This window comes from Silene latifolia, chromosome 6, assembly GCF_048544455.1.
Source record: "Silene latifolia isolate original U9 population chromosome 6, ASM4854445v1, whole genome shotgun sequence".
NCBI classification, from domain to species: Eukaryota; Viridiplantae; Streptophyta; class Magnoliopsida; order Caryophyllales; family Caryophyllaceae; genus Silene; species Silene latifolia.
The window spans coordinates 7,996,015-8,068,103 of record NC_133531.1 but is presented as its reverse complement, the minus strand read 5'-3'; the positions used below and the strand labels follow the sequence as shown (position 1 = coordinate 8,068,103).

At 39.1% G+C, this 72,089-nt stretch overlaps 3 protein-coding genes across 3 annotated transcripts; 1 reads left to right on the top strand and 2 right to left on the bottom strand.

The window, feature by feature from the left end:
- Window positions 1-13,203: 13,203 nt before the first annotated feature.
- Window positions 13,204-14,169, bottom strand: LOC141587468 (uncharacterized). The gene has a single exon (XM_074408951.1). The coding sequence runs from the start codon at window positions 14,167-14,169 to the stop codon at window positions 13,204-13,206; it is 966 nt and encodes a 321-aa protein (XP_074265052.1).
- Window positions 14,170-36,480: 22,311 nt separating this feature from the next.
- LOC141587467 (uncharacterized) lies at window positions 36,481-41,660 on the bottom strand. Its single transcript, XM_074408950.1, has 9 exons — window positions 41,532-41,660; window positions 40,484-41,426; window positions 39,053-39,942; window positions 38,454-38,899; window positions 37,991-38,360; window positions 37,550-37,879; window positions 37,208-37,353; window positions 37,049-37,174; window positions 36,481-36,559 (listed from the first exon to the last, which is right to left on the bottom strand). Exons 1-9 carry the CDS (start codon window positions 41,658-41,660, stop codon window positions 36,481-36,483), a joined length of 3,459 nt encoding a protein of 1,152 aa, XP_074265051.1.
- A 16,893-nt stretch (window positions 41,661-58,553) lies between these two features.
- LOC141658531 (NAC domain-containing protein 43-like) lies at window positions 58,554-70,722 on the top strand. The gene is made up of 3 exons (XM_074465465.1): window positions 58,554-59,028; window positions 59,535-59,812; window positions 69,705-70,722. The coding sequence occupies exons 1-3, from the start codon at window positions 58,851-58,853 to the stop codon at window positions 70,407-70,409; spliced, it is 1,161 nt and encodes a 386-aa protein (XP_074321566.1). The 5' UTR covers window positions 58,554-58,850; the 3' UTR covers window positions 70,410-70,722.
- The last annotated feature ends 1,367 nt before the right edge of the window (window positions 70,723-72,089 follow it).

The window sequence follows — 72,089 nt, the reverse complement described above, 5'->3', positions numbered from 1 at the left end:
TAATGGAAATAAATAAGCAGCATTAAGTATGAAGATTGTGCAGTAAATACGGTAATTAAGAGGGAAATATTCAAAGAATTATTACCAAAGAATTATGGAGAATATTCAGCCTTCAATGCTTGATTATGCAGCCGTTCAAGATAGGAAGCTATATAAAGAACACTTGAGAGATCTGAAGGAGGACATCATTCATACGCAAGAAGATTTACACATATTACATAGAAATACAAGCATTGTTGTTATCATGAGAATACTCTCTCAAATCATATAGTGAAATCCTCTCCTGGCTTGGTGCCCGTGGTTTTTTCCCATTCAAGGGTTTTCCACATACAAAATTGTTTGTCTTGTTATTTTTGTTATCTTATTTACAGCTTACTATCGTACCCTGTCAACCTGACCAGAAATCTAATTAGAGCTAGTTAACCCTGCAAGATATCACCCTGACCTGATTTCGCCTTGCGCAAAATCAACACAAAACAATTGGCGCCCACCGTGGGGCATCTAGCTCTTTAATCCTTTTTTCTTATCTTACAAAAACTTAAAAACCTACAAAAATGGCCCAACCCACCGTTGAAGATCAATTGAATGCGACTCTCAAAAATCGGCGAGTTGGAAAGCCTGAAAGAAAAAGTGGCCCAAACTGAAGCAGAAATCCTGCAACTGAAAGAATCCGAGTCAGCCCTGAAGCAAAGATTGGAAAAAACCCAAGGGGCAGGCTCTAGATTCCAACCAGGAACCCCATTTTCATCGATCATCAAAAACATTGATTTTTCCAGTTTTGGGAGCCCAAATACTCTTAAAATCACTAACGTAGATGGTGATGAAGAGCCAAAAAATGATGATAAACCCGATGAATCTGCGGCTATCATGATGGCGAGTTCAGAGATCAAGAAACTCAATGAAAAATTTGACAAGATACCAGGAGTACCGCGTATGGAAGAAGTCGCCCTCCGACAAACTATGCTTGATTCACCCTTCATAGACGAAATAGCCAAAGTAGACCTACCAAAGAAGTTCACAATTCCATCCATGAGGGTCTATGATGGAACCACGGATCCACAAAATCACGTGGCTTTTTACAAGCAGAAGATGTTGGCTGCATCCATTCCTAGCGAGTTCAGACAAGTTTGCATGTGCAAGGAGTTTGGAACGACCCTGACTGGTCCTGCCCTGCAATGGTACATCAACCCGCCTACTGGCAGTATCCATTCCTTTGCCAACCTGATTAACAGCTTCAACCAGCAGTTCGCAAGTAGCAGGGAGTTGGAGAAACGATCCAGTGACCTTTACCGAGTTACACAGAAGCCTGATGAAACTCTCAGGACATTCCTTGCAAGGTTCAACAAAGAAAAAGTATCTATACCCAGATGTGACGTTGGAACAGCAGTGGAGGCATTTAGACAGGGGTTACTACCACATAGTGACTTATACAGTGACCTCACTAAATATCCCTGCCACACCTTCGAAGATGTTCAGGCCAAGACCCTTGCCTTCATCAGGCTGGAAAAAGATAAAAGCTACAAGCTTGGATCACCCAGTGGACCAAGGGATCATGAAAAAAGCAATAGGAAAAGCAACCGAGAGAACAATTACAGACCTACTCCATATTCCAGGCCGATCGTCAAAGTCAACCGACTCATGAGTATCAAGGTAAGGCTAAGGTTTATCCACCTATCTCCGAACATAACTTTTGTGTTGATACTGCAGGATTGATCCAGAGGCTTGACAACATGGGAACAGCTGTTAGATGGCCCAAGAAGGTAGAGAATCCAAATCCCAGAAGAGACAACTCAAAATGGTGCGAATTCCACATGGATATTGGACACACCACGGATGATTGTTTCACTCTGAGGAAGGAAGTGGCCTACCTGCTGAAATCAGGATACTTAAAAGACCTGATCAAGTCAAAAGGCAGGAATGCAAACTAGGATAAAGAAAATCGGAGCACAAGCAGATCGCAGACCTCCCTCCACCACCACCACTCTATGAAGTAAAATTCATATCAGGCGGCTCGAGAGATTTGTGGCCTGACAAGCTCGGCAAAAAAAAAGATAGCCAGGACACCGAGGACCGTGTCATCCTGCAAGCCGGATCCAGTTCAACAATCACTTTCAATGATTGCGACCGGTGGGCATCCCGATGTTCATCACGATGGCCTGGTCATTTCTATGCAGATTGGAACAGATACGAAGAAGGATCCTGGTAGATGGAGGCAGCTCAGTAAACCTGATCATGCTTGATGTACTGAAAGCCATGAAGATAAACGAGGATCAAATCACCAAAAAATCCAGCGTCCTAGTAGGTTTCAGTGGTGAAACCAGGAGCACTCTAGGAGAGATCCACCTCCCAACCTATATGGAGGGAGTCTCATCCTATGAAAAGTTTGGGGTCCTTGACTGCTTGTCATCCTACAACGCCATCCCGGCGGACCCTGGATTCACAATGTCAAGGCCGTACCATCAACCTATCACCAATGCATCAAGATACCAACAGACCGGGGCATAGCCACAATCAAAGGGGATCACAAGACAGCCCAGAGTGCTACACAGCAGCCTTGAAGCCTTCTAAGGCGGGTAAGTCCCTGGCATAGCAATTACGATTACTCGTCGAGAGCACGTATGTAGCACCTCCCGAATGGAAACAGATCGGGTAATTCTAGACCCTGAGTACCCGACAGGTATGTTTTAATAGGATCTGACGCGCCGGATAATGTCAGCCTGAATCGGTAAAATTCCTTAAAAATAAATCATCTTGGTTTGCTTGGTCACATTTTGATATGACTGGAATTAGTGCTGATATTATTACCCATAAGCTCAATGTTGACCCATCTTTTAAGCATGTGCAGCAGAAAAGGCGCAAATTTGTAGCTGAAAGAAACACCATAATAAACGAAGAAGTAGAAAAACTCTTGGATATGGGGATGATCAGGGAAGTAATGTACCCTGAGTGGCTGGCTAACGTAGTTGTTATGCAGAAAAAGAATGGAAAGTGGAGAGTCTGTGTAGACTACACTGACCTGAACAAAGCTTGCCCTAAAGATCCATTCCCCCTGCCTCATATTGATGTCATGGTAGACGCAACAGCAGGTCACGAAATGTTGACATTCATGGATGCTTCCTGCGGATTCAATCAAATAAAGATGCATCCTGCCGACCAAGAGAGTACTGCATTCATTACAGACCGAGGCATATACTGTTACACTGCCATGCCTTTCAGCCTGAAGAATGCAGGGGCAACGTACCAGCGCCTGGTCAACATGATGTTTAAAGACCAGATAGGTGACATCATGGAAGTATACATAGATGACATGGTGGTGAAATCCAAGAATGCAGAAGATCATGTGAAGCACCTAGAAATAGCATTTGAGATATTAGAAAAATATAACATGAAGTGAACCACCGCAAAGTGCCACTTTGGGGTCTCTGCAGGCAAATTTCTTGGATATATGGTCACAAAGAGAGGCATAGAAGCAAGCCCTGAACAGATAAAGGCCATCCTGGAACTACAGTCACCCAAGTCTGTCAAGGATATCCAAAAATTGACAGGCCGGGTAGCTGCCCTGAACCGCTTTATATCAAGATCTTTTGAAAGATGCAAAACATTCTATAACTTACTCAAGAAAAATAAACAATTCCAGTGGACGGGCGAGCATAAGGCAGCTTTCCAGGATCTAAAATTCTATTTATCATCTCCACCCTTACTGGCTAAACCAGAAAAGGGAGAACCTTTGTCAGTATATCTATCTGTCACCGACACAGCAATCAGTGCAGTCCTTGTGAAAGAATAGGACGGGCAGCAACATCCAGTCTACTATGTAAGTAAAAGCCTGCTAGATGCTGAGTTGAGGTATGGACTACTTGAAAAATACGTTTTAGCATTGATAATGTCATGTACTAAGCTGAAACCTTATTTTGAAAGTCACCCAATTATAGTCAGGACCAATTTACCAATAAAATCTGTCCTACGTAAACTTGAACTTTCAGGCAGGATGGCCAAATGGTCGTCTGATTAGCACATATGACATCTCCTTTGAACCCAGGGCAGCGATCAAGTCGCAGGCCCTAGCAGACTTTGTGGCTGACTTCAGTCCTAACCTGGAACCAGACCTAATAAAAGAGGTCAACCAACTAGAAAATAAAACCCTAAACCAAGAATGGACCTTGTTCATAGATGGGGCATCCAATGCCAGGGGGACAGGGTTAGGATTAATACTTAAATCACCCCAGGGAGATGTAATAGCTCAGGCTGTAAGCTGTGAGTTCAAAGCTACCAACAACGAAGCAGAATATGAAGCCCTGATAGCAGGCTTAAAGGTATGTCTAGACCTCGGTGTTCAAAACCTGAAGGTAAAAACTGATTCACTCTTAATTGCCAATCAAATAAAGGGAATTTATATGGCTAAGGATGCAAAAATGATTTCGTATTTAGAATATGCAAAAAACCTTACCGCTAAATTTCCTTCATTTGATATCGATAAAATACCTAGAGACCTGAATACCCAGGCTGATGCTCTGGCCAGCCTAGGTTCAAACTTTACCCCCGCTGTTTTTGATAAAATACCAATTGTGCACTTATTAGAGCCGACCATCAACAAACCTGAACAGGTCAACCCTGTCAATCAGGACAGTAACTCTTGGACTAAACCTTATTATGATTGGTTTCTCCGAGGAATACTACCTCAGGGAAGACATGAGGCAAGGGCCTTTAGAATTAGAGCTTCATCTTATGCTATCATCAATAACACCTTGTTCAAGAGATCGTAGGCTGAACCCTACCTGAGATGCTTGGAGCCTGACGAAGCCAAGCTAGTACTTCAAGAAATACATGATGGACACTGTGGCAATCATAAAGGAGGAAAGAGCCTGGCAAGCAAAGTTCTCAGGACAGGCTACTACTGGCCTACGCTGAGGGCTGACTGCCTGGAATACTCTTCGAAATGCGAAGCTTGCCAAATCCATGCACCAATCATACATCAGCCATCTGAACTCCTTCATTCAATTTCCGCGCCCTGGCCATTTATAAAGTGGGGCATGGACATTGTGGGAAAACTGCTTGTAGCTCCAGGACAAAAAGTCTTCATGTTAGCCATGACTGATTACTTCTCTAAGTGGATCGAGGCTGACTCTTACAGGCAAGTAACCGAAAAAGAAGTAATATCCTTCATCAGGACAAACATTATTTGCAGATATGGAGTCCCATCAGAAATAGTATGTGACAACGGAACTCAGTTCGTGGGGAAGAGGACCCAAGCATTCTGCCAAGAATGGAATATCAACCTGGTAACATCAACCCCTGGATACCCAAAAGCTAATGGCCAGGCAGAGTCAAGCAACAAGGTAGTCATAAGCTGCCTAAAAAAGAAGCTGAAAAGAAGACGAGATAGATGGGCTGAAGAACTTCCATTAGTACTATGGGCAGACAGGACTACTCCAAAAACTGCGACATGCCAAACACCTTACTCCCTAGTGTATGGCTGCGAAGCTGTCATCCCTGCAGAAATACGAGTACCAACATCCAGATCCAGCCTGAACAACGTTGAAACAAACAAAGACCTGGTGCAAGATAACTTAGTCCTGACAGAAGAACTAAGAGAAGCTGTCAAAATCAGGATGGCATCATATCAACAAGCAGTTGCCAGGACTTACAATAAAAACGTCAGGGTCAGGGTCTTCAAAAAAGGAGACCTTGTCCTACGCAAAGTATTTCCAAATAAAAAGGAAAAATCAGCGGGCAAGCTAGCTCCCACATGGGAAGGCCCTTACTTAATTGATTCAATTGTTGGACAAGGAGCATACAGGCTCCAAACACTAGAAGGGGAAATGATCCCAAGATCCTGGAATGTAACTCATTTAAAACTATTCCATATGTAAAGATCAGATCAGGCTACAGTCAGGTACAAATTCAATCACTACTCAACCTGATGTGCTATGTGATGAACTACATGCTTTATATGACTTGTCTGTATTTTATACCTGCTTAACTAACCCATCTATTTACTTTTTGAATCCTGAACAATTATACATAATAAAAGATTATACGCATAAATATTCAGGATTGAGGGCTACTCTACTATATATTCCTGAAACAAAAATTTTGCACTTAACTGTGCCTAACGAGTTGGTAACCATCACCGGATACAGTAAAAAGTCAGGACCAATCAGGCATGAAATAATTGCCTGACCTGACTAGGTTTACTGCCACGGATAACAAACGGCTGGACGCAGCAAGACAGCGCAAGGGTGTTTTATCCCAACCATCAGTCTAAAATGCCCTCTCGACAGGCCGAATACCAAGCCCTCCAGCCAGGCAGGGGACATAAGCTCTCTTGACAAGCCGGATTTCCCACCCTTCCAACCATTATAGCAAAAAACTATACTTGGTTGAAATACTTATGACAAAAATTGAAACAAAAATGTGCAGGTTATTTAACCAGAATAATGTGCATCATGCAAACAAAATATTTGACAGGTCCAACAGGATGAAACTCACAAATCAAGCAAAGACAAAAGTGAAATCAGCCAAAAGAAGGCCATCATGTCTATATTAATAAACCCTTACCCCCTAGGGCAAAGGTGCCAAAATATTCATAAAGGCCAGGGAGAGCCCCCCTGACCCAAAACAGGAAAACGAAAATAATGTTTGTCCAGGGACATCCCCCCTGGATGGGCCAAAATACCAACTGAGAATTAAAAAAAATATTACTGCTTCTCCTCAGAAGCAGTAGCACCAACAACTTGCTCCCCACTCTTAGCCGGCTCAGCCTCAACGTCCTGCTCCCCTGGAGAGTCGACCTCTTGTTCATTCTCCAAATTATGCAGGTCAGGATACTTCGAAGCAGCAAAGGCCATCTCAGCTGCAGGGTCCCATTTTGCACTGGCCTCAACAGGCTCCGACATGGCAGCCGCCCTTCCCTTGATGTAGAAATAGAGGGAGGCATCATCCAACTTGAACTCCAAGTCATCCCTCTCCTGGGTAAGCTCTTCATTCCTATCCAGAGCCTCCTGCAACACCCGCGCGCTTGAAGCCGCCTCAGTCTTAGCAGCATCCCTCTCAGCCTGCACCCTTGTCAAATCAGCAGTCTTGGCAGCCAAGTCAGCCCTCGCAAATTCCAGCTCAGACTTCAACCTATCATAATCTGATCTCATAAGATCGATCCTGGCTACCAAAGAAGTAGCCTGATAGGCATTATGAAGACAGGTCGCGGCACCCTGACCAAAGACAAGAAAAGTATGAGTAACTTGTACCAACAATAGAAGACTACCAAAAACAAAACACATGGAAATAATTCCAACATACCTCCCTTACAGCAGCCAGGGCACCAGCCAAGAGGCTGACCGAATGATCCACTGAAGCAACTGCCTGAGTAGCAGTCTCAACAGGGTCAAGGGTGAGCATAACATCCGATTTAGAAGCTGCATAGTCCCTGATTTTCACCCTAGCAGCCTCCATATTATCCAACCTAGCTCTCACCTCCCTAACCGGGGCAGAAACATCAACATCCTCAATTCTCCTTTTAAAGGTCAGCTGAACTTATTTCGAAAGGGGGCGGCAGTGCGATCGACCTTGGCGAAAGATCGGACTTCTCAGTCAAGTCTATAACAGGCTCAGTATCCCCACTCCCCTAGGGACCTTCCTCCTTGATTTTCGCCAGCCTGGCTAAAAGGTCAGCCATGCCAAACCTGGCAAGGCGAATAGATGACCTAGTAGCTGCAACACGAAGTGCTATATCAGCAATATAAACCAAGTATCATCAGGAAGCCCAGGTAAAAATAAAGGAAAAATGAAAATAGACTTACAGCCTGAGGTACTGGCACCAGCAGCCCCTGACGCTTTAGCCCTGGGAACACCATCAGCCTTCAAACAACGAGGAAGATGACCAACCCCACAACAAAGAGGCCAGGACCTCTCCAAAGGAGGAATAGCAAGGAAAGCAGAGACATTGGGAGTAGGGTACTCAGTTTCAGTAACCCAGTCATCAACTGCACATATAAGAGGTATGATTTATTATTTTCATTTCACATTCTCACTAACAGGAAAAACATGCAGGTCAAAGAAAGAAATCAAAAGACTCACCAGCCACACAGGCCTCATGATTCAAATACGCCAGGTCAGGACCCACATAATTGGTCCTGACAAACATATAGCCAGCAGCCCAGCCCTTATCGTGGCCACTGTCTAAATTGCTCAGAAGAGGAGTAGTTGACGGCCTGACCTTAAAACTTATACGGCCAGGACTGTTTGTTTTAATAGCATAACAGGTCTTCAAATCATCAAGATAAAAAGAGACATTGTGTTTTTTACAGAGGTTCTCAATAGAACAGACAACTTTCCATACCATCGGCATTAATTGATAAGAAGGAACACCAATCTCCTTAATAACCTCAACCATAAGAGGAGAAAAAGGAAGCTTGCAACCTGCCCTGAAGGCCCAGTCGTGGATGCAAAACCAACCAGGACAAGCCCGATCGGCCACTGATAGGAGAATTCTCGGGGATCCGGACTTGACAAAGATCGGCGGGTTAAATCCCCTTATCCTTCAAAATCTTCTCGAACCCAGGCTTCAAGCGGTTTGCAGGAGACTGATCCTCATTTAAAGCCTTGGTAGGCTTGAATTGAAAAGCGCCATGAGATATTGAAATCATCTCCAATGGAGGATCACTTGACTTATCTACTACGGGAGATGGAGCGTGAGAAGAAGCGGTAGAGTCTCGGAGGAAACTTCCTCGGGATTCGAGGAGGAGGAGTAGCAGAACCGCACGCCCTGGTAGATTTTTTTCTTTGCCATTGATTGAAGAATTATGAAAGATTGATTAAGAGATTTGGGAAGTTGAGAATTAAGAAAACTGAAGAGAGAGGAAGTTAAGAGAAAGAAGACGAAGAAATTATGTTGATGAGTTCAAATCAATGAAGCACCCAAGTATTTATAGCAAAGAAGATTAGGGTTTTAGCCGCAAAATAATTAAGGAAGTTGCAGTAAATAGACCACGCGTCAAGCAGTTGCAGTAAAAAGAGCCGTTACAGGAAACTGATCAGGGAAAATTAACCGTTGGGTGATCTTATCAAAATTAAAGTTATCTCCTCATTTTTTCGTCCTGGCACTACCAATGAGAAGATAAGAGGCAATTGTTAGGCCTGAAATCCATGCAGACCACCCCGATCAAGATCTCATCTAAACCTGATCCAGGCTCTCGGGTGCCAGGCTCTCGGGGCACATGAAGTTAGGCGCCGAGGCCATTGAGAGGACAACAGTCAAATATCGGACAAAATTTGACCATATCCGCGTATATTAATGGAAATAAATACGCAGATTAAGTATGAAGATTGTGCGAAGAAATACGGTAATTAAGAGGGAAATATTCAGCAATTATTACCAAAGCAATTATGGAGAATATTCACCTTCAATGCTTGATTATGCAAAAATAGTTCAAGATAGGAAGCTATATAAAGAACACTTGAGAGATCTGAAGGAGGACATCATTCATACGCAAGAAGATTTACACATATTACATAGAAATATAAGCATTGTTGTTATCATGAGAATACTCTCTCAAATCATATAGTGAAATCCTCTCCTGGCTTGGTGCCCGTGGTTTTTTCCCATTCAAGGGTTTTTCACGTACAAAATTGTTTGTCTTGTTATTTTTGTTATCTTATTTACAGCTTACTATCGTACCCTGTCAACCTGACCAGAAATCTAATTAGAGCTAGTTAACCCTGCAAGATAGCACCCTGACCTGATTTCGCCTTGCGCAAAATCCACACAAAATACAATCCTTCTTGTATCTTCTCCCTGACGTAATGACAATATATATTAAGGTGCTTAGTCCTTTCATGGAAGACGGGATTGGCTGCAATGTGCTCTGCAGCTTTATTATCACAATACATGGTGATTGGGGTAGGCACTTTGATATTGAAATCCAACAATAATCTCTGAAGCCATACAATTTCCCCTGAAGTATAGGACATTGCCCTATATTCAGACTCAGCTGAAGACTTGGACACAGTCTTTTGCTTTTTTGTTTTCCAGGAAACCAAAGCATTTCCCAGAAAAACGCATTGTCCTGTGATAGACCTGCAACTGAAGCTACAAGTGCCCCAATCTGCATCTGTGAATGCCCTGAGAATGAGCTGATTGTTTGCAGGATAAAAAATGGCAGCATCTACAGTATGCTTCAAATATCTCACCACATGTAGAGCTGCTTGCCAATGAGGTTGCCTTGGACAAGCAAGGAATTGACTGAGATGCTGAACCGCAAAGGAAAGATCAGGTCTGGTGAGGTTTAAATATAATAGCCTCCCAACCAACCTGCGATACACCTCTGGATCAGGCAAAATATCTCCTACATCTGTGGAGAGCTGTAGTCCTTTAGGTAAAGGGAATGCACTAGACTTGCATTCATACATTCCAGTGTCATGTAAGATATCATTGACATACTTCTTTTGATTCAAATAAAGACCTTTTTCTGTGCTGCTGACTTCAAGACCCAAGAAGTACTTGATAAGCCCCAAATCTTTGATAGTAAAAGCTGCATCCAGTGCTTTCTTAAGTTGAGTAATTTCAGCAGAGTCACTTCCTGAGATGAGTAAATCATCAACATATACAAGCACACTTGTGAACTTGCCATTGTTGTTTTTATGAAACAAAGAATAATCATTCTTTGATTGACTGAAACCTTGTGCTAAAAGCAGCTTAGTTAACTCAAGGTTCCACTGCCTAGAGGCTTGCTTTAAGCCATAAAGAGACATCCTGAGTTTGCATACTTGTCGAGGTAGTAATGGCTTGTAACCTTCTGGTGGCACCATATATAATTCTTCATCAAGAAAGCCATGAAAAAAGGCATTATTTATGTCAAGCTGATGAATAGGCCATCTATTAGCAGCTGAAACAGCAAGAAACACTCTAACAATAGTAAACTTTGCTACAGGACTAAAGGTGTGTTTATAGTCTTTTCCTTGGACTTGATTATATCCTTTAGCCACCAATCTAGCTTTGTACCTATCAACAGTACCATCTGCCTTGTACTTGATTTTATATACCCATTTGGAGCCTATGGGTTTATAACCATGAGGTAAGACAACAATATCCCAAGTCCCATTCTGCTCTAAGGCATGCAGTTCCTGTTCCATAGCTCTCACCCATTCCTTATCTGTTTTAGCTTGGAGATAAGAGGCTGGTTCAGGAATAAGGGGGGTCTGGGAAGCAGATAGTAATACTTTGTGTGCTGTGAAAGAAGAAGATTCGGTAGAGGAATTCTCTGGATTGAGTCTAGTTTTGCGTGGCAAGATGGGACAGACACAATCTTGTAACCTAGCTGGAATATTCACATTTCTTGCTGAAGTTCTTGGTACATGAGAGGCTACTTCATTAATATGATCAGTAGAAGTAGTAGAAACATATTCATTGAGTATGGGAGAATTAGGAGAAATATTTGAAGGAATAGTAGTATGGGTAGAATTGTTTGTATGATTGTCAGGAGTGAAATCATAAGTAGTATTTGGAGTATGTGTAGTTGTATTAGTAGGTGAAAGAGTACTGTGTGTGACAATGGGATTACTATCTTCTTCTGCACAAGGTAGGTCCACAACGTGCAAAGGTTCCTTTGATAAAGATGTATCAGCTGGTGTGCCAGCTTTATAGGGTAAAGTAGATTCATGAAAAAGGACATCTCTACTTATTATAATCTTATGACTCTCCAAGTCATAGAGTTTATAGGCTTTTTGTAGAAAAGGATAGCCTAACATTATGCATCTCCTAGCTTTAGGGTCAAATTTGTCCCGTGAATGACCAGGAGATAAAGCAAAACACAAGCAACCTATTATCCTCAATTCATCACAGGTCACTGGCTTGTTGAACAGCAACTCAGAAGGAACTTGCCAGGATAAGACTGAACTAGGCAGTTTATTGATAATATGGGTAGCTGCCAGCAAACATTCACCCCAAAACTTCTTAGGAAGATTAGCAAACAAAATCAAAGCTCTTGCTGTCTCTATCAAATGTCGATGCTTCCTCTCAACTCGACCATTTTGTTGAGGACACCCTGGTGCACTTTTCTGATGCAAGATGCCTTTGTCTAAAAACAATCTCCCACAAGCCTGCTGTACTATCTCAGTCCCATTATCACTTCTAACTATCATGACATCTTTATGAAATTGTGTCTTAATTTGAGCTAAATAATCCTTAATGGTCTGAAAAACTTGGTATTTATCCTTTAAAAGGAATGTCCAAGTGACCCTGGTATGATCATCCACAATGGTCAAAAAATAGGTAGCCCCAGTCAAAGAAGGTCGTTTATAAGGTCCCCAAAGATCAATATGAACCAAGTCAAAAGAAGAGTAAGCAAGAGAATCACTTCTTTTATAAGGCAATTTGTGCATTTTTGCCAAAGCACAAGTCTCACATACAAATTTATCCATTCCCTCACTTTTGACAAAATCTAGGTGCCTCATTTTAGACAAAGAAGAGTGCCCTAGTCTGGCATGTAACAATGCTAAATCAGAAGTACAAACTTTATTCTGAGAAATAGAACTAATACTAACTTGTGAACTACTATGCTCCCAAGTTTTGTCCTCTTTATGAGACTCCAATTTGTATAGGCCTCCTTCCTTTATGCCTACAGCCACAGTGACCTTATGTGGATGGTCCTGTACCACACACCCATCATTGTTAAAAATGACAGAATATCCATTGGCAGCTAACAACTTTCCAACGGATAACAGATTATGCTTAAAATCTGCTATATAGAAAACATCATAAAGAACCAGATGCTGATTAATGACCACATCTCCTGTAAGAGTCACAAACTTACAGGTTCCATCAGGGAGACCAACTTTGATGGGCTTAGGTAACAGCTTTTTGTTAACAAACAAATGTATAGCAGAACTCATGTGATCAGTCGCACCAGAGTCAATAATCCAAGAACTAGTGGGTGACTGAAAAAGAGTAGTATAAGCATTGGTCACAAGAGAGTTACCTGCAAAATTGACAACAGAATAATCTGACTGATCGTGACCACCTTGCTGTTTATAATGCATCATCTGCTGATAAATTGCTGCAAACAGTTTAGGATCTATATCCAGCTTTGACGAATCTGCAACCCCAGTGACTGTGAAACCAGAATGATCAGCATCACCCATGAGAGGATTATCCTCTTTACTGACATTATGCGCAGAACCTCCAGTTTGATTAGCAAATCGAGCATTGTATTACTCCCTCAGCTCTGGATGGAGAATGAAACAAGCATCCCTAGTGTGACCACTTTTATTACAGTGATCACACCAACGCTTCCCTTTTTTATGCTGTCCTGCACCATCTTTCCCAGTACTAGCACCAGTACCAGCACCATTTCGAGACCAAACATTCCAGTTCTTGGCATCACTTGGTTTGTTCCAGTGGCCTGATCCTTTACCCCGGTTAACCGCCATAGCACTAGACTCTGCCTGGTTAAGAACAAGCTTAGAAAAAGACTTCTGACTTTCAATTTGCTGAACAAGAGAGTAAGCCTTGTTAATAGTAGGCAAAGGCTCCATTGACAAGATATTTGTCCGGAGATTATCATAAGAATCATCTAATCCCATTAAGAAAGTAATGACTTTCTCTTGAGAAGCCATTTCCAGCACCTTCTTGAGAAGATTGCAAGTACACTTAGACATAACTCCACAAGTGCAATCAGGATAAGGCTCAAGATCATCAATATCGTCCCAATGACGCTTCAATTTGTTGTAATATTCAACAATTGATTCGTCTGTGGACTGAGAAATATTTTTAATCTCCTTCTTCAATTGGTACAATAATGGTGCATTACTCTGACCGTACATCTCATGAAGATCTGTCCATAAACGTCTGGCAGACTTAGTCGTCATGAACACCGCTTTGATTTCTGGCGAAAGAGCATGAAGAAGCCAGCATCGTACCATATTATCAGAGCGTCGCCGTTGCTGATACTTTGAAGAAGTAGTAGAAGGCATAGCTGTGGATCCATCAAGAAATCCTTGCTTATTCTTAGCTCCAACTCCCATGAGAACTTCACGACTCCAATTGAGAAAGTTCTTGCGAGTAAAAGGAGTGGTAACAAGCGACATCGAAGTAAAATCAGAATTTGAAAGAAACAGCGGATCATCATAAGGATTGCTGTAATCATCACCCGTCGCGGAAGTCACAGATTCAGGCATGATGAAAGACGAATTGATACAATCGAAGACGAAGAATCGCAGAACAAAATGAAATCGCAAACCCTAAGTTTGAGAAATTTGGGGAAAACTCAAAAGAGATGAAATTCGAGCTGTAAGGAGAGCAAACGAAGCACAAAAGAAAGAAGGAAACACAAATGAAGATGAATATGTGAAGATTTTTGGAATTTTATGTAAAAAAAATGCGAAGCGGAAGAAAATAAGAACAAATTTGATGAAATGATGAATTGATGAATTGTTAATGGCGTTAAGAGACAGATCACTCTGATACCATGTGAAACTGAGAATGATCAAGTGATCCAGACGCTATTAATGATGTTGAAGGTCGCCATTGATGAACACAGTAAGAAATGTATGAAGACAGAGAAAGTAAATAAAGTGTGATTCTATTAAGTTAAATGATTTGTACAAGGGGATGTCTTTATATACAGAGGGAGTGTAACAGAATTCTGTTATAACAGAATTGACCAACTCTAAACAGTCAACCAACTAATCTTTAACCGACTATACTTCATACGGTCAATGATTTTTTTTTAAAGACTTGGGCTCTTTTTGGAAAAAACTACCTGAAAAGGTAGCTGAAAACTGAAAAGCTAACTGAAACCTGAAAAGATAACTGATAAGGTAGCTGAAAATTAGGAGCTGATAAGGTAACTGATTATATAAAAATATGTTTGACAAACTAGCTGAAAAGGTAGCTGATTTTGGTAAAATGACGTAAAAGGATATGAAAATTATTTAATATTATAGAATAAAGGAGTACAAAATGGAAAATAAGTCATTTCAGGTACCTGATTTCTCAAATGCTACCTGAGGTATGCTACCTGAGGTAGCATTTCATTTCAGGTACCTTATTTGACCAAATAAGCTACTTACCAAACACTTAATCAGGTAGCTGAAATTTTGGTCAAATAAGCTACTTTGGTCAAATAAGCTACCTGAAGTGTTGTGCCAAACGGAACCTTGGACGCTTAAGGAACTATTTTGATATAGTTTTATATATTATCACTAAAGGTTAAGTCACTTGTCAATTAAGAATTTGTGTTTTCAGATTTATTAATTGGCCAATCGGATTTATAATAACGGGTCTGATATTTTAGGTTGTTTGATTGACACATTAAGTTGCCAAAGTAACCTCTATTGTGTAAGTTGAATGATTTAGAATATTATGACAACAGTGTGTGATTGAGTTTCATGCGGATAATGGTCAACCCAAAGGAAGGCTATTATTTGGCCAAAATTCAGTCATGCTTGTGGTGGTAAGTATGTAACAATTGTAAGGTTTCCATGTGAATATTAAGTCGGCCCAAAGGAAGGCTTAATGTTTGACAGGAATTTATTGTTAATACTTGATCACTACACCAAGATGACCACTTACAAGTTAATTTTATGTCCAAAGACTAAACTTAATGTGGTGCTAGGTTTCTTGTGTTGATGAGGATGCCAATATTTGAATCTGAAAATCAAGTTAAGGGAGTGTCGTTATTTTTATGACACTCATATGGATTATGCCCATACAGTTTGTTAGGGTGAATAAATTCAATTTTTGGTTTAGTGTGTGTAATTCATGCGAATAATGGTCGGCCCAAAGGAAGACCATTATTTTGCCGAATTGCATATACACGTTGGGTAATAAATATGTGATGATTATTTGGTTTTTCATGTGAATATTAAGTTGGCCCAAAGGAAGGTTTAGTATTCGACGTGAGCTTATCGTCAATATTTAATTACAATTACTAAAGAGTGATGTCTTTAACTAGTTAATATTTATGTTCACTAACTAAATATTAATTTTGCAAGGACATTTTAATTATTTGAATTTATTCAAAATATAATGGTTGTTTTGCTCATTCAGTTTGACATTTATGGTTATTATATCTGTCATATTCGGTTACATTCTCAATTCGGATGAAACCATTTATCAAATGAATGGTAAGGGAATGTAGAAGACTTATTATGAGTCGCGATAATCTTAACATTGGATTGAGAATGTATAATTGCTACTCATAAGGATTAAAGTATCGTGTGGACTCACGTGATTTGGGGAATAGAACATTCAAAAGCATGTTTACTGATTATCTAAGGTGACATTAAGGAAATATTTAAGGGCATTGATTCAGTTAATTCAGTTAATTAAGAAGCTGCTAAAGTCAAACTCAAAGAAACAATAACAAACATAAGGTTAGACTTTTTTAGTCGTTAGTTTGTTAAGAGTTTTGACACATAAGGAAAATCTAGTACCAGTTTTAACGCTTGGCGTGTCGGTAAAGTTAAACTTCTCATTCGGTTTGTCTAAGGTTAATTTTTATATCCAATCATGTTTGGTGGGTGAATTTGGTTTCTCCACCAACATAAGTATATTGATGCAAGTATAATTGAGATGTTACAAGCCAATTGATGATGAAAGATTCATCTATTTGGGCATGTCATCATCTAAGTTATTTGAAACAATCAACTAATTTAGTTATCATTAATGACTTGTTCCTTTATTTGAATTTGGAAAATTCTTTTTGGTACCACCGTAGGTGGAATTCGGATATTTTTCATATGGGTAAATTTGGTTCTTTGTCCATTGAGAAATAATTAATTTTGTGTTTTCCAAATTCAAATAATGATGAATCCATCATTGTTGATAGCTTTATATAGTTTAGATTTTAGTCTCTTTCAAGTAAGTTTGCATTCAAGTTCAGTGGATATAAACAATAAGTCAGAAGTGATAATTTCTTTTCGATATGACACATTATAAGGAATATTAAGGTTTTGTGTCAAAATGAAATTGTTGCCCCCTTTACTTCGGATTTTCATATTTAAAGGGATAAAGTCAAACTAAAAGGAGATTAGATATCAAGTGATTTTTGATGTCTTATTATTAACATATACGGATAGGTGAACCATTTTATACTTCAGTATTAATGGTTTAAATTATTATGTTAATTTGTAGACGGAATTTAGACATGGATATCTGAATCTCATTTGTGAGAAGTTTTAAGTTCTTGACGTTTTAGTGATATTTGACTGAGTTATTTTACTCAGTAAAAGAATATTTTTGTCATCTTTGATCATAAGTGTTAATAATTTGGCAAATGACTATTAAGGATAACAACGTCAAGGTTATTTTTAAGAATTTCTAGAGGAGTTCGATCTTGTATTTGACATTATTACACCATATGAGAATTCTTAATATGGATGGTGTAGTATGTAAACAAACAAGATCCTAAGGCCTGGGAAAGAGTGTGATTATTCATACTCTTTTCCATATTATTCTAGTAATAATTTCTTAAGACTACAACTATATTTGGATAAAGTTCTAACAATAGCATTGACTATTTAATGATAGTGTAAAATATTTACATATCTAGTATGTCTAACTAATTAAGGTTGAGGTTTAAAAGCCATAAAGTTAATAGTTGGACTTAAGGGATGTCAATGACTATTTTGTTGGATAGTATTTAAGGTTTAAGGGTAATAAGGTAATGATCCCACAATCAAGTTATTTAAGACGGAAATTATAGGGTTCGTTGAGGATATTGAGTTTGAGTGGGAAATAAGGTAATTGAAATTGTTCAGTCTCCCTACATAGGATCAAGATAAATTCGGTAGAACAAACTCAAATATCTCAAGAACCAATTCATTAAAAGATCCACTTATAAAGATTAATGCAATTATAGATAATTACATTGTTTTTCTATATGGTTAAAAGGGAATAACAATGTAATGACGGACTAACAAGTTGCAGTAAGAGTTAGACAATGAAAGGTTAAAAGTGATCTAGTCACCATCTAGCAAACCATTGAAGGTCCTAACTCATATAGGTGGATTTGATGCCGTAAAGAAATTAAGTCATTTGATGGACGGTGATATTTGGACATTGTTCCATTATCTAAAGTTGTGAAATATATTGGTTTGTGTTTTGAGTGGATTTTGCACAAGGTGAAATCAGGTCAGGGTAAAACTGTGTAGGGTTAACTAGCTCTAGGTAGTCTGTTAGTCAGGTCGTCAGGGTACAATAATAAGTCGTAAATGAAATAACAATAACAACAAAACAAACAATTTTGTACGTGGAAAACCCTTGAATGGGAAAAAACCACGGGCACCAAGTCAGGAGAGGATTTCACTATGTAATTTGGGAGAATAATTATATGATAATAACAATCTTTGTATTTCTCTAAGTGTTATCAGCATGCCCTACCACTGATGGGAGCAACTGCTGAATTCTTGATCTAATTAGCCTCTGGACATCAGTACAGACTATCTCAGGCCTAGCTAATCTCCCTTCCACTCTGCAACAATTCCTTTCCATCCAAAGATAGTACCAACAAGCCATCTTTGCCATATGACAAACTTTAATCTGCACTGTCGAACAAGCATGAGGAACTCCAGCGAGCCCAACCTGCAACCAACTCTCCATACCATTCAGAATTCTGCTACTGTACTCACACAAACCAAACAGGTGAGCATGAGTCTCCACATCCCTTTCACAAAGTACACATTGCCTAGAATCTACCACTCCTATAGAAAACAATTTCTCCCTTGTATTCAAAGCTTCATGATGAATGAGCCAGCCAATAAAGGAGTGTTTAGGCACACACCATGTATCCCACACTTCCTGATACCACTGCACAGAGGGGTGCAGTCCCTGCAGCCAATGGTACCCTGATCTTATAGAATAACCTCTAGGATCAGCAACCCAACAGTTATTCTGATAACCAGTATGCATAATGTCTCTAACCTTGCATATGTTCCTCCAATTCCAATTAGAATCAAGAGGAGGTTGATACGTACACCAATCAGCACCTTTCATATAAACATGATCCACCCATTGCACCCATAACCTATCTGCTTTAGTATAAATCCAATGCACCAATTTACCAACCACAGCAATATTCCACACCCCAGCTTCAATCACACCTAAACCACCACTTTTCTTACTGCAGCAAAGTTTTTTCCAGGAGGCTAGAGGAGCCTTGTTGTAGTCAACCCCACCATCCCACAAGTAATTTCTACACACTGCTTCAATTTTTTTGATGACCAGTTTAGGAATAAGAAAAATTGATTCCCAATAATTATGTAGGGTATTAAACACAGAGTTAATGAGTGTTAACCTCCCTGCATAACTCAACTTTCTGGCACCAATCCCCCTTATCTTACTCACAATTTTATCAACCAACACATTACAATCATGAGTAGTGAGTCTACCAGACTGAATAGGTATCCCTAAGTATTTCACAGGCAAAGTACCTTCCCTAAAACCAGACACCTGAATAATATCAGCCCTTATCTCCTCAGACACCCCATTAAACACTACTTCAGACTTGGCAGCATTTACTCTAAGGCCTGAGGTAGCAGAGAAAGTAGCAAAAGCACACAATAATAGCATAATAGACCTCACATCACCCTTACAGAACATTAGTAAATCGTCTGCAAATAATAAGTGGTTCAAATTAAGAGCACCACACAATGGATGGAACCTAAAGAACCACTTCTGAGTTACAAAATCCAGCACTCTAGTTAGGTACTCCATGCAAATAGTAAATAAGAGAGGAGAAACAGGATCACCTTGTCTTAATCCACGCTTACCCTTAAAATACCCAAACTGAGCCCCCATTCAGATTCAAAGAGAAAGAAGTAGACATCACACACTTCATTACTAGCATCCTAAACTTCTCAGGGAAACAAAGAGCATCTAGCATCTGATCAAGAAACTTCCATTCAATAGTGTCATAAGCTTTTTGTAGGTCAAGTTTGAACATACACCTAGGAGACACATGCTCCCTATTATAGAGCCTTACCAAATCTTGGGAAATCAAGATATTCTCCAATATGCTCCTACCTTCAATAAAAGCTCCCTGATTCCTACTAATCACCTCAGGTAACACTTTAGCCATTCTATTACACAACAGTTTGGATATTGTCTTGTATAGTACATTACAGCAAGAGATAGGCCTGAAGTGTGTTACACTAGATGGCCTATCCACCTTAGGAATGAGAGTTATCACAGTAGCATTTAGTTGTTGCAGCAATTTTCCAATTTTAAAAAAATTGATAACAGCATCACACACCTCCTGTCCAATAATTCCCCAGGCATCCCTAAAGAACTGGCTTGTATAGCCATCAGGTCCAGGGGATTTCTCCTTTGGTATGCTAAACAGGCTTTTCTTAACCTCATCAGCAGTCACAGGTGCATTCAGTATATCCCAATGTTCCTGAGAACAGCATTTGCCACGTCTAACCACATTGACATTCACATCCTCAACATCTGTCTTTGTTCCCAATAGACCCTCATAGTATTGTAGAAAGGCAGCCTGAATCTGGTCCCCTTCAGTGCATAAATTTCCATTCTTATCCTCAATAGCTAACACCTTGTTAAGCATGACTCTTTTCTTAATAGAATTATGAAAAAATGATGTGTTGATATCCCCTTCTAATGACCATTGGATTTTTGCCTTCTGAACAAGAAAGCTATCTCTAGCCACCATCAACTCTCTTAATTCATGAGCAACATCCATCTCTCTTTGCATTAACTCCATATCACCTGGCTTTTCCACCAAATCTTTTTGAATTTGTTCTAATAGAGTACTAGTGAGGTTAGTAGTATTCTCAATGTCAGAGAAACAATCCTTGTTCAGTCTCTTTAACACAGGTTTCAGGTGCTTCAATTTCTTCACCACTCTAAACATTTTTGTACCATCATATCTTTGCTTCCAAATACTCTCAACACAATCAGCAAATTGGTCAGACCTACCCCACATATTAAAGTATTTAAAACTTCTCCTGCCACTAAACTCTACTCTCCTATTCACCACAGTACAGGGACAATGATAAAAAATGCCTTCAGGGTGGAAGTGAGCTACATAATCCTCAAATTGATTCAACCACTCCTTATTCCCCATAACTCTATCTAGCCTACTATAGACCCTATCAGCAGGCTCTTGTTTATTCGACCAAGTAAACAAGGCACCTGTAGCCTGCACATCCTCCATATTACACAAAGACACACACTCCTAGAAATGTTGCATCTCTGCATCAGTAGAGCTGCCACCTAATCTCTCCACAGGAGACAGCACTGTGTTAAAATCCCTTGACCAAAGCCAAGGCAAATCACAATGAACAGCAAACTCCTTCAAAAACTCCCATAATTCAATCCTCTCATTCAATCCATTGAAAGCATAGATCATAGTAAGATAAAACTTATGTGAATCCACTTTTGACTCCACCAACATATGGATATACTGAGCCCCATAAGACAGAAATTGAATATCAAAGGAATGAGGTTTCCACATTATCCAAATTCTTCCTCCTTTATGCCAAGAACAGTTTGTTGAAATGCACCAGCCATCACAAATAGTAGTATTCTTCTTTAATAAGCTACTAGGTTTTATTTTAGTCTCTAATAACCCAAAAAGACTTACTCCATTATTATGCATAAACCATTTGACTAACTTCTGTTTATTCAGGTCATTCAACCCCCTAACATTCCAAAACCCGATATTATGCATTAGGAGTTGGTGGAGGAGGGTCCTTTCCACTCTGAACTACCCCCCCCCCCCTCCAGGAGTATTCACACCATTAAGAGCATCAATGAAAGAATAAGCTCCAGATTTACCCAGTGCCCTCTTTCCTAATGGCCCATCCTGCCTATTCAGCCTCATTAAATTACGAGTTGGAGTAGCCTTAATGGTACTTGCCAAAGTAGGAAAAACAGCAGGAGTAAACAGGGAGTCAGGCTGAGCAAACACATCCTGAACCTTTTTCTGCACTGGCCTCCATACTTGTTTCTGCCTATTACCAGTCTGTCTCTTAGGCTTAGGAGGAGCTTTTCTACATTGGTCTCCAGAATGCCCCATTCCCCTACAAACTGAACAAGTAATAGGCTTCCACTCATAATCAACCTTCACATTCACTTTCTGACCAGCCTCATCCAAAAAACAAACATGTTCTGATAACTTCTGATCCATTCCCACTTCCACCATTACTCTAGCATAACTCAATCTAGTTTTGTCAGCAGTGGCTTCATCCTTCTTAACATAGGTCCCCACTAAGCCTGCAATTTTTGGTAGGCAATCCCCCCAAAATTTCAGAGGAATACCATACAATCTAACCCAGACAGGGACGATATCCACTTTACGTTTAACCAAGTCAAGCTCAGACTCCCACAACTTGATAATAATAGGTTTATTATCAAACAAGTAGTATCCTGAATCTAACAAGGTTTGTTTTTTCTCAAGTGTCTTAAACCGTACCAGAAAAACCCCATTATCCATAAACGACACCCTGTCTATATCAAACTGAGACCAAACCCTATACACATATCCTTCTACAACCTCCCATGGAGGGTTGGCTCCCAAAATATAACAACAAACTGATAGATTCCAGAAGTCTACCTCAGCTTTGATGTCATCCTTTGAGTATTGTAGTAGAAGAGATGTATCTTCCTCCTCTGCAATGGGTTCCGTGACTGGAATAATCTTCCCTCCTTGCTTAACCTTCCATCCTGTATCTTTAGAGCCCACATCAGCCTCTTCTAAGTTCAGAGTCAGGATCCCATTCAGTTCAACCATCGTCTTCGTCTTCTGCACATCAGTTGAACCAGGGCCCTGAACCTGTATTACTACACCATCCGTATCAGACGATTCACCAGAAACCCTACCACTTTTATTATTTTTTTGTGTTGATTTTCCTTTTGATTTTGTAATTTGCTGGGATTTCTGTGAATTATCATGATTATTTGATCGTTGAGTAGAACTAACTAACGGTGAAAAAGAATTATCAGTAAATGTCATGACTGCCATAGCAGCGGATTGCAGAAATCTAGGTCACGAATTTAGAGCTTTTTCTCTTTCTATCTCTAACATTTTTTTTTATTAGATGGTTTAGTCATTTCTCTAAGTGTTGTATATGCTTCTTCTTGCGTATGAATGAGATGCCTCCTATATCTTCAAAGTATTCCTTATATAGTCTTCCATCTTGAACGGCTGCTTGATCTGGTCATTAAAGGCAGAATATTCTCCATAATTGCCAGTAATAATTGCTAATTATTCCTCCCTTAATTACTGCTTTTACTGCGTAATCTTCACATTAAATGCCGCGTATATAATTCCTTTATTATACGCGTATATGGTCTAATATCGTCCTGATATTTTGACCGTTGTCCTCTCCATGGCCTGGCGCCTATCTTCAAGTGCCCTGATAGCCTGACACCCTGACAGCCTGGTAGTCAGGTTCAGGTGAGATACCGACCAGGAAGGTCTGCGGATTTCCAGCCCTAACAATTGCCCCTTATCTTCTCATTTGCATTGTGCCAGGACGAAAAAACGAGGAGATAACTTTATTATTGGTAAGATTACCCAACGGTTAAGTTTTTCCTGATTAGTTTCCTGTAACGGCTCTTTTACTGCAATTGCTGACACGTGGTTATTTACTACAATTGCCTTAATGATTTTGCGGCTAAAACCCTAATATTTTCCACTATAAATACTTGTGTGCTTCATTAATTTGAACTCATCAACGCAATTTCTTCTTATCTTCTTTTAACAATCTTTTCTTCAGTTTTCTTAATTCCCAACTCCCTCAATCTTTAATCAATCTTCCATAATCTTTTAAATAATGGTTGCAAAGAATAAATCTACCAGGGCAGCGGTTCCTGCAACTCCTCCTCCCCAGAATCCTGAGGAAATTTCTTCTGAAACCTTACCTGCTTCTTCTGATGCTCCATCTCCCATAGTAGATAAGCCGAGTGATCCTCCATTGGATATGATCTCAATATCTCATGGTGCTTTTCAATTCAAGCCTACGAAGGCTTTAAATGAGGAGCAGTCTCCTGCAAACCGTTTGAAGCCTGAGTTCGAGAAGATTTTGAAGGATAAGGGGATCATCCCTGCTGATGCTGAAGTCTGGATCCCTGAGGATTCTCCTATTAGGGCTGAATGGGCTTGTCCTGGTTGGCTCTGCATCCATGACTGGGCCTTCAGGGCAGGCTGTAAGCTTCCTTTTTCTCCTCTTATGGTTGAGGTTATTAAAGAAATCGTTGTTCCATCTTATCAATTAATTCCAATGGTGTGGAAGGTTGTATGTTCTATTGAGAACCTCTGTAAAAAAAACACAATATTTCTTTTTCTCTTGACGATTTGAAGACCTGTTATGCTGTTAAAACAAACAGTCCAGGCCGTATAAGTTTTAAGGTCAGGGCGTCTACTACTCCTCTTCTGAGTAATTTGGACAGTGGCCATGATAAGGGCTGGGCTGCTGGCTACATGTTTGTCACGACCAATTCTGTGGGTCCTGACCTGGCGTATTTAAATCATGAGGCCTGTGTGGCTGGTGAGTCTTTTGGTTTCTTTCTTTGCCCTGCATGTTTTATCTGTTAGTGAAAATGAAATTTATAATAAATCATACCTCCTATGTGTGCAGTTGATGACTGGATTACTGAAACTGAGTATCCCACTCCTAATGTTTCTGCTTTCCTTGCTATTCCTCCTTTGGAGAGGTCCTGGCCTCTCTGTTGTATGGTTGGTCACCTTCCACGCTGTTTGAAGGCTGACGGTGCTCCCAGAGCGGCTAAAGCTTCAGGGGCTGCTAGTGCCACTACTTCAGGCAGTAAGTCCATCTTGATCTTTCCTTTCTTTTTACCAAGGCTTCCTGATAATGTTTGGTTTATATTGCTGATACAGCATTTCGTGTTGCAGCCACCAGGTCGTCTATTCGCCTTGCCAGGTTTGGTATGGCTGACCTCTCAGCCAGGCTGGCTAAGATTAAGGAGGAAGGTCCCCAGGGAAGCGGGGATACTGAACCTGTTATTGACTTGACTGAGCAGTCTGATGCTGCCAAGGTCACTACTGCACCTGCCGCCCCTGCTGAGACAAGTTCAGCAGCCCAAAAAAGGAGAATTGAAGATGTTGATGTTTCTGCCCCGGTCAGGGAGGTGAGAGCCAGGTTGGATAATATGGAGGCTGCTAGGGTGAAGATCAGGGACTATGCAGCTTCTAAATCGGATGTCATGCTTACCCTTGACCCTGTTGAAACTGCTACTCAGGCAGTTGCTTCAATAGATCATTCAGTTAGCCTCTTGGCTGGTGCTCTGGCTGCTGTTAGGGAGGTAAGCTGGAATAATTTCTATGTTTTATTTTGGTAGTCTTCTATTGTTGGTATAAGTTACTCATATTTTTCTCTGTTTTTGGTCAGGGTGCTGCAACCTGTCTCCATAATGCTTATCAGGCTACTTCTTTGGTAGCCAGAATTGATCTGATGAGATCAGATTATGATAGGCTAAAATCTGAGCTGGATTTTGCACGGGCTGACCTGGCTGCTAAAGCTGCTGACTTGACCAGGGTGCAGGCTGAGAGGGATGCTGCTAAGCCTGAGGCGGTTTCAAGCAAGCGGCTGTTGCAGGAGGCCTTGGATAGGAATGAGGAGCTCAGGCAAGAGAGGGATGACTTGGAGTTCAAGCTGGATGACGCTTCCCTCTATTTCTATATCAAAGGAAGGGCGGCTGCTATGTCAAACCCTGTCGAGGCTAGGGCCAAATGGGACCCTGCAGCTGAGATGGCTTTTGTGCTTCAAAGTATCCTGACCTGCACAATTTGGAGAATGAACAGGAGGTCGATTCCCCGGGGGAGCAGGGCGTTGAGGCTGAGCCGGCTAAGAGTGGGGATCAGGTTGTTGATGCTGCTGCTTCTAAGGAGAAGCAGTAATATATTTTATTTCCCAGTTGGTATTTTGGCCCATCCAGGGAGGATGTCCCTGGGCAAACATTTATTTTTATTTTCCTGTTTTGGGTCAGGGAGATTCTCCCTCGCCTTTATGAATATTTTGGCACCTTTGCCCCTGGGGGCAAAGGTTTTTATTAATATAGGCATGACGGCCTCTTTTTGGCTGGTTTCACTTTTGACTTTGCTTGATTTGTGAGTTTCATCCTGTTGGGCCTGTCAAGTATTTCGTTCGCATGATCTACACATTATTCTTCTTGAATAACCTGCACATTATTTTTGTTTTAATTTGTCATGAAAATTTCAACCAAGTATAGTTTTCTTTGCTATAATGGTTGAAGGGGTGGGAAATACGGCCTGTCAGGAGGGCTTATGTCCCCTGCCTAGCTGGAGGGCTTGGTATTCGGCCTGTCAGAAGGGCATTTAGACTGATGGTCGGGATAAAACACCCTTGCACTGTCTTGTCTTGCGCGTCCAGTAGGTTGTAATAAGTGGCGAAAACCTAGTCGGTCGGGCAATTATTTCATACCGATTGGTCCCGACTCTTTATCGTATCTGGTGGTGGTTACCAACTCGTCAGCACGATTAAGTACAAAGAATTTTTGTTTCAGAATATACAAAGAGAGTAGCCCTCAGTCCTGAATATTTATGCATATAATCTTTTATTATGTATAATTGTTCAGGATTCAAAAAGTAAATAGATGGGTTAGTTGAGCAGATATAAAATACAGACAAGGCATGTAAAACATGTAGTTCATCACATAGCATGTTGGGTTGAGTAGTGATTGAATTTATTCCTGATTGTAACCTGGTCTTTACATATGGAATAGTTTTAAATGAGTTATATTCCAGGATCTCGGGATCATTTCCCCTTCTAGTGTTTGGAGCCTGTATGCTCCTTGTCCAACAATTGAATTAATTAAGTAAGGGCATTTCCATGTGGGAGCTAGTTTTCCTGCTAACTTTTCTTTTTTATTTGGAAATACTTTGCGTAGGACAAGGTCTCCTTCTTTAAAGACCCTGACCCTGACGTTTTTATTGTAAGTCCTGGCGACTGCTTGTTAATATGATGTCATCCTGATTTTGGCAGCGTCTCTTAATTCTTCTGCCAGACCAAGTTGTCTTGCATCTGGTCTTTGTTTGCTTCAACGTTGTTCAGGCTGCATCTGGATGTTGGTACTCGTACTTCCGCAGGAATGACAGCTTCACAGCCATACACCAAGGAATAAGGTGTTTGGCCTGTTGCAGTTTTTGGAGTTGTCCTGTCTGCCCATAGAACTAATGGAAGTTCTTCAGCCCATCTGCCTCGTCTTCTTTTCAGCTTCTTTTTTAGGCAGCTTATGACTACCTTGTTGCTTGATTCCGCCTGGCCATTAGCTTTTGGATATTCAGGGGTTGATGTTACCAGGTTGATATTCCATTCTTGACAAAATGCTTGGGTTCTTTTCCCAACGAACTGAGTTCCGTTGTCACATACTATTTCTGATGGGATCCCATATCTGCAAATAATGTTTGTCCTGATGAAGGATATTACTTCTTTTTCAGTTAATTTCCTAAAAGAGTCAGCCTCAATCCATTTGGAGAAGTAATCAGTCATGGTTAACATGAAGACTTTTTGTCCTGGAGCTGCAGGCAACTTTCCCACAATATCCATGTCCCACTTTATAAATGGTCAGGGTGCGGAGATTGAATGAAGGAGTTCAAATGGCTGATGTATGATTGGTGCATGAATTTGGCAGGCTTCGCATTTTGAAGATTATTCTAGGCAGTCAGCCCTTAGTGTAGGCCAGTAGTTGCCTGTCCTGAGAACTTTGCTTGCCAGGCTCTTTCCTCCTTTATGGTTGCCACAGTGTCCATCATGTATTTCTTGAAGTACTAGTTTGGCTTCGTCAGGCTCCAAGCATCTCAGGTAGGGTCCAGCCTGCGATCTCTTGAACAGGGTGTTATTGATGATGGCATAAGTAGAAGCTCTAATTTTAAAAGCCCTTGCCTCATGTCTTCCCTGGGGCAATATTCCTTGGAGAAACCAATCATAATAGTGTTTAGTCCAAGAGTTACTGTCCTGATTGACAGGATTGACCTGTTCAGGTTTGCTGATAGTTGGCTCTAATAAGTGCACAATTGGTATTTTGTTGAAAACAGTAGGGGTGAAATTTGAGCCTAGGTTGGCCAGAGCATCAGCCTGGGTATTCAGGTCTCTTGATATTTGATCTATGTCAAATAAAGCAAATTTAGCGGTAAGGTTTTTTGCATATTCTAAATACGAAATCATTTTTGCATCCTTAGCCGTATAAATTCCCTTTATTTGATTGGCAATTAGGAGTGAATCAGTTTTTACCTTTAGGTTTTGAACATCGAGGTCTAGACATACCTTTAAGCCTGCTATCAGGGCTTCGTATTCTGCTTCATTGTTGGTAGCTTTGAATTCACAGCTCACAGCCTGAGCTATTACGTCTCCCTGTGGTGATTTAAGTACTAGTCCTAACCCTGTCCCCCTGGCGTTGGATGCCCCATCTATGAATAGGGTCCATTCCTGGTCTGGGGTTTTATTTTCTAGTTGATTGACTTCTTTTATTAGGTCTGGTTCCAGGTTAGGGCTGAAATCAGCCACAAACTCTGCTAGGGCTTGCGATTTGATCGCTGCCCTGTGTTCAAAAGAGATGTCATATGTGCTAATCTGTACTGACCATTTGGTCATCCTGCCTGAAAGTTCAGGTTTGCGCAGGACATATTTTAAGGGTAGGTTGGTCCTGACTATAATGGGGTGATTTTCAAAATAAGGTCTCAACTTGGTACATGACATAATTAAAGCTAAAACATATTTTTCAAGTAGTCCATACCTCAACTCAGCATCTAGCAGGCTTTTACTTACATAGTAGACTGGATGTTGCTGCTCGTCCTGTTCTTTCACCAGGATTGCGCTCACTGCTGTGTCAGTGACAGATAGGTATACTGACAAAGGTTCTCCTTTTTCTAGCTTAGTGTCACGGTCCGCTACTTTTGCCGGACCGTGGCGCGCACCTTTGCCCGTCTCAAGGCAAGATGCAAGCGACAAGGATCTTCGTACTAGTGAGGGATCGCCCACTAGCACGATACTTGGGTCTCGGGGTGTGAGTCGGGATCCTAGTGTCGATCCCACAAACACGGCTTGTTAGTTAAGTGAAGGCAAAGAGTCGTTCACAACAAAGCAACAACAAGCAATACGAAGGCACAAGGTAGAAAGTATATTTTCATTCACTAGTACTCCCTAAAGAGGGAAATTTGATTATTACATCCTGGTAGCAGGAGACATTGAATTTACAAGTTTAGTTCAGAATAGTGATATACCTATTTATGGAAACCTATTCTAAAACTACTAAGAAAATACTTACTACAAATGTACAAGGGAAATGAAATTAAATAAGCATAAAATAAATCTAAGGGTTCAAGTGCGCGGATCGTCACACTCTCCCCCACCTAATCTGTTGCCGCCCTCGGCAACACAAAAAATCTTGAATGGTGCTTCGGTGAGACATCCTCGGTGAGCTCTCACTGTCCATGCACTGTTGGGGATTGGCTTGTACAACTCGGCTTGAATGTGCGCTTCGTCCCAAACAATGACTGGCCTCTTCGTCCTCTCAAGGATAGGCTGGAGTTCCTTGACGTAGAAGCTGCCGAACATCATGTTCTCCAAGTCCACCACGTGCTCCTTGTCTCTCGGGAAAGTCCACTTTGCCGTTGCTTGAAAAGACCTCTCTCGGGATTCCTTCAAGTACTGGCCCCAACGGACCTTCACCTTGTCTCTCGTCACTTCAGCACCTGCATTCAAGGGAATGTGAGATCTCCAGGACGCCGAATCAGCATTTCGGCGCGGCCCCCTGATGGTACGAGGCCTTCTTTCTTGGGTCGACCGACCCAAACCAGGACGTCGATTCAAGACATCGACGCGGCCCTGATGGTACGAGGCCTTATCTCCTGGGTCGACCGACCCGCAAACCAGGACGTCGATTCAAAGACATCGACGCGACCCCCTGATGGTACGAGGCCTACTTCTTTGGGCATCTCGGCCCTCATTGTCTACTCCTCGGTGAGGGGGTAGACTCTTCTTTCGTCCCCCAGGCCACTTAGCATCGTAGTTAGCCTGGGTCTTGTTCGCCCTCGGCTCCACCGAACCTTTAGGCATTCTCCAAGGTCGCATCCCTTGTTTCGGCATCGGTATCACCCTCATAGCCGAAATTCGATGCTGCCCCTTGTCTTCGTCGCTGTCTACCGTCTTCACTACGATAGACCCCATTAGTAGCATCGATCCGTCACTCGGTTTCAATACCACCAATGCTTTCTGAAAGAACTGCATCCCGAGTACTAACTTGAAGTCATCCAGCGGAACGGTGGTGAAGTCGAGCTCCCCTGCCCACTCACCCACTTGGACCGCGACCTTCTTAGCCACTCCTTGGACGCGTCTCATTTTCCCATTGACCAAACTTCAGGCAAATTGTTAGTATCCCGCAGAACTAGCCCCAACCGATCCGCTTCCTCTTTCGTAACAAAGTTATGGGAGGCGCCCGAGTCGATCAAGGCTCGTGCTTGCTTCCCATTCACCATCAAGTCCACGTACATGAGCCCGTTGGATTTCTTGGCGGAGGAATCTTCGTATTTCCCCATCGCGCTGATCCGTTAGAGTGAGACCATCCGTGGTTGGTCTTCACCATCACTCGAGTCTTCGTTACACTCTTGGTGATAGTCGGCCAACGCCCCATCAAGACGTTCTTGAGCCCCTTTCGGCATCTGCTTGAACATGGCATTGAATTCCGCTTTGTTCGGACAATCGGCCATCTTGTGAGGACCCTTGCACACAAAACACGTGAACGGTCTCTTCGTTGTGGAAGCAGTAGAGTTTCCCACCTTCGAAAACGAGCTTGAGGGCGAGTTTGTAGTGCTCGCCGATTGGGCTTGACTTCCTTGCGAGCGGAACCGACTGTTCCCAACTGAAATGGCGCTGTTTTGTGGCCTTTGTCCATTGTACCCACTCTGTGACGCACCAGTATTCCCCGTTGGTGCTACCACTCTTGGTGCCTCTCGCTCCCCGTGAAAGTTGAGCAGGCGTTCCGCAGCTGATATGGCCGAAGACGGAGTTTTGGGATTCTGCCTCATGACCTCCTGTTGTGCCCACCTCTTCAACCCGTCAATGAATTCGAATGTCCTATCCGTCTCGAAAATTTCGCTAATCTCGAGCATGCACGCTGAGAATTCCCTCACATATTCTCGGATTGATTTGGTGTGCTTGATTTCCTTCAGCTTCTTCCGAGCAACAAACTCCGTGTTCTCGGGGTAGAAGTGATCCTTCAAGATCCTCTTGAAGTCGGCCCACGATGTTACCGTAATCGTGCCCGCATCGATTTCCTTGTATCTAGCCCTCCACCACATCTTGGCATCGTCGACTAGATACATGCTTGCCGTGACAACTTCCGCGTCTTCGTCGAGCCCACTTACTCGGAAGTATTGCTCCATATCGAAGATAAAGTTATCCACCGCTTTCGAATCCCTCGCCCCATCGTAGGCACGAGGTGGAGGAGCCTTCACCTTATGGCTCCCCACAGATTTCCCGTCATTGGCCACCGCTTTCACGAGCGTGGCGCAAGTGTTCTCTAACATCTCGACCTTTCGATGCAGATGATTGATCTCTTCCTCCCGATCGTCGGGGATCGCACCACTGATCGCTTGGATGCGGGTGTCCATCCCGTCCACCTTCGTCTCAAGGTCACAAACCGTCTTTTGCAACTCCTCGAGGCTCGCAGCCATCCGCATAACGATGTCCTCGAGTTTGGGAAGCTTGACGTCGATTGCGTCCTCTAAGGCATCCACTCGGTCCTCGATCTTTTCGCCCATTTTCTCGATCTCGATAAACAAATGCGGCTTGCAGACGCCCGTCCAAGACCGGCTCGATACCAAATGTCACGGTCCGCTACTTTTGCCGGACCGTGGCGCGCACCCTTGCCCGTCTCAAGGCAAGATGCAAGCGACAAGGATCTTCGTACTAGTGAGGGATCGCCCACTAGCACGATACTCGGGTCTCGGGGTGTGAGTCGGGATCCTAGTGTCGATCCCACAAACACGGCTTGTTAGTAAAGTGAAGGCAAAGAGTCGTTCACAACAAAGCAACAACAAGCAATACGAAGGCACAAGGTAGGAAGTAGATTTTCATTCACTAGTACTCCCTAAAGAGGGAAATTTGATTATTACATCCTGGTAGCAGGAGACATTGAATTTACAAGTTTAGTTCAGAATAGCGATATACCTATTTATGGAAACCTATTCTAAAACTACTAAGAAAATACTTACTACAAATGTACAAGGGAAATGAAATTACATAAGCATAAAATAAATCTAAGGGTTCAAGTGCGCGGATCGTCACACTTAGCCAGTAAGGGTGGAGATGATAAATAGGATTTTAGATCCTGAAAAGCTGTCTCATGCTCATCCGTCCACTGGAATTGTTTATTTTTCCTGAGGAGATTATATAATGTTTTGCATCTTTCAGAGGATCTTGATATAAAGCGATTCAGGGCAGCCACCCGGCCTGTCAATTTTTGGATATCCTTGACAGACTTGGGTGACTGTAGTTCCAGGATAGCCTTTATCTGTTCAGGGCTAGCTTCTATGCCTCTCTTTGTGACCATATATCCAAGAAATTTGCCCGCAGAGACTCTAAAGTGGCACTTTGCAGGGTTTAACTTCATGTTATACTTTTCTAATATCTCAAATACTATTTCTAGATGCTTCACATGATCTTCTGCATTCTTGGATTTCACCACCATGTCGTCTATGTATACTTCCATGATGTCACATATCTGGTCTTTAGACATCATGTTGACCAGGCGCTGGTACGTTGCCCCTGCATTCTTCAGGCCGAAAGACATGGCAGTGTAACAAAGATATGCCTCGATCAGTAATGAATGCGGACTCTCCCGGTCGGCAGGTGCATCTTTATCGATTGAATCACTGAAGCATCCATGAATGTTAGCATCTCATGGCCTGCTGTGGCGTCTACCATGGCATCAATATGAGGGAGGGGGAATGGATCTTTAGGACAGGCTTTGTTTAGGTCAGTGTAGTCTACATAGACTCTCCACTTCTCATTATTTTTCTACACAACAACCACGTTAGCCAGCCATTCAGGGTACATTACTTCCCTGATCATCCCCATATCCAAGAGTTTTTCTACTTCCTCATTTATTATGGTGTTTCTTTCAATTTGCAAATTTGCGCCTTTTCATCACAGACAGGCTTAAAAGATGGGTCAACATTGAGCTTATGAGTAATAACATCAGCGTTAATTCCAGTCATATCAAAATGTGACCAAGCAAACCAAGATGATTTATTTTTAAGGAATTTTACCAGTTCGGGCATGACACTATATGGGGCGTCAGATCCTATCAAAACATACCTGTCAGGGTGGTCAGGGTCTAGGATTACCTGATCTGTTTCCATTCTGGGAGGTGCCATATAAGTGCTCCTGACAGGGTACTGTAATTGCTATGCCAGGGACTTACCTGCCTTGAAGGCTTCAAAGTCACTGTGTAGCATTCCTGGGCTGTCTTGTGATCCCCTTTGATTGTGGCTATGCCCCAGTCTGTTGGTATCTTGATGCACTGGTGATAGGTTGATGGTACGGCCTTGACATTGTGAATCCAGGGTCTGCCCAGGATGGCATTGTAGGATGACAGGCAGTCAAGGACTCCAAACTTCTCATAAGATGAGAGTCCTTCCACGTAGGTTGGAAGGTGGATTTCTCCTAAGGTGCTCCTGGTTTCACCGCTGAATCCTACTAGGACGCTAGGTCTCTTGGTGATTTGATCCTCGTTTATCTTCATGGCTTTCAGTACGTCAGGCATGATCAGGTTCACTGAGTTGCCTCCATCTACCAGGATCCTTCTGACCGTGGCTGTTCCAATCTGCATAGAAATGACCAGGCCATCATGATGAACATCAGGGATGCCCACCAGGTCACAATCATTGAAAGTGATTGTAGGGATTAGATCCGGCTTGCAGGGTGACACAGTCCTTGGTGTCCTGGCTATCTTCTTTGTTGCTGAACTTGTCAGGCCGCAAATTTCCGAACCTCCAGATATGAATTTTACTTCATAGATTGGTGGTGGTGGAGGGAGACTACGATCCTGCTTGTGCTCCTGGTTTTCTTTATCCTGGTTTGCGTTCCTACCCTTAGTCTTGATAAGGTCTTTTAAGTACCCTGACTTTAACAGGTAGGCTACCTCCTTTCTCAGGGTGAAACAATCATCCGTGGTGTGTCCAATATCCATGTGAAATTCGCACCATTTTGAGTTGTCTCTTCTGGGATTTGGATTCTCTGACTTCTTGGGCCATCTAACAGCTGATCCCATGTTGTCGAGTCTCTGGATTAGTCCTGCAATGTCAACACTGAAGTTATGTTCGGAGATAGGTGAATAAACTTTAACCTTACCTTGATACTCATGGGCCATGTTAACTTCTGACTGGTCTGGCCTAGAATATGGGGTAGGTCTATAATTGTTCCCTCTGTTGCTTTTCCTATTTCCTCTTTCATGGTCCTTCGATCTACCGGGTGATCCAAGTTTGTAGCTTTTATCTTCTTCTAGCCTGATGAAAGCAAGAGTCTTGGCCTGAACATCTTCGAAGGTGTGGCAGGGATACTTAGTGAGTTTGCTGTATAGGTCACTGTATGGTAGTAACCCCTGTCTGAATGCCTCCACTGTTGTTCCAACGTCACACCTGGGTATAGACACTTTCTCTTTGTTGAATCTTGCAAGGAATGTCCGAGAGTTTCATCGAGGCTTCGTGTAACTCGGTAAAGGTCACGGATCGCTTTTCCAACTCCCCGCTACTTGCAAACCGTTGGTTGAAACTATTGATCGGGTTGGCAAAGGAATGGATATCTTGCCAGTTGGCGAGTTGATGTACCATTGCAGGGCGGGGCCAGTCGGTCGTTCCAAATCCTTTGCACATGCAAACTTGTCTGAATTCGCTGGGAATTGATGCAGCCAGCATCTTCTGCTTGTAAAGAGCCACATGATTTTGTGGATCCGTGGTTCCATCATAGACCCTCATGGATGGAATAGTGAATTTTTTTGGTAGGTCTACTTTTTCTATTTCGTCTATGAAAGGCGAGTCAACATAGCTATCAGGGGCGGCTTCTTCCATGCTGGTAGGTACTCCTGGTATCTTATCGAATTTTTCGTTGAGTTTCTTGATCTCCTGAACTACTGCCATCATGATGGCTGCTGCAGATTCATCAGGTTTCTCTTTATCATTATCTTTTGGTTCATCATCACCATCTACGTTAATAACTTTAGAAATACTTGGGCTCCCAAAGCTGAAAAGATCAACGTTCTTAATGATTGATGAAAACGGGGTTCCTGGTTGGAATCTAGAGCCTGCCCCTTGGGTTTTTTCTAATTTTTGCTTCAGGGCCGACTCAGATTCTTTCAATTGCAGGATTTCTGCTTCAGTTTGGGCCACTTTTTCTTTCAGGCTTTCCAACTCAGCGATTTTTTGGAGAGCTGCATTCAATTGTTCTTCAACCGTGGGTTGGGCCATTTTTATAGGTTTTTTGAGTTTTTGTAAGATAAGAAAAAAAGGATTTAAAGATCTAGATGCCCCACGGTGGGCGCCAATTGTTTTGAGTGGATTTTGCACAAGGTGAAATCAGGTCAGGGTAAAACTGTGTAGGGTTAACTAGCTCTAGGTAGTCTGTTAGTCAGGTCGTCAGGGTACAATAATAAGTCGTAAATGAAATAACAATAACAACAAAACAAACAATTTTGTACGTGGAAAACCCTCAAATGGGAAAAAACCACGGGCACCAAGCCAGAAGAGGATTTAACTATGTAATTTGGGAGAATAATTATGTGATAATAACAATCTTTGTATTTCTCTAAGTGTTGTATATGCTTCTTCTTGCGTATGAATAAGATGCCTCCTATATCTTCAAAGTGTTCCTTATATAGTCTTCCATCTTGAACGGCTGCTTGATCTGGTCATTAAAGGCAGAATATTCTCCATAATTGCCAGTAGTAATTGCTAATTATTCCTCCCTTAATTACTGCTTTTACTACGTAATCTTCACATTAAATGTCGCGTATATAATTCCTTTATTATACGCGTATATGGTCTAATATCGTCCTGATATTTTGACCGTTGCCCTCTCCATGGCCTGGCGCCTATCTTCAAGTGCCCTGATAGCCTGACACCCTGACAGCCTGGTAGTCAGGTTCAGGTGAGATACCGAACAGGAAGGTCTGCGGATTTCCAGGCCTAACAGTTTGTTACCAAGAAGGATTAAGAAGGTAATGTGACAGTCTGGATCATCTTGTCGGTATTGACTATAAGGACATTTGGCATATTCAGTTTCTCAGTTACAGTGGATGAATGTTACAGATGAAAATATCCAGTGCATTAATTAGAACTTTGTTTCAATGGATTCAAAGTATAGGTCTTCTGCAAATTACGGTAATTCATCCAGTAAAGCTAAAAGTTAAGTTTTCCGTCTAAGCAATCTTTAATCTATCATGTTATCATCTTATTTGTGTTAGATGAACGTGGTTGGTGATTTTAGATACTAAGGATTCAGTGGGAGTATGAAAGTTGTTCTAGTTTTATACCCTTTCAGTAAAGGAGACAAATTAGTCTCAAATGCCCTAAGGAAAATATTCAGAAAAATTCATTAATGCTTAAATTCACGTGCCTTAGGAAATATTTAATGTGTTTAAGTATTATGGTATATATTTAGCTTGTATGCGTTCGGATATTGCGTACATTCTAAAGTTTGTTGGACAGATATTAAGGCAATACAGATTAGGATCTTGGATCTACTAAGGGCAGCCAAATATAATGTTAGTCATTTATATTTGGAACAAAACATTATTTATAGGAGATCGATTCAGGTTAAGATCATTTGGTATTTCGACTCCTAGTTGGTTATGAACATTTGTCACAGGCTGCAAATTCAGTACGGTATAGAAAGACCATTTAAGTTCTTTTGCGATAAATGTACAATTGTAAAGTTTTTTTTTTGTCTAAATGTGAGCTTTTGTATTAATAAAAAGAAATTACAAGGTAACGCATTCATGTGCAAGACTTTGGAAAGCCTACACCATTACATGAGACATATATCTAACTTGACTAACCAATCTCTATTCTTTAACTTCTCTATGCTGTCAATCTTGTGAATAATTCTTTGACGAACTTGAGCTATGATCTCAGCTATGATCTCAGCTATGACATACTCAGGCTTCTTCACCTTATGATCCAACCTGCAAATGTTCCTGACTTACCAAATATTATACCAAACTGCCATCCTAGCCAGTCGACGTATCTTCTTCTGAAGTTTAGTATAACCAGCACTACCAGTAAGAGTAAGGTGCAACCAATCCTCAACTCCAGTACTCACCTTAGAAGTGTATACACAATCTGTGAACAGATGCTCATGAGACTGCTTCACACAAAAAACATCTATCAGAGCTGCACAGGCTCAATCTTGCTAATTTAACACGAGTATTTAGAGCCTTCCTCTGAACCAACCATCCTATAAAAGACTGCTTAGGTATATTCCAAGAACTCTAAACATCAGTGTACCATTGGACAGGGGGGGGGGGTGTGCCCTGTAACCAACAGTATCCAGAACTAACAGTATAACCAGTACAAGTAGGTTGCCCTTGCCAGTGATGACCCTGATAACCACTAGACAAAAGCTCCCTAGTTTTACAAATATTCCTCCAGTTCCAATTAGAATCTGGAGGTGGATGATAGTTAGACCAGTCAGCTCCTTTGAGGTAAACATGATCAATCCATAAGACCCATAACCTATCAGCTTTAGCATATAGCCAGTGCACCAACTTCCCCACACTAGCCACATTCCACACCCCAGCATTTTTAATCCCTAGTTCTCCCTTCTTCTTAGTATGACAAATATCATTCCAAGCAACCAAAGGAGCCCTATTGTATTCAGTGCTATTGTCCTATAAGAAATTCCTGCAAATAGCTTCAATTTGATGAATTACACACTTAGGAATAAGAAAGATAGATGCCCAATAGTTATGCAAGGTACTCAACACAGAATTAATAAGGACCAGTCTTCCTGCATAGCTGAGCTTCCTTGCCCCAATACCTCTAATTTTCCTGACAATTTTATCAGTGAGAACCTTACAATCCCTCCTTAACAGCCTGCCAGGTTGAAGTGGGACACCCAAATATTTAAAAGGCAGTGCACCTTCCTGGAATCCAGAGACCTGAATGATATCAGCTTTCAAACTAACAACTACTCCATTGAAGACAACCTCAGACTTGGCAGCATTGACTTTCAAACCAGAAGTTGCAGAAAAGGTATCCATTGCTCTAAGGAGTAACATGATAGAGTGACTATCCCCTTTGCAAAACATCAATAAATCATCAGCAAACAGAAGATGAGTCAATTTAAGACTCTTGCATAAGGGATGATATCTAAAATGCCAATTATTAGCAGCATAATGCATAATTCTTGAGAGATACTCCATACAAATTCAAAATAAGAGAGGAGAAATAGGGTCCCCTTGCCTTAAACCCTTCTTTCCAGGGAAATAACCAAAATGAGCACCATTCAGGTTCAAAGTGTAGGTAGGAGTAGTAAGACAAGCCATTATCAACTGATGGAATTTAGGAGGAAATTTAAGAGCTGACAACATTTGGTCCACAAACTTCCATTCTATAGTATCATAAGCCTTCTGCAAATCCAATTTAAACATACACCTAGGAGAAGCCATACCCCTATTGTAAAGCCTGACCAAATCTTGACAAATAAGGATGTTTTCAAGGATATTTCTCCCCTTAACAAAGGCTCCTTGATTCCTGCTGATGATATCAGGCAAAATCACAGCAAGCCTAGCACACAGCAGCTTGGATATGGTTTTGTAAATCACATTACAACAGGAAATAGGTCTATAGTGCTTAACAGTCTCAGGTCTTTCCATCTTAGGGATGAGAGTAATGATGGTAGCATTTATCTGAGTTAATATTTTGCCAGTATCAAAGAAATTTTGTACTGCAGCACAAATCTCATCACCAATAATCTTCCAAGCATCTCTAAAAATTTGACTCCCATAACCATCAGGTCCAGGGGATTTCCCTTTAGGGATGCTAAACAAACACTACTTAACCTCCTCAACAGTAACAGGCTTGTTCAAGATATTCCAATGTTCAGCAATACAACAAGCTCCTTGCCTCACAACAGTCAGGTTCACTTTCTCAGTCTCAGTCTGAGACCCCATAAGAGATTTGTAATATTCAAGGAAAGCAGCCTGAATAGAATCACCATCAGTGCAAGGTCCTCCATTCATATCCTCAATTTGGAAAACCTTATTAAGATAAATTCTTTTTTTGATAGCATGGTGAAAATAATTAGTATTTAGGTCTCCTTCCAATGACCACTGGACCTTGGCTTTCTGAATCAAAAAACTATCCCTAGCTGAGATAAGTTCCTTCAAGTCATGGGCCATATCCATCTCTTGCTGCAGTAAAACAATGTCACCAGGGTTCTCAACCAGCAGCTTCTGAATATTTTCAAGGGCCACAGTTGCAATAGTAGTGCTGTTTTCTATATCAGAAAAACAGCACTTATTCAGGCTCTTCAAAGCAGGTTTCAAAGCTTTCAGCTTCTTAATAATAGAAAACATCTTTGTCCCTTGAATATGAATGCTCCACACATTCCCAACAATATTTTTAAACTGACTAGCAGAGCTCCACATATTAAAATACTTAAAGTTTTTCTTACCCCCCAAAGTAGAGTGAGTAGTCAAAACTGTGCAGGGGCAGTGGTCAAACAAACCCTCAGGATGAAAGTGTGCATAATTATCACCAAAACCATCCAGCCAAGCTTGATTACCCATTGCCCTATCTAAACTGCTATAGACTCTATCAGCAGGGTTTTGCTTATTAGACCCGGTAAACAAAGCACCTGTAGAGGGTATATCTTCCATACCACAGATAGAAACACAATCCTGGAAATGCTGCATTTCAGCATCAGTAGTGTTACCCCCTAATCTTTCTACTGGTGACAAAACAGTATTAAAATCCCATAACCACAGCCAGGGTGCATTACAGTCAAGGGAGATCTCTTTCAAAATATTTCATAAAGCCACCCTTTCCTCCAGACCATTAAAAGCATAAATCATTGTGAGCTTGAAGGTCTTATTTTCAGCTCTAGATGTTACAATCATATGAATATGCTGAGCACTGTAGGAAATAAAATTAACATCAAAACAGTCTGGTTTCCATAAAATCCAAATGTTACCTCCTTTATGCCAACTGCAGTTAGTGGAAATGCTCCAACCATCACAAATTGAAGTGTTTTTATTCAAGAGAGTTCTAGGCTTCAGCTTAGTTTCTAGTAAGCCAAACAAACCTACTCCATTATTGTGCAAAAACCATTTAACCACCTTCTGCTTATTCAGGTCATTTAGACCCCTTACATTCCAAAAGCCTATGCTATTCATTGAGATTGTCCTCAGGGGGGTCCTTGCCACTCTCTACTACCCCCCCCCCCCCCGAAGCATTAGAGTTATTCAGTGCATCTAAAAAGGAATACTTACTAAATTTAGCAGATAATCTTACCCCCACCTGCCTATTCAATCTCATAATATTCTTTGCTGGAGTAGATTGTATAGGTACAGATCTAACTGTGTGAAGAGGAGGAAAACTGGTAGGTGTTAGAATAGGAGAATTGCTCACAGGATTCACAACAGCTGCTTGAACCTTGTCTATTTGAACAGGCTTCCAAACCTGTTTGGTCTTTTGTTTTGGTTTTGAAAGTTTCTTAACTGGTTTCTTACACTGTGTAGCATTATGCCCTATCCCATTACAGCTAGTACAGGAGATAGGTTTCCACTCATACTCTACAGGCACAAAAACCAATTGCCCTGATTCATCCAAGAACTTGACTTTTGCAGGTAAGGTCTGGTCCATAGCCAATTCCACCATAACCCTAGCATAGCTAAGCCTAACTTTATCATGAGTGTCTTGGTCCTTTTTAACAAACTTACCCACTAATCCTGCAATTGTTGGTAAACAACTTCCCCAAAACTTCAGAGGAACATTAAACAGTTTCACCCATACAGGGACAACATCAACTTTTGCCTTAACAAGCTCTATATCCACAGTCCATGGCTTAATAACAATAGGCTTGTTATCATAGAGATAATATCCAGACTGTAGCAGAGCATCCCTATCCTCATTCTTAGTAAATCTAACAAGAAATACTCCATTATCCAAAAACGAGACACGTTCCACTCTAAACCTACCCCAGACATTATAAATATAATCCTCAACCAGTTTCCAGGGAGGGTTTGCACCCAATATGTAACACATAACAAAATGAGACCAAAATTCTACCTCTGTTTTGATGTCCTCATGGGTGAACTGTAAGAGCTCTTCAGAAGCTTCCTCCTCATGGATAGTTGGAAGAACAGGGATGTCCTTTCCTCCATGACGAAGTAGCCAACCTTCCTGCAAGTCCTCGTCCTCCTCAGTGACAACCTGCACTTCATATTCAGGTAACTGTAATACAGGGATACCCTAAATATCCTGCATAGAACGAGTTTTCCGCGTATCAGAGGATGAAGGAGCCTCAAAGGTAGGAACTTTAGGACGTTCATGGCTTATACTATGGATATTAAGACTTTTTTGTGATTTTTGAGCAGATTTTAGTGAAGAAGAAGAGGTCATTAAAGGAGAAAAACGGTTTTGGTGAGTAGCCTTAACTGCCGTCATTGTGGAAATTGATGCAGATTCTAGGTTAGAAAATTCGCTTTCTCTCTCATCGCTTTCTCTCTCTTACAATTGTAAAGTTCTTAATAACAATATAAGTGATGTATTGTTTAAGAAACAATTCAGAGTGAAAATGTGTCAATTATACATGTTGATACAAACTCCATTTTGCGGATCCGCTTACTAAGGAATTACCACCCACGGTCTTTCTTGAGCTAATTGCTCAAATGGGTGTTTCGGTTTTAAGGAAATTCAGTTTAAGTGGGAGTTTGTCATGTTAGACACGTTAAAGTTTACGGTTATTAAGTTCTGCAGAAATAAGGTTTTCGGTTTACGGTTTCACTCTGTTTTATATTGGTTGATCTCAATAAGGTGGACCAGTTGAAAATATACATATTTTGGATCACATTTGGATGTTGTTTCCATGCTACGCACCTATATTAGATTCCTGTCGTTGGTTGTATTGGCATACGTGACCATTGAGGGTCCTGTTACGACAAACTGTAGCAAAGGCCGCTTTGATCCTATGTTAGTATGATTGATGGACCGAATTGCATAAGACGGTTGGAATATTGATAGCACTATTAAGCGCGTAAGTAAAATGAATACAAATTTTCAGGTGTCACACACTATCTGTATTTGACCCAAGTGGGAGATTGTAAGAATATTGGGTCCAATACTATTTATGTGGACACACTATTATACAGATTGTATTTGTTTGCTATCGTTTTAGTTTAGCCCAAACATATAACTCCACTCACAAATGAAGAATAGCCCACAAAAGACTACCAACGAAAGGAAATAAATAACTAGTCAGCCGAAAAGGCTACGGTTACACTCACTCAGTGTATATAATTTTTCATACACTACGAGTAATATGGTGACGTGTGATAACGGCGGGCCATATAATACAATATCTTTTTAACATTTAAGTATTAGGCTACATTTGAAATTTTATATCTAGTAAGAATTTTCTGTCCTATTTTTGTGTCCCATTTTGTGTGTCACTCCACTTACATTTTGATACATCACTTGTTGCAAAATAAAATATTGCAATAATTATATTAATTTGTTAATGTATGTGATAGAAGGTAATTGGAGTGACACACACATTGAGACACCGAATGGGACAGAGGATCCCCACTCTTTTATATGTTTAACCCTTTATTAGTTTCTTTCCCAAAATATTACTCCGTACTAATTTCATTTCATCTAAGAGTTGAGATCACTTGTCCCATTTTTGTGTCTCATCTTCTGTTCCATTGTCTTTATCTTGCAACACATCATCATTCATATGATAAGATTGATAACAAATTCTTTTAAACTAATGAAGTGTCACAAGGTGAGTATAGTGGGACATAAGATGAAACACAAAATGGAACAGAGAATTCGTTCTCTTCATCTAAATATTTTACTTTAAATAATAGGTCTATCATATATTTTAGAACTAATTCAATTATTTCCTAATAATTTCCTTATATATTGCTCATTACGTTTTTTTTCCCTCATAATTTTTAAATTTCACTTTGCTGTATTTAAGTTTTTAAATTTTAAAATATTTTACTTTAGATAATATGGTCATCATAGTTTTTATTTGTTTTTTCAATAAAAAAATTATTTATGATCGAAGTTTAATTGATTGTAGTATTAATTGAAATAGAAAGTGGGCCCTTAAATTTATCATGAAGAAAAGACGCAAAATATTATTGAATGAAGAGAAAAAAAGAAAAATAAAAGAAAAAACAAAACACCTCGCCATCTAACGTGGGGAAGAAAAAAAAGAAAATGTTATGAAATATTATAGTATAATATTATATGGATATTCATATTTTAAAATATTATAAATTGTATATCTTATGGAAACTCTACCCTCATTGTATGTGTATATATACATTTTTGGTGTGTCAAACTCGTCGTCAAAAGTTACCCTACCAAAACAATATTTATAACTCTACAAACTACTCTTAGTAAAGAGGCAAGTAAAGGTCGGATCCCAAGGAACGGGTATTGATGTAGGATTTTTAATTGTAAATGGTCGTGTCTTAGGGTGTCACAATTTGGGGTTGAGATAAGAGATCAATTAAAACTAATCAATAATAAAAAAAACAAAGCAAGGTAAATAAAATGAAGGTGTAAACAATTGATTAAAAGCACTAGGGTATCATGGGTTCATAGGGGAATACATGGGAGTTGATCATACAAACATATTCTCAAATTATAAGCAAGCAATTATTGTTGTGATTGGATCGAGTTAGTGTATATCTTACAATCCCTAAGAAGGTTAGGGCCCCGGAGCCGAATCGATTAGATTGTACAACACCTTGTGGACGCGGGCCCACGGGGGGTCGCTCGGTGAAAAGCGAGCAAGCTTTGCATTTGTGGAGTCGCCACCAATTTATTGTGGAAAATTGGAAACCGTTCGAATACTTCGTGCCATGTCAAGACACAAAGTAGTGACATGAACACCAAGAACTCGTTACCCTTAACATTCTATGTCTAGAATGACTCTCGTGGATGCCAATGAACACGGATGTTCACAGAGATCTGGAGTAAGGGGTGAGGGTACGTATTAGGAATCTCTTTTTATCGAACACCTAATCCCGCCCGCCTCGATAGCGGCCTCTACTAATGATAGGGAAAATCGTCTATACTCGATATGTTGAAGGTTATATGCATGCAATGCAACATCCATTAGATTAATCCTAGCATGTGAGAATTAACTAAGTCGGTAGACACGTAGTTTAACATGCATTAATGTCGAGGTAGAGATTTAGGTTAATTACATGTGAAAGCATACAAACAATATGATAAAGAAATACGATAAAAATACAATAAAGAGAATTACAATAATTACAACGGGTTAATTGATTTACGTCGAAAATACACTTAAAACGGATGGTTTGAGAAAATAAAAGAGAAAATAAATGAAGGAACAGATTAATGGGTGATAATACGATTAATAGTTAACTAAATAACTAAGTCAAAGCAACAACGAAAGTTCAGAGGCAGAATTCAACCCGGAACAGGCGCAGCATTGCTGCGTCCTTTGGAAGAGGCGCAGTGCTCATTGCGTCTGTTCCTGGGGTGAATTCTGGCTGAAGCCAAAATTGCATATTGTTAATGTTCATTGGTGAATTTAATGCTTGATTATCGATATTTGACTCGGATAGAAGTGGATTAATAAATTATTTACATGTGAATTGGTCATAAAAGCAATAAAACATGAGATCAATTAAGATGAATTAAATACAAGATTAACAATAAGATTACTAGTGAATTAAATTAAATAGGTTATTATTAACGAACTAATGATGATGATGATGATGATAAATAACAGATGCAAATATACAAAGGTGAATTTCAGAGACTTGATATTGATGAACCGAATCTCTAAAAATCCGAATTGATTTTAATGACGAAAACCCGCAAATATTAATTATAAGGGATTTAAGTCGGAAATTTAATGATGATAAATTATTAATGATTTACATGTTAAAATTATTATATTAAAATTATCGTGTTAATGAAATAAGAACAAACAAAGACAAAGCAAAGAATAAACGAACGAACAAAAGACGAAAGAAGAAGAAGGAAAGCAGGAACTGCGGCACCCTCAGGAAAAGGCGCAGCACTTGCTGCGTCCCTTCGAAGAGGCGCAGCAGTTGAAGCGCTCCTTCTCGACATCTGTCTCCCATTAATCCGTTAAAAAGGGTTTGAATAAAGGTTTTATAAATCGGTTTTGAATATATTTTCGACGTAAACCTTACAATAATGATTACAAAAACAAAGTACAATAATAAAAGATGGGATTTACACCCTCAGACTTACATGTTTGACAAACGAGATTAACTAAGTTAACGTTTAGTGATGCTCGACTCGAATGTACGACGAAAGTGCCCTCTAAGAGGAAATTAAACAAAGTTGATTAAGTCGATTGATGTGGAGTTGGTCAACTTGGTCGGTCATGCAAAACGAGGCTGGTACTCAGAAAGATCCGATCTTACGTGGTCGAAAGTTCAAGCACGTAGATGCCAAAAAGTAAGAGCGTGGTCTTAGAATGCAAAGGGAGAAGAGAAGGGCGGACACTCGCGTGAGAAATATGAGGAACGAATGTCCCTATTTATACTATCACACGAAGGAATTAGGGTTTCGGTGTAACTTTGGAAGTAAATCTCGAAAAGATCTTAAAATACGCAGAAAGGAGCTGGGGAAGAGGCGCAGCAGCCACTGCGTCTCTTGGAAGAGGCGCAGCACCTGCTGCGTCCTTTCCCCAAGGGTTTCCTCCTGCAGAAGAAAGATTTCCGCGTTTCTATTATGGAATTGCGGTTTGATCTTGATTTCCTTATTATTTATAAAAAAAATCAGGATATAATTTACCAAAGATTAAAAGATTGAAAATATGGAATAGAAATATCCGGAACATTCCAGAATATTCTGACTCGGCATTTTAAACGGTTATTAGAAAATGAAGACGGTTTTTGACCCGGACTCCAAATGTACTTTAATTACTGTCAAAATGACCGTAATAGTGCGTAGATGATGACCAAGGGGTTGACACAAGTGTTTGAGCTATCACTTGACGATAAACTTACGAACTGTCATAAATCGTTCCGTGTACCAAACATGCGGCCCAATCATCATCGGGTGGTTTCGGGAGATGCAGAAATGAGGTATCTACAGAGCCCCCACTTTGATTAAGGCTTGGACAAGGTGAAAGTCAAAGTATAGCCATCAGGTCAATCGAAGATTACAACCTGACGACTATGGCGACGCGTGGCGGCTCAAGGGGTCTGAGCCAAGGACCTGTCCTCGGGAACATTTTAGAGTCTGTCGACTATTGGGGAGGGTCGTTTAAAGTCCACTAGATTACGTAAGGAGGCTCGCTAGCCATAAGAAGAGACCATACCTGAAATTCCTTGAAACTCCTTACTCTGCCGGACACCAAGGGAACGCAAAACGTAATATTGAAGGATTAACAGGAGGGCAGCATGATGTCGGCAGGAACTGCTGGGAGAAATCTGCTTGGGTCAGTCTTCAAACAAACTTCGGCAAAACTCGAGATTGATGTTGAACTCCACGTGTTGAGAGGGACGATTGGCTGTCCTGAACTCTCTCTGGGGGAACATAATTGAGGCTGATCTCTACATATTGAGAGGGACAATTGGTTGTCCGGAACTCTCGCTGGGGGAACATAATCGAGGCGTTTCAAAACACCTGTCAGAGGGTATTCGCTCGTTGTGGCTAGCGAGGTCTTGATAAAGTACCGCGACAGTTCGCAGTTTGCTCGAAAATACGAGTCTGGGCGAAGAATAAACATCAAATGGACCAAATATGTGACATATGGTGTTGAGGAAGAGGCGCACCAAAGATGGTCCCACAAATAACGAACTTATAACGAATTTTCGAAAATTGACTTGGAGGGGAACGGAGGAAGAGGCGCAACAAGGGCTGCGTCTCATGGAAGAGGTGCAACAAGGGCTGCGTCTCATGGAAGAGGCGCAGCACCTGCTGCGTCCTTTCCTGGATGTGTCCCTGTCTGAGTAAAAACTCGATAAAAATCGTGTTTTATTCATAATTTTCGAAACATAAATCCTTCAAAACTCTCTCAAATTCCAACCATTTCTCGCCAAAATTTGATCCAAATCCTGCACTTGCCATGACTAATCGAGGTATGTGTATTATTTTTGCATTAATCTTCCGCATTTGAACAATTTGGACCGACAAATTATGAATTCCAACCCTAAAAATGTCGAAAATTTGGGGCTTTCCCCCAAACGATTTTGCCTTGCAAAATTGACTTTGTAAATGGATAATTGGCAGTATAAGGATCATAACCATGTGTTCATTTCGAATTTTCATTGAGTTTGAGCGTTTGAGTGAAATTGTGACGGTCTCACACCTGAACCGTAAATTGCTTCGAAAATAGCCTTAGGATTGCCAATTTGTGTTGAAACTTGATATTTGGAATCCTTGTATGATGGGTAAACTTCCTACCATTTCGGATTTTTGATTTGTGACGGCTTTTCAGGACACTTTTCTAGGGCATAATCACCGTTATAACGAAATGCTGTCGAAATTCCGACTTGAACCCATGACTAGGCTTCAATTTAGACTTGACTTGGCCCATACTACCACATGAGCAGTCGAGTTTTTGGGAAAATGGCCAAAAATGGCGAGAAAAGAGCGATTTCGGAGCTTTAAAGGCTCGAAAATCTCCTAACTAAGGGAATGGGTTTCCAAAGGAGATCATATAAGGTCGTAGGTCACCCTTTTGAAAGCTCCCTTCGTCCTACGTTCTTGTTTCTCCCAAATTCTTTTTTTGGACCCACATACAGCTCTGCGGAAAAATACATACACTTTACATCCCTTTTTTGAGATATACTATACCCGACATTTTTAAAGTTTATACGTTACATTTTAATTTTTTGACGTTAGAAACTCAAATTTAACTCAGCTCATCTACAATATTTTCGAGTTATATTTTATTTTTTTTAGATTAACTTTTTAGTGAATAAATTCAGAAACTTTTTAATAAAACTCATAATCTATAAAACAAAATTCGAAAACTTTATTATAAAGCTTAAAAACGATACCATCAAGTGTAGTTCTTATCGACGCCCCTCCTTTGTTACACTACACTTTACATCCCTTTTTTTTAACTTTAAGTCTTGCTTAAGACGGAGTAGCTGCCTTAAATCTTAAAATGGGTCAAGTACTACCACATGGTGATAATAAAGACAAAACTTAACTTTTGGCATTTCCTAGGCAAATTGTCATGTGATTTGGTATGTATTTGGCCAGTCTTAAGATTTAAGACGAATACCTTCGTCTTAAATAAGAATTTGTGTTTTTTTTATAGTAGGTATTTTTTAAGACATATATCCGTCGTAAAAATAAAATGGGTTAGATTAAATAACACCTCAATTGCATAGATATGACAAACATTTTGCTAATAACAATGCATTTCGTTTTTGTCTTATGTGATTAAGTGATTTACTTGACCTATCTTATGGTAAATTGATAACGGGATTTGTCGCCTTCCCCCAATCAAACAATTTTAACTCAACTAATGTAGTAGGATAGTCGAGGTCGAACCACAAGGAGATCAAGTTTGAGTACTAGTTTTGTCTTAGATTATAGGTTTACATGAATCATGAAATTGGTTGATATTAAACTAATTAACTAAATCAATAACTAATTAAGACAACTAAAGTAAGAAAGCAAGTAATAGAAATAGTAATAGTTAAACAATAAAGAAAGGCCTAGGATCCGATTTTCTCCACCAACATGTTCATTTACCATCATAAATCCGTCAATTAGTTGTCAAGGAGATGTGTTAAGGGGAAACGCCTCTAATTCGCCTACTAACTCCCTCTCGGGCTCATAATAGGACACTAGTCACCCTAACCTACCTCCCTCTCGGGTTCGTAAGTCGGACTCCCTAATTCAATAAAAAAATATCCGAGTATTGATCAAGGTTATTAAACCCGCGTTGGTTCCAAGTCATCCCACTCCCTCTCTCGAGGGTCGATTTCAAACTCAAGATTGAAGGCACCCTCCCTCGGTTCTCTCTCACGGGTTCAACCTAGGTCGACAACTAGTCCAAATGAGGTGGTCTAACTCCCAACCTAATTGGTTCTCGCCAATGGTCAAGGGTTAAAAGTCAATCACCAACAACAAATAAGACTATGACAAATCAAATTCTCCAATCTTCCTTAACCAACACTCCAACAACTAATGAAAATGGATTTTAATCAAGTAACTTACACGTGCCAGAGTTAAATCGAATCCTAATGAAAATACTACTCACTAATCATATTTAATCCAACACAAAACACTTTAAATACTACTCTAAACATTAAATTAAATATAATTTGACAATAAAGATTCCAATTTTGAACAAATCTAATGACTAATATTATTAAACTAAACATGATAAGAGGATTAAAGAGAAACTTTAATTAATTAAAGTGATTAAACTAATTATCTAAACAACTATAAATAAATAAAAACAATAAGAAAAGAGAAAGATGAGAAATGAGAAATGGATATCATATGACACAAATTCTCCCTTATGACGGAGGGTATCCGTCGCAAACTTGCGACGGATATTATATCGTCTCACAAAAAACCCATAAGGGTGAGAGACAAAGCACATGGGGTGGGTGCCCACCTTGTCCCCTCTAGCCTCTACCCATTTCCACTCACATAATACCCGTCGCAATATCCGACCCGTCGCAAGGGAGACCTACTGATCATATGAAAGGAAAGACTATATTTGTGTTTCTATCCTATACTACTACCTATTGTTTTTCTGTCTGATTGGTGCGGCTGTGTCTAAAGAAACAGCTAGTCTTCGTTGTGACGGGCTTGTGACCTCTCATAAAAAGGGAGAGGGGATAAGGTGGGGCACTCCTAAGTGCTTTCCACTCACTTTTCAATGGACATTTTATGAGAGAAAACGGTATCCATTACATGTTTGTGACGGATATCACCGTCACAAATGAGAATTTGTCCTAAAGAAAACGAGGTCTCTCCTAACCTACTGATTTTCTTCTGCTTTTCCAAAACGGCTGTCTCCAAAACCCCGCCCAAATGAAGAGCTTTTTCCTGTTGTTTGTATCATGGTGGGCCTCTCCTTATTTTCATTTAATTCAAAGAAACAAAGTGGGGGAGTAATGGGTAACATTACCACGTTTACAAGCCCAAATGAGCAAGCCACACGCACATATCATCATCCGGTTTTACTTGAGGGCTTCATTTGATTCGCTTTTACTCGGCCCACATAATTTACTCGGTTATTGCCCCATTTGGTACCTACGAAATAAAATGTCCAAAAAACAGTACCAAATTCTGGAAAATAATACTGTATTCACCATTTTCTTCCTTATTTCCTTAAACAGATTATTCAGGTTTTCTTCTCATTTCCTTTTTTTGGAAACTTTTACTCTTATTTTATTCATTCATCTCTCCTATCACCAAACCCCACCCAACTCACAATTCCTTATTTAATTCCTATTTATTCATTCATCTCTCCTATCACCAAACCCACCCAAGTCACAATTCCTTATTTAATTCATAATTATTCATTCTTCTTTCCTATCACAAAACCCCACCCAACTCACAATTCATATTTTATTCCCCTCCTAAAATCAAATGCCCACAACAAAGGGGAACAAAATGGAGAATAGGAGGGAGTACTATATATTGACATTTATTAACATAAACAACTAATATTCTATTTTATTCCAAATTGAGTGAATAATGCTATAGGGAGATAATGTGAGGTAAGAAAACAAGTAAAATTGAGTGTTATCATTAAGACAGATATGTCTTTCTTAGATGAGATTTTGTGGTTTTTATGTATACCACGGTTTATTTGAGTCAGAGTTGGGTAGCACTATTAGGGTGATAAAACTCTCTTTTATATGAGCTTTTAACACTACCGCATTCTCAGAGTTTGAGCCCAAAATCTATGATTAAGTTAAAAGATTTTCTTACCCTTCAATTTAAGTGTTTATTTGTTGAAAGAAAGGATCAATTCATTAATAAGTAGTCATAGGACACCTACAATATCTGTCAAATTTGAGCGGATGCAACTCGACTAGAACCAAATAAAATAAAATCTCGTTTAAAGAAAGATCTGTAAACTTTAATTGCTCCAAAACACATCCTCTTTCATATCACCGCAAACAACTTTTCACAAGAGGATAAAGAATCTTGAGGCTTGACGAGAGACGCTTTCATCTTACCAAATTGAGTGCAACCAACAAATCGACAACATATGTAATACCATATAACGATCCATTACGAAACTTATCTTCCGCATCTTCACCATATGAGAAACGATCAAGACGCTTTTATCCATATTTCCAATTGAACAAAAACCTAGAAAGACAATGACTGAAAAACTCCGAAAATAAAGACAGACAAACGGATCTCACTAAAAGGGAGACTTTATTGAATTCATAAACTTTTATACTAAGAATTGATAAATAAAGCTACTTCCTCTCATCCACTCTAAAGATAACACGGACCCACTTTTTATGAGAGAAAAAGTACGTCCAAATTACCTTTGGAGTGGAGGTAATGGAGTATTTAGAGGCTTATCATCCGTTAGTCAGTAGGTCTCCCTTGCGACGGGTCGGATATTGCGACGGGTATTATGTGAGTGGAAATGGGTAGAGGGGACAAGGTGGACACCCACCCCATGTGCTCTCTCTCTCACCTCCATGGGTTTTGTGTGAGATAAAATGGTACCCGTTGCAAGTTTGCGACGGGTATCTCCGTCATAAGGGAGAATTTGTGTCCGTTAATAAGTGTTTATGAGTACTCTACATGTGCATCCTACATTCCTTCCTACCAACACTCCCACCAACTTACCTGCACAGGCTGCACTCTTCTAGAAACCTTCGCTATGTCTACATTTTTTGCAAGTTTGTTGCTCCACTTTTTCTTTATTCTTGGAACTTCGGTGTTTGATTTTTTTTTTTTTTTTTTTTTATAAATTGGGGTGTCCACTGTTGATAATAGTACGAGTGCTTTTATGAAGTGGTAAACGGCTAGTTAAAGAGTTTGCTCAATTTTCATAGACAGGAATTGAACCTTTGATCACATGGTGTTGATCAGGAATATACTTTAGATCTCTATTGACAAACTAGGATAGTTTATTTACTTGTCAATTACTCCCTCCATTCAACTCCACTTTACATGTTTGCTTTATCACGTTTGTCAACGCGGCTTTTAAGCGGTAAATATCTTTAGCTACGTATTTGCAAAAATTATAAAAGTTAGATATTTTTAATGTACTCTTAAAGACGAATTAAATAAGATACCACATGAATATATTTTAACTTACGTATTGAGAGAAAATTGAAGTTGAATATCCGCTTGTGAATAGTGTGTAAAAGAGAAACATGCAAAGTGGAGTTGAATGGAGGGAGTATTATTCACATCAGCTAGCTTTAATGTTATACGCTATATATATTAATCCGTGTATATTCCAATAGGTTATATTATGGAAAAGGATCATCTCCATTACTTTTTGGTCCATTTTCCCTCACAAGGATTATTCTATTATATATTCCACCCTCACCCATTTACCTTTTCTTTCTCAAATAAATCTACCACCATCCGATCTGGCCAAGAGTTAATCCGGACCATTGAGAAATAATGGACCTCCATTTCTTTTTGAGAAATGGAGAGGATCCCTACTCTTATATTATGGTGGAGTCGGGATTTGAATTTAACGGGTTGAAAAATTTCGAATGGATAGTTTTATTTTATTTAGATAATTTTCATGGTACCCTTGAATTTTACACTTTTTCGCAAATACCCCTACTTTTGTCAAGAAGATGTTTGACTGGTCGCATCTCTTAGTTACGAGGTCAAAAAGCCGCGATTTTTTCCCCTAAGTGGAACGTCTTTACGAGATCTTCAGTTTGAAAAAAAAAATGTAGTATTTTTCTAACATCTTAGGACGTAGTTACGACTTGTCAAAGTTTATTCGTTCAAGAAACTTTGATCGACTTTTATTTTCGATCACATATGTAGAAAATGTAATTTTTTTTTTCAAAATAATTGTTTTCCGAGATCTAAAATTTTAGAAAAAGAATCGCAGCTTGCTTTACGACCTCGTGACTAAGAGATATAAGCAGTTATAATAATTTTTCAGAAAAGTAGGGACATTTGAAAAACAAAATTCAGGGATCATGTTAGAAAGTGCCCGTTGCATACATACAGTCATACATATCATACACAAAGGTTAGGTAGTAGGGTTTCATAATCCTAATATATCACTGAAGGGGACCGCGGTACATCACATGTAGCAGCGAAAGATAGAAACGCGGTCCTCCTGCAACCTATTGCATTTAAAAACTTGTAAAACTGAGTAAAGGGACGCATACTTTATGCGTAGACAATAAATTGGTCTAACCCCGAAAATACGGAGTCTCTAATATATCCACACCGGTAGATAGACTAACGTTTTCAACCCTTAAGACGACCTCGAATATAGAGAAAACACTTTTCGCACTTTATTGTATATATGAGAGTAGGTAGAATCGGAACTCTTTCCGATTTACCTTATCGTTCTTGTAGTCGTATATAATTTGTGACAAAGGTTAGCTATTTATAGCCAAACAAAACTTAGCCTCTAAGACTACATTATATACGTAGCTCACATGCACAATATTTGTTTCACTAAGGAAACAAAATAAGAATGCCACGTAGCATTGCATGATACACTTCATGCTATACAAGTTTCATACGTGACCTCCAAGGTCAAAACAATATGTCCCGATCCGTTTCTCATACAGACGTTTATCCGATATTAATTATATTTCCGTGTTAATGGACAATATAAAAATATGTCGTGGAGATTATTTAATTAATTATAATAAATTAAATAACCGTAAACGTTAAATATGACACCGTAAATGTGTGACCACATAGGTTTATCGCTAAACCGGTAATAATTAATCTCATTAACTATTAATTGAGGTTGGCGTCTAACAACACTCCCCAACTGCCGGATAGCGTGAATACCAATATTCACTGTACTCGAACCTGGTAAAGGATACTGTATTTATTTCCCTCCGTCGTTCCAACTCCGGATCGTCCTAGGGTATGGTTTGACTGTCAAACCCCACTAGACGACCACTATGTTACATGTCGAACATTATTGGTCGGGAATGACTTTAAGAAACTCCTTTCTTAAATCATTCGTCTACCCTGGCCAAGGTTTTTATATGACCAATAAGATTAATGACAACATAGAGTTCAAACTCATTACCTTGAGCTGACGGATTCCATCTTGACTCACCACTAATTACATAGGTACTTAATTATACCCAATGACCATTCAACTAGCATTTTTACACACTAGGTGTCCGGTATCTAAGTACAATAAGTAGTCTATTAACTACAATGATGATCTCAGGTCAAAGGATAAAATATACAATTACTCCTTAAGAGAATTTCCACATTGACAGTGCATAGATAATAATAATCATTTGGGAAATCTCACTGTTGATCACGTTCAATAATCATATCTCCATATGCATTATTTTATATTATAACTTAATGAATGAGATCCATTAATACTCATGCTATGAGTAACGTTATCAATATATTGGTCTATCCGGATGATCATAGTCCCGTTCTGATGATCCAACAACCAAGAACACTTTTAGACTAAACTTTATAATACTCGACTCTCATTATCATAATCTCCATTATGATGTCAAGTATACCAGTTTAATCAAGGATTTATCATCGTATTATCACTTTAATAAGATAATAATAAGAAAAAACCATCTAATTATTAATCCCCATTAATAATTACACTGTATAAAATTTGTTCAAAACGTTTCATACGATTGCTCTGGGGCATAGTTCCAACAATCACTTTATACTCCGTATATCTTAGTACGAAACATGAATCGAAAGGAAAACAAAAGTGAGAACCATTGTTGTACAGTATATAACAAATTAAAGTAGAACCAGATAAAACAAATAATTTCCTCATATAGCGTGTACAATAATTTGATACTCGAAAATGTAAGAATTTTTGGTGAGCCAACCACACATATTACTCGTATAATCGTATAATGAATGATATACTACTGTTAAGATTATAGGGAAAGAATTGCATAAGAGAAATATATTAATAAATGGTATATCTCTCATTGAATACATAGACGATATATATAATAAACGACAATAGTCTAAACCCTAGACGGTCTCTAGACGGTAGCCGTCGTATCTCATAACCTAACCCTAATTCCTCTAACATCTCCCCTCAAACTCTTGGTAATTTGATAAAAATTTCCATGAGTTTGCACAAATACAAAATAAAAAACTTCGATCTTCGTCTTCTTGATCTTCATTAATCTTCTTCATCGTCTTCAAAGGTAGGTAAGAAACGAGTATAAGACTCATAAGAAAATTTTATTCGAACAAGAACGTTAAGTTTTTCGAACTTGTCGAAAATGAGTTAATTTGCAGGAACCCTAATCGAACCTGACAAATAACAATAAAACGGAAAAATTATCCGTCAATTTCAAGATTTGGAGAACGTTAATTTTTTCGGACCCCAAATAAATCAAGTAACACCTTGAACGACGTTGAAGAATTTTAATCAGATTTCAAAGAAAAAAAAGAAAATGTTTCAATACAAATTTCGATTGGGAGAATGTTAGATTGCTAGGCTGAAATAATTTGGGTACGCAAAGGAAACCTTATCACCACTTGCTTTGTTTATAGTATATGAGAATTGTTTGATTATTGAAAGCACATGAATCATGGTTGCCGTGGTCTTTCTTTGCTAAGCTTTTTTTTTTTTTTTTTTTTTTTGAATTTGAGTAGAAAGTAAATGATGATATCCCGCCGGTGAGCGCCATAGATCTTCGCCCACCGGCAAGAAAGCGGAAACGATTTTCTAGAGTCCTCAAGAAAGAGGCTCTGATACCGTGTTAAGATTATAGGGGGGAAAATTGCATAAGAGAAATATATTATTGAATGGTGTATCTCTCATTGAATACATAGACGATATATATAAGAAACGACAATAGTCTAAACCCTAGACGGTCTCTAGACGATAGCCGTCGTATCTCATAACCTAACCCTAATTCCTCTAACAACTACCCTAGGTAGGACCTAAGTCATTTCCCTACTATATTTACAGGAACAAAGCTAGGATCGAATAGCAAGAGGGCCTATTTTTTATATCAGATTTTCTAACATGTGTCCTAAGGACACATGATAATAATCTAATTAAGGAAATATTGTTGAGAATATTTAATGATAAATTAGAGTTGAAACTCATATTTACCATAATTATGATATAATCTTAGAAATCTTTCCCTACTTAGTTTATTAATTATCATGTGCCCTAGAAAAACCCTTTTTATATTTATATATATCAATAGATGTTTCATTTCACGTAAACCTTAGCGTTTCTATTTATTTATCGCGGAGAACACTTTTTAAACTATTGTATGAAGATTACCAACTTCTAATTATTTTTGAATATTGAATTATAACTTTTTTTTTCTTTTAAAAAAACCAAGTCATTTTGTTAACGCCTATATGTGTTGAAATAAGTTAACAAATAATATGAATAACAATATGTTTCGGGTAAGACGGTATTACAGTAACTTGTGAGTTGTGAGGCTTTTGTAAAGCGCTCAAAATGATATTGTTAGTGTGCAAACCCTTGTCCCACATCGGTAGAATAAAGATGGAAGATCATCTTTATAAATGTCTACAAAATATAATATCGGAGGCCTTTTGGGAGGAGCCCAAGAGTAAATCCGTGAGGACTTGGCCCAAAGCGGACAATATCGTACTATTATGGATAGTGGACACAGATGTAGCAGAGGCCCAACACGAGGTATTCACGCTTCCGCACAACAAGTGGTATCAGAGCCCAAGGTCGGCTTGGGCTAGACACAAGAAGAAGCATGGAGTCGAGAGTTGAAGGTGGCGTACACTATAAGGCATATAACTCCTAACTCGGGGTGAGTCCTTGAGCAGGCCCGGTCCAGGGTTAAATGGATGAAAAGCGTCATAGGTCTTGTGGGACAAAGACCATTTGTGTACTAGAACTGTTGATCAGGTGGACCCTTATCAGGTTGGATACCACAGGTCTGATAAATCCTTTTCAGGTTGGACGCCAGAGACCGTTTGTGTTCTAGGACTTCTGAAGTGTCAGACCCGGTCCAGGGTATATTGGATGAAGAGGATGTTCGATATGCATGTGTAGCAAATTCCCAAGAAGGGCACATGGACATGCAGGCTCAGGAGCATGTGAGGGCACTCAATGTCTCAGGAGCATGTGAGGGCACTCACTTGACCAGCCGGTGACATGTGGTGCAAGACATGGCTCGTGGTAGCATTGTGTGTCGTCTAAGGGGAGGTTATCAAGACTTGTGATGTTTCGGGTGTTTAGAAGTTGGGCTGTAGAGTGGGAGAGTTCTCCACGGAAGTCTAGGTCCGAGTCAAGATGATGATCGTCCTTGGTTTGAGGGGAGGATTGTTAGGGTGCAAACTCTTGTCCCACATCGGTAGAATAAAGATGGAAGATCATCTTTATAAGTGTCTACACAATATAATATCGGAGGCCTTCAAGAGTAAATCCGTGAGGGCTTGGCCCAAAGCGGACAATATCGTACTATTATGGACAGTGGACACAGATGCAGCAGAGGCCCAACGCGAAGTATTCACGCTTCCGCACAACAGATATTAAAATATTTTCCTAAATAAAATTAAAAATTGCTTACAACTTCATAATGAATGAATGCTAGCTTGATAAGAGTATCAAGATGAATTATTTTATATAAGTAAAGTGATGATCTTAAAACTAAGGGAGAAGATCTAAAGAAGGAAAAATTGAAAAAAATTATTAGAAAATTAAAGTTGTAATCTTAAAAATGTACCGAGTAAGGATCGATCAGTAGATTCCTACCCTGGCCATGACCCAGTGGACCCAGTTATAGCTCTATCACTGTATATATATATATATGCGTTTGCAAAACATGTACAACTATACATTACAGTACGTATATGTTATATCACAAATTCTTATCTATGACATGTTACCAGTTTATGACGTGAAAATATAACCATTTTATAATAAAAAGTAATCATTATCTAATAAATAAAAATGTCGATAATTACTTTTTACCACTAAATAATTACATTTTCTCCCTCAAAAAATTGTGATTGTTATAAGTGAGATCAACTGTTATTATGTAGTAAGCTCATGGTAGTATGGTACTATGGTACATTCAAAAGTTGTTGATAGTCTAACTCAAAAATCCCCAACCTTGCCGCATATAAATAATTGAGCCTTTCAAGTTCTCATGTCCCATTTTATTTGGGGTATCACTTAAGTTGACATTTATCATTTCATCATTTCATCATTCTCTTACTCTCTTTGCTATACTTTTGTCCCCCATCTTTCCTCGCTCTCTTAATTCCTGAAATTATATAACTAACCACTTTTATAATATGATCATCAACCTTAATTACTTTTCTTAGTTTATTATTTTTTTAATAATTTTGGTTGGTCCACTTATGTAGATTAGTTCATCATAGTATAGTACGATTGTTTAGTGATGATTAAACGCGTAATATAATAATAATAATAATAATAATAATAATAATAATAATAATAATAATAATAATAATATGAAAATGAATATATCGGTTAACGGGCAATCAAGGATACCTCCAGGGTTTCGATTTCATCCAACTGAAGAAGAACTTTTACAATATTACTTAAGAAAGAAGGTTGCTAATGAGAATATTGACTTGGACGTGATTTTTGAAGTTGATCTTAATAAACTCGAACCTTGGGACATTCGAGGTATGCGTACTTTTTATTACTTAATTGACTTGGTTTTGTGTAAGACCGTCTGATCTTAATTCTCGTTATTACTCGCTCGTCTTTTTCTTTTCTGAAAGCGCCCAGCGTCAATCTATATCCAAATAATATACTCCAAGCTACTCTAACATTACAATTCCACTATGCTTTAATTATTTCTTACTAATCATAATAATAATAATAATAATAATAATGGTTTTTCTAACATGTACCCTTAGGGCACATGATAATAAGCTAAGTAGGGAAAGAATTTTAAGATTATTATTCTAATTATGGTAAATATGAGTTTCAACTTTAATTTATCATGAAATATTCTCAACAATATTTTCCTAATTAGTTTATTATCATGTGCCATAAGGGTACATGTTAGAAAATTCCTAATAATAATATAATAATAATATAATATACTTCAAAGCTCTTTTTTTTTTTTTTTTTCAATTGCTATGCAAAGTACCTAGTGATTATGATTAAAATCGAGTTATTTTCAGAAAAGTGCAGAATAGGGACAACTCCACAAAATGATTGGTACTTTTTTAGCCACAAAGACAAGAAGTACCCTACTGGAACAAGGACAAACCGAGCCACAGTGTCCGGTTTTTGGAAGGCGACCGGCCGAGATAAGGTGATACATACCAATGGCAAGAGAATTGGGATGAGGAAGACACTTGTTTTTTACAAAGGAAGAGCTCCCTATGGCCAGAAGTGTGATTGGATTATGCATGAATATAGACTTGATGAAAGCTCCACCATTAGCAATGACACCCATGTAAGTGATTTACGCATACTCTATTTCCTATGATTAATACAGTATTTGAAAATTTTGGTATGAGACAGTACAATATAATTCATAACACAAAGAGACTCTTTTCAAATATTATCCGCTTTAATGGCTCTCGCGAATTGTAGGAGACGGGAAAGGATGGATGCGCGCAGTCTTACCCTTATGTTAATAACACAAAAAGACTATTTTCAAATTATCCAAAATGAAAATTATTCGTGAATTACATCTAAAGAGTGGTACTTCATATGAGAGAGAAAACTGCATTCACTTTATTGAGTTATTTTAATTTATTACATCATAATCCAGAACCAAATAAAGAGTACTAACTAATTGTTTTATAACTAATAAAAAAAATCCTTTATTTAGTACTCCCTCCATACCACACCAATGGTAACATTGACTTTTTCACACTTGTCGAGACACGTTTTGTAACGTAAATATATTTTGTTATACATTATTAAAAATTATAAAAATTTGATATTTTTATAGCATTCATGACGATAAATCAAACAAGATCTCACATGACTATATTTTGTCTTATAGATTAAGAATAATATCGAAAATTCTCTACGACCATGAATAGTGGCAAAACGGTCAATGTTACCATTGGTCTGGTATGGAGGGAGTAAAAGAATAGGCGAAACTCCAAATTTTCTGCCTAAAAGATGTTTCCTACAATAGGTCTTGCTATTTTTAGCATATATTATAGGTATTTAATTGGCGAGTTTTAAATGGGCATAATCTTTTTTATTTTAATATGGGTTCTTCTAATATGTGCCCTTAGAACACGTGATAATAATTTAAATAGGGGAAGATTTTCAAGATTATTACACTAATTATGGTAAATATGAGTTTCAACTCTAATTTATCATGAAATATTCACAACAATATTTCCCTAATTAGATTATTATCATGTGCCCTTAGGGCATATGTTAGAAAATCCGATTTAGTATTTATAACATTCAATATTTCACATTCTGCATAAATTTATCTCCCGTCTTTTTATGATAAAGATTATTTTTTTTTTAAAAAAAGAACTTTATGATAAAAAAAACCATTGACTATTTACGATAAAAGTTGCCGCTAAAAATATGTTATTAGTAAATATTTGTAAAGTAACATCATTAATTTCTCGTTAAAAAAAAACACTTTCGATAAAATACTCATTTCATTACTTCTTACTCCGTATGATTTAAATTTTTATTTCTTAATTAAATCAAAATACAATGATGAAAAAAATGAAAAAAAAAAATGAATTGTCAATTTAAATTTCATAAATAATACACTGAAAAGCAAAACTCTATAAATACCGTGTATAGATTGCACGGGGTCTATACTAGTTAATGACTAAGTGAGTAAATAAGTGTACTTAACTTAAAATAGCTAAATTATACGGAGTATTATTTTAACCTGAGACAGTTTTACAAGAACTCTATTCAATCTCCTTTTTTTTTTTTTTTTTTGTGGTCGATAGTATACTACAATTAAAACGAGCTAGGATTCTCGCCATTTATTGTGCATTTTCTCTCACATTCCTAATTTTAATTATTATTTCTCATTTATCTCATCAACTCTTACATCATTAGATTGTTTATAAATTATAATTCGAATTGAATCGTTAAAAGAAGATGAAAGGAAATAAAGAGGATCTAATTAAATCGATACAAAACAAGTATAGTTGTATTAAGTACTAATCCGTATGTGGTTGTTTATAGATGTAGATTAGATTGTGGGGTCTGAACTTTATGGATTCTCTTGTCGTTTGCTGTCTTTCATTTGAAGTCATTATGAAATTAGTTTGTTTTCAGAGAACCAAATGATTGGGAAATTCGTCAAATAAAGTGGCTAGCTTGAAAGTAAGAAGTTGATTTTTTTTTTTTTTTATGTTAATTAGGAGGATCCATATAACAGTTGGGGCAATTTCGTTTAGAGTAAGAAGTTGAATTATTAAGGTTGAAACCTATCTAATACAATTTGGAAAGTTAAGAATAAAATAAGCAAGTTGGAAAATGAGAACCCCAATACTTTTCCATATATCTTGCTACACAAAATATTGAAATGGCGAATTTAATTATCTTTGGTTTCAATTGAGATGTAAAGGCAAATTTAACACGGGATATTTCCGGACAGTTAAACTTGGCAAACTTCAAATCTCAATGTTGATCACTTTGTGAGACAATTTATATGTTATAATTAAAATTTAGTATTAGTAATACTATTTTTACATTATTACCTTTATTTTTGGGTATTTAAATGGAACATTTCCTTAAATAATACTCTCTCCTATTTCCGATAACTGTCCCATTGTCCATTTCCGTCTATTCACATAACTGTCCCATTGTCCGTTTTTGGTAATGCTTTTTCTTACATAATGACTATACTACCCTTGTTACATTTCATTATTTACAACTCAACCCACCCTTAACCCATCCTATTAATACTTTTCATTGTCCATTTCCGTCTATTCACTCACTTTCTTAATTCTTGTGTCATTTCAACAATGTGACAGTTATCGGGAATAAGAGGGAGTAAAAGTTGAAGGTAAGTTACGTGATAGTGTTGGTTGAAGGATACCTTCCAAATTCATGGTTTTACAGGATTAATTTTCTCGCACGACAGTAAATTACATACTCCCTCCCACCAGTCTATTTTTTTTTTTTTTGGGACAAAGGAACAATAAATTAAAAGAGAACAAAGAGTTATGAGTACATCACGGGGGCGGGTCAGGGGAGAGAGGCACACATGCCAAAACAGAGTCCGACATACAAAGATCTACAACAAAAGGAGGGGGCAAGTCCCACTCAAAACAGCCTAACAAATCACTAGAGTCACTAATGGAGTGATGGGCAATGGCATCCGCAACACGATTAGCCGATCTCTTCTCAAAACCACTTCAAATGCGGGAGTCCCGCAAGAGGGTCCTACACTCAAGAATGATGTTAGTAAAAGGTCCACAAGGGGGAGAGGGGCATAAAATAGAGGTAACCGCATCAAGACAGTCAGAGGCAATCAAGACATTGCTCACAAGGACTCTAGAGCGTAAAATCCCATCCCGAATGGCAAGGACCTCACAAAGGAAGGGGTTAGGGCCAAGAAAGCGGGTGGACCAACCTAAAACCCAATTACCAAAACCGTCTCGATGACACACCCCAGGCTAGCTAAGGAAGAAGAGGGGAGAAGGCGCGTCAACGTTGGTTTTAAACCAACCAAGCGGCGGAGGGGCCCAGCTCAAAGGGTAGCAAAAGGCATCAAGGTGGGTGGAACTCATGACGAGGGCGAGGGGAGACAGTCGGAGCGCGGGACCGGCAAAGGATTGGGAAGCAACCGAGGCACAGAAAGAGGAAGGGGAGGAAGAGGAAGGGGAAGGGGAGGGGGAAAAGGTCAAATCACAACGGCGAAGCCAGAGGCGCCAGAGGACAAAAGTAAAGAGGGTAGCCCAACTAGGGGGGTGAGAGGTGCAGTTATGATAAATCCAGTGGTGGAGGTCAGCATCAAAAAAGGAACTAGAGACATTGAGGATGGACCAAGAATGGGAGGCGAAGCTACAGTCTCGAAGGGCATGAAGGGAGGTCTCAGATATAGAGGGGTTTGGACAAAGGGAGCAGGATGAAGAGGGCAGGATTTTCCTACCAAAGAGAGAGGCCTTGTGCGGTAACTTGTTCCACCACACAAGCCAGAGAAAAACTTTGATACGAGGTTGGGTGGGGATATCCCAAAGCCAACTCAAGTCAGCAGGGAAGGTGGGAAGGGCAGGGGTCGGGATAGGGTGGCACAGAGAGGAGTAGGCATCACTGATGGAGAATTTGCCTTTTGGGGCAAGAGAAGTGGAAAGGACATCAGGTCTGGGTGTGGTCGGGATGGGGGTGGAGAGAATGGCGCTGGTGATGAGGTCGGGGAGGACAAAATCAAGAGAGTCGAGGGCCCAAACTCCATTGGAAATAATAAAGCTTAATTTAGCAGAGGAGGAGGAAAGACTAAGGGGGCCAAGAACGAGGGTTCTGAGAGGGCCAAGATCAAGCCAAGGGTCATCCCAAAGGCTGATGGTGGAGCCATCACCAATGGACTAGAGGAGGTGATCTTTCAGAATGTTCCACCCTCTTCCAATGTTCTTCCAGATATGGGATCCCCGAGAGAAGGAGAGCCGGGAGGGGGTGCAGTATTTACTATGGATGGTCTTAGCAGCGGAGGAGGAGTTGTTGAGGAGGACTTTAGAACAGAGTTTGGTTGAGAGAGCATCATTGAGAGGTTCAGCGGCCTTAATTCCAAGGCCGCCAAGGGAAAGGGGGAGGGTGACAAGGTCCCAGTTAGCAAGATGAAGTTTGTTGGCGGACTGACTGGACCAAAGGAAGCTCCTAGTGGTCTTGTCAATGTCGCGGAGAATGGAGGAGGGGAGACGAATGCATTGCATCGCATGATTGGGTATGGCGTTGATAGTAGATTTAATAAGACAGATCCTACCAGCTCTAGAAAGGAACTTGGATTTCCAAGAAGCAAGTTTGGACTTTATGTTGTCTAAAATGAAGTTCAAGTCAGAACGCTTTGGTTTTTTACTGAGGAGAGGGAAACCGAGGTAGGTACCCAAGGTGTTGGTTTTCTTGATGCCAAGAGCGTCTTCAAAGAGAGTGGCCTCGCTAGGGGGGGTAAGCTTGGAGAAGGTGATCTTGCTTTTTGAGCAATTTATCTTTTGACCCGAGTCGGAGCAGAAGGAGAGGATGGTATCCTGAAGGGCACACAAATTTCTCTCAGAGGTTCTACCAAAGACAAGGATGTCATCGGCAAAGAGAAGATGAGAGAAGGAGACACCACCTTTTCCAAGGGGAAAGGGGATCCAATCACTATTGTTGCAGGCCTGATGAATGAGGCGGGAGAGGGCCTCCATACAAATGATGAAAAGGTAGGGGGAGAGGGGGTCACCTTGTCTGATTCCACGGGATGGGGTGAAAGTATCAAGAGGTGTGCCATTGAAGGTCACAAAGGCAGAAGTTGTAGAGATGCAGCTCATAATGAGAGAGATGGTTTCGGGGTCAATGTTAACTGCTATAAGGCAAGTCCGGACAAAGTCCCACTCAAGTCTGTCAAACGCCTTCTCAAGATCAAGTTTAAGGGCAAACCAGCCAAGTTTACTCTTGGAAGTGTGCATGGAGTGGAGAATCTCGGAGGCAATGATGAAATTTGCATCCGTTCCTCGACCCGGGATGGAGCTTCCTTGGTTAGGGGAGATGAGAGAGTGCATAAAAGGCTTAAGACGGTTAACAAGGATCTTTGTGACGGTCTTGTAAGTGGTGTTGCAAAGGCTGATGGGTCTGAAGTTAGTGATGGATTGAGGAGATGGGATTTTGGGGATGAGAGAGATGGAAGTCAAATTGATGGCCGCAGGGATGGTTTTTGAGTGGAAGATGTTTTGGATGAAGGGGATAAAATCGGTTTTGATGATCTCCCAGCATTTCTTGAAGAACCCAGCATGGAACCCGTCAGGCCCAGGAGCTTTGCCTGAGCCAAGGGAGAAAATGGCGGTGCGAATTTCCTCAGAAGAAGGGATCAGGAAAGTGGAGGTGAAAGGGGGCCCAGAGGAGGGAAGGTTAACAGGAGGGACAAGGTAGGCAATCTCTTTTCCAGAGGTGAAAAGGTCAGTAAAATAGGTGGTGATGTGTTTATTTAGGTCGTCATGGCCAGAGATGGTAAGGCCCGCGTTGTTGGTAAGAGAGAGGATCCGATTGAAGCTTCTCCTAATGGTAACAGATTTTTGAAAGAACGCGGTATTACGGTCGCCATCAGTAAGCCAACTGATGCGGGACCGGTCCTTCCAATAAAAGTGCTCAAAGTCAAGAACGCAATTAAGTTCCTGGGTAAGGGAGTCATTAAGGGTCAAGAGGGAATCCGAGTTAGGGTGGGTACACAGGTTGCGCTGGACCCCAAGAAGCCGAGCAGAGAGCCTACGTTTTCGGGAGGGCAGGTCGCCAAAGATCACTTTGGCCCAGTCGGTGATAGTCAGACTAAGGTTAGAAAGCTTGGAGGGGATACCATCCGTGAGGGAAGGCCACGTGTGGGCAACAAGCGGGTAGAAAGACGGATCACAAGTCCAAAAGGTCTCAAATTTAAAGGCCTTAACAGAAGGGTGATGAGGGAGGGAAGTCTTTAACATGATGGGGCAGTGGTCAGAGGAGAGACGGGTCAAATGGTAATTGTGGGAGTTCGGATATTGGTCCATCCAAGACTGATTAACCCAAACCCGGTCAAGCCTTTCAAGAATGGGATTTATACGCCGTCTATTAGTCCAAGTGAACTTGGGTCCAGAGAACCCAATGTCTATTAAATTGCATGAGTCAAGGGAAGACTTGAAAAGGTTAACTCTATTTAGCTTAATACCCCGGCCCCCAATCTTGTCGGTACTACACGTCACTTCATTGAAATCCCCTAAGCAGACCCAGGGAAGGTCGTGGGAGGCGGCAATATTAATGAGGTCCGACCACAAATTTTTTCTAAGTCTAAACTTTGGGCTCGCGTATACAGCAGACAAAAAGAAGAGGAAGGAGATATTAGGTACCTGGACCACCACATTGATCAATTGATCAGTTTTGTTTAGAAGGGAAACGGTTGCCTTTCCAGCATTCCAAAGAATGATGATGCCGCCTGTGAATCCCACCGGGTCCAAGATCTCGAAGGAGTCAAAGGGGAGCCTACGCACAATGGCCAAAGAGTTAGGGGAGCGGACTCTGGTTTCGGAAAGGATCACAATGGTCGGGTTATGAGCATTAATAAGGTAGGACAAGTGAGTCCGGAACGAAGGTCTAGCAATGCCTCGGCAATTCCAATACAAAATATTCATGTTGGTAGGAAGGAGGAAGGGACTGGGAAGGTCATTCGGGTCTGACCGACGACCCACGGCCTCTGCCACGCCGGGAACGAGGTTTTGGCACCCTAGGAGTGGGTTGCGGTTCAACCCCGAAATGCTCAGCAGAAGATTTCGATGATTCAATTCCATGTCCCGGTCCCAACTGACCCAAATGTCCAGAGCACACAATCTGGTTGCAGTCCGAAAGATCACTACTGAGTTTGAGAAGCTCGCGGTTCGGAGGTCCTTGCAAGTCAAACTCAATAGATAAATTCTCCTCAATCGAGGCAAGATGGGTGTAGGATCCAAAATGAACTGGAGCTCCGGCGGTACCACCGAAGATGGGTAAAGGACGTGCCATTCCCGAAGGAACCACCTCAGGAAGCACATCAGAGCCGGAGGAAGAGCAGGGAGATCCGAGAGATCCGGCAGGTGGGCTGGTTGAAGACAGCCCGACATCGACTGGGTGTTGATAAGACAAATGTTGAGGCAAGATTTGGGAGGATTGAAGGGGTTTGCGAGAATGGCCCGCAGGTTGGAGACGGTCTTCGAGATAACATATTTGATAACATTTAATTTTGGATGGTCTTCGAGATAACATAAACTTTGACCGTATTTGTCTTCATTTATATATATATATGGCTTTTTTCTAGAAAAAAATATAATAATAGACTTTTCATTGCAAACTAGTTTTGTGACGCGTGAAATTCACGGGATGTTTTGTTTTTAGTGTGATATTTTTAGTGTCTCTAGAAATTGTAATTTTTTAAAATATCAAAACACATAGTAAGATCGCCTCATGAAAAATTGATGATAGATCGTGTACTTAAATAACGGGCATTGATATGCTCACGTAAATATCAAAATCGATAAATTAAATAAGTCAAGTAGGTGAAGAGTGCTATTTTTTGAAAGGTAAAATGATGAAAAAACCCAACAAATACCAAAATAAATCATACATTTGAAAAAAAAAATATTAGTTATTCACGTTGATGTCGTCAATCTTATAGTTAGTCTCCAATATATATTTGTTTAATCAATCCTATTATTTCACTTCTAGATATCATCTTCGTTCTTCAATGAATCATCCCTATGAAAAAAAATAACTCAGTAATTAGTACGAATTAACCAACAAAATAATTATGTTTTATTAGAATTTTGACATTTATTTTTAAACGTAAAATTGACCACTAATGTTTAATTTTGAGTATAAATGTGTAACAAATTATTGCACAAATTACGATATATAGTACAAGACAATTACGTATTTTTTAAAAAATATAAATAGTTTGAACGGAGACAATTTTTTTAATTTTTTTTGTCAATTACGAAAACAAATATGAGACTATGAAATAAATTATCGTTATTTGAACAAAATTGATATCCAAAATTTGTTCCAGAAACTTTCCAACCCATTGACATTTCACACAAAATATGTGCCTTTTTAGTTGAGATTATTTACTAATAAACAATACATTCAGAACTTATGAGTTTATACCTTACATTTTCTTTACCTTTGATTTTAACTCATTTTTTTGCCTTTTGTATTTCTTCCCTCTTCAAATTACTCACATGACGTTTCGCTTATCTGTAGTCACATACATTTCATGATACTTTAAAGTTTATATAATAAAAATAAATGATATTGACCAAAGGTTAAAACATTAACTAACATAACAACAACTTGGCAAACGAATAATAAATTTGTCACATGTAAATCATTTAAAAACCTTATTATAGAAAACATGAATTCAGATATAAAGTAAACAATTCATACAACCAAAAACATAAAAATTAAAATAGACTTTGTAGGACTACACCACCACAACAACACAACAACACAACAACAACAACGACAACGACGACAACAACATACAAATATATGTTATCATAATCAAATCAATAAATTAAAGTATAAAATATATAGCCCACACTCCCACAACAACACAACAACAACAACGACAACGACAACAACAACATACAAATATATGTTATCATAATCAAATCAATAAATTAAAGTATAAAATATATAGCCCACAACTTAGAAACTGATGGGTAAATGGAAAATATGTATTAAATAAATAAATAAAGTGAATATAAACTATTATAAATATTATTATAGCTTTTATAGCCATTACACGACCATAGATTCCAATATTTAAATTTTATTTTTATTTTATTTTATGTTATTGTTGAATAAGATAATTGAATGTCGAAAAACTCAAGAGGCGAATTAAATAATAAAAAAATGTTAATGAAAATGGTGGGTTTAAGCAATATGAAGAGTCTTAATCAATTTATTAACATATTTTATTATAAAAATTAATTAAATAGGAAAAAATATTAATTAATTTGGTGGGTGTTAAGTATCATGAAGAGTTTTACAATTTATTAACATGTTTTATTAAAAAATGAATTAAATAGGAAAAAACGCTTAATAAAAATGATGGGTGTTAAATAATATGAAAAGTTTTAATTAATTTATTAACATGTATTATTTCAAAAATTTCAATTAAAATGTCAATTTTCATTATATATTATGAAACTTTGATGTAAATTTGTATGGGTTACATAAATTTTGGAAAATAATATATTTAAATTAATGTCACGTAATTTAAAAAGTTGACAATTCATGTCATATTTATTCGTCATGTCACATTAAAATTTGCCATGTCATGTGTAGTAAGTGACATGACTTTTTGTTAATGGTAGGTTGCATTGTATACGTGACATTTTAAATTCCCCTTTTAATAATATTGTATAGATTCAGATAGGTTAGTTTCGTCTTTCAAAGTTTCATAGATTTTTCGGAATTTATGTTACCAATAGATTGGATAGAAGGTAAGTAATTCAGTTATTATTACTATCACATACATATTTCTTTTCATAAAAAATGTTATTGGTCGAATAACTGTGATTTGAGAATATTCGTAATTATCGGCGGATTTATAAGAGTTTGATAACAATCATTTTCCGCTTTCATACATTAGTAAATCAGTATATATATTTACTTACCTTGTGTGTGTATATTATCAATGTATGAAGGTAACAAACCATGCAATGAGTAATGGAGAATTCACACAAGAAGAAGGATGGGTGGTTTGTAGAATATTCAAGAAGAAAAATCACATCAAAACCGTAGATAATTCCTCCATCAACAACACATCAAACATGACAATTGATCAATCACATTATTCAACCATACTTAATTCACCAAGTGATGACAATGATCTTGAAGACAATGATCAAGGGGCTCTTGAGCAAATATTTCAAGCCCTAGGGACCCCTCAAAATAAAAATAATATTATTACAAGGCCCACATTTCATAACATTATTGATAATAAGTTCATAAAACTCCCAAGTCTTGAGAGCCCAAACTATACCACCACCCAACTATCACCATGCTACTACCAACCCATGCACCTTCAAGACGACGTCGTTTTAGACGCGAAAGACTCGGAAACCAAGCTCGGGAGCGACTGGGCCACCCTTGATAGGCTTGTTGCAACTCACCTAGATGGTCAAACTATTGACACCGTGGCATCAATCTTTACATCATCATCATCATCATCATCCAGTGTTGATCTTCATCATTATCATGATGCTAACATACAATTACCATCCTTGAGAACATCATCATCATCAGGAAACGAAATTTACCACCATGCCCCTAATAATACCCTAGAGAATTATAATTATAATTATAATCTATGGAGTTTCACAAGTTCATCCTTGCCAATTGACCCATGATGCCACGTGTTAGAAGGTGGTTTATAACCGTTGTTAAGAGGGATTATGAATTTATGATTATATTAACCTCATCTTGTTACCATGGTGGTTGTTGAAGTCAAAAGGGTTATCATAAGGTTAATTATTATTGTTACGGTTTTTTTAACGTGTGCCCAAATGGTCAGATAAAAAACCTAAATATGACAAGATTTACACAAATATCCTGTAAATCTTTCCACATTTATGATTTTAATGTGTACCCTATGGTGTGTTAAGATAATATAGAGGCAGAACGTATATATGGTTTTTGAACTATGTCATTTATAATTTTAATGTTGTAATGTATGCACGATATTTATAAAATTTTAATTTTCAGTGTATTATATGTGAAATTTAAATTCACAATTTATCTATTTTTCATGTTTCTCATCATTATATTTTGATTTGAGAGAAATAAAAAATTAAATTGTAAGAAGTTATGAAATGAGTGTTTTTTTTTTGCCAAGAAATTAATGACGTTACTTTATAAATATTAACTAATACTCCATAACATACGAGTATTTTTTTTAGTGGCAACTTTTTATCGAAAAGAATCAATGAATTTCTATCATACAGTTTTTAAGAAAAAAATAAAAATTTCTTTATCATAGAAAAACTGAAAATAAATTTATGCAGAATGTGAAATATTGAATGTTAGAAACTCAAATCTAAAAGATTATGCCCATTTATAACCCGTCATGTAAATAACTATAGTATATGCTAAAAATACAAAACCCCATTCTAGGAAACATATTTTAGGCGAGAAAATTTGAAGTTTCACCTATTTATTTAGTAAATAGGAGATGTGTGCCCTAACGACACATATTAGAAAAACCATTAGTATTATTATCATGTGGTTAATTAGTAATTAATTACACGTAGACCCAATAAAAATGTGACGAATGATATATTATTATATTGTAAGATATACGTATAAGAGGAAGTATATAGAGTTTCAAATAATAATGCCTTTCATAATAATACTCATGCAATGTAATTTGTTGGTAGGTTAATAACGATGTATTCAATTATTGCGCGCCTGGTGGTTGGTGGTTGGTCTCATCTTATCGAGCATAAAGTTTTTGAAATTTTTCATATGTCAAAAGGTTCATTCATAAAACACAAATTCTCCATTGAAGACATGACATATCCGTCACAAGCTGAAGATGGATACCATTTTACCTCACAATGTACCCACTTTTTCTCTCTCTGTAACACTATTCATGTGGTTCCCTTTCTCCACTAACCCATTTTGTTACCATTTTATCTCACAAAATATCCGTCACAAATGGTAACCCGTCACAAGGGAGACCAATTGTTCATAAAAAGATAAGGTTGACTTAGTATAGTAATATCGATAATTAGGAATAGTCTTTATGTTTTAAAGACGTCTTAATCTGTATAAGATCCTGTTCTTTTGGACTCGAAGTCATTTAATTTAAGTTCAGTTTAGATTCTATAAGTTCAGTTCAGTTCAGATCTTATAAGTTCAGTTCAGATCTTATAAGTTCAGTTCAGATCCTATAATTTCAGTTCAATTCAGATCCTATAAGTTCAGTTTAGATCCTATAAGTTCAGTTCAGATCCTATACGTCAAGGCCCTATTCTTTTGGACTAAAATTATCTGAATTGAACTGAACTTAATGGAGCTGAAATGAACTA

Bases quoted from the DNA above. Each gene is read 5' to 3' on its own strand.
- LOC141587468 (XM_074408951.1), bottom strand. From the start codon at position 14,169: ATGCCTGAATCTGTGACTTCCGCGACGGGTGATGATTACAGCAATCCT.
- LOC141587467 (XM_074408950.1), bottom strand. From the start codon at position 41,660: ATGACGGCAGTTAAGGCTACTCACCAAAACCGTTTTTCTCCTTTAATG. The intron at 39,943-40,483 runs GTAAGTATTCCT...TTTTGTCACCAG, and splicing joins AAGATTATCTGCTAAATTTA to TAGAAAGATTAGGGGGTAAC. The intron at 37,175-37,207 runs GTATAATATTTG...GAACATTTGCAG, and splicing joins CTGGCTAGGATGGCAGTTTG to GTTGGATCATAAGGTGAAGA.
- LOC141658531 (XM_074465465.1), top strand. From the start codon at position 58,851: ATGAAAATGAATATATCGGTTAACGGGCAATCAAGGATACCTCCAGGG. The intron at 59,029-59,534 runs GTATGCGTACTT...AGTTATTTTCAG, and splicing joins CGAACCTTGGGACATTCGAG to AAAAGTGCAGAATAGGGACA. The intron at 59,813-69,704 runs GTAAGTGATTTA...CAATGTATGAAG, and splicing joins CCATTAGCAATGACACCCAT to GTAACAAACCATGCAATGAG.